The sequence below is a fragment of the Chlorocebus sabaeus genome, chromosome 12 (assembly GCF_047675955.1).
Source record: "Chlorocebus sabaeus isolate Y175 chromosome 12, mChlSab1.0.hap1, whole genome shotgun sequence".
Taxonomy (NCBI): Eukaryota; Metazoa; Chordata; class Mammalia; order Primates; family Cercopithecidae; genus Chlorocebus; species Chlorocebus sabaeus.
Genome location: NC_132915.1, coordinates 27,870,719 through 27,940,162, shown reverse-complemented (window position 1 = coordinate 27,940,162; position 69,444 = coordinate 27,870,719). Strand labels below are relative to the sequence as shown.

Genomic DNA, 69,444 nt, shown 5'->3' with positions numbered 1-69,444 from the left:
TCTATACTGTTTTCCATAATAGTTGTATTAATTTACACTCTCCCCAACAATGTGCAAAGATTCCCCTTTCTCCACATCCTCACCAACGTTTGTTTTCTTTCCTCATTTTGAAAATAGCCTTCCTAACAGGTGTGAGATATCTCATTGTGGTTTTAATTTGCATTAACCTGATGATTAGTGATGTTGAGCATTTCTTCATATACCTGCTGTATTTGTCTGTTCTCTCACTGCTTATAAAGGAACACCTGACACTGGGTCATTGATAAAGAAAAGAGGTTTGATTGGCTTATGATTTCGAAGGCTGTACAGGAAGCATGGCAGGATCTGGTAGCGGAGGCCTCAGGAAGCTTACAATAATGGCAGAAGGCAAAGAGAAGCAGGTACATCTTACATGGCCAGAGCAGGAGGAAGAGAGAGGGAGGAAGTGCCACACATTTTTAAACAACCAGATCTCCTGAGAACTCACTCACTCACTGTCACAATAACAGCATGGAGGGGATGATGGTAGCCCACTCATGAGAACTCTGCCCTCATGATCAAATCACCTCCCACTAGACCCCATCTCTAACACTGGGGATTACAATTTGACATGAAATTTGGTGGGGACACAGACTCAAACCATATCACCTCCTGGCCATTTGTATGTCTTCTTTGGAGAAATGTTTATTCAGATCCTTTGCCCATTTTTTAATGGGATTATATGACTTTTTGCTGTTGAGTTGTTTGAGTTCCTTATATTCTGGATATTAGTCCCTTCTTAAACAAATCATTTACAATATTTTCTCCTGTTCTACAACTTGTCACTTCACGCTGTTGAATATTTTCTTTGCTGTGCAGAAGTTTTTAACATTGTCTAGTTTGTCTCCTTTTCATTATTGCCCTTGCTTTTGAAGTCTTAGTCATAAAACTTTGCCTAGATTAATGTCTTGAAGTGTTGACCCTATGTTTTCTTCTAGTAGTTTTATAGTTTTGGGTGTTATGCTTAATTCTTTAATCCACTTTGAGTTGTTTTTGTATATGGTGAGAGATAGGGGTCTAGTTTCCTTCCCCATCCAATTTCCCCAGCACAATCTATCAAAGAGGTTGCTCTTTCCTCAATGTGTGTTCCGGGAACCTTTGTCAAAAATCTGTTGGCTATAAATATGTACATTTATATCTGAGTTCTCTATTCTGCTTCATTGTCCCACATGTCTGTTTTTATACCAATACCATGCTGTTTTAGTTACTCTATATATATCTTTGTAGTGTATTTTGAAGTTGGGTAGTGTGATGCCTCCTGTCAGGTAGTGTGATACCTCAGAATTGCTTTAGCTATTTTGGCTCTTTTTTGATTGCATACAAATATTATATATATTTTTTCTATTTCTGTGAGGGATGTCATTGGTATTTTGATAGAGATTGCATTGAATCTGTAGATTGCTCTGGTCATTTTAATAATTTTAATTCTTCCGATCCATGAGCATTGGATATCTTTTCATTTGTTTGTGTCCTCCTTAATTTCTTTAATCAGTGTTTTGTGATTTTCCTCATGTAGATCTGTTACATCTTTGGGTAAACAGATTTTTAGGTATTTTAGTTATTTGAAGCTAGCTATTGTAAATTGGAATTGCTTTCTTGATTTCTTTTTCAGATAGTTCATTATTGGTGTGTACAACATTACTGATTTTTGTATCCTGCAACTTTACTGAATTCATTTATCAGTTCAAAAATTTTTGCTGGAGACTTTAGGTTTTTCTATATAAGGTCATACTTTCAGCAAAGAGGGATAATTTGACATCCTCTTTTTAAATTAGGACGCCTTTTATTTCTTTCTCCTGCTGAATTTCTCTGGCTAGGATTTCCAGTAATATGTTAAATGAGAGAGGTGAAAGTGTGTATCCTTGACTTGTTTTAGTTCTTAAAAGAAAGGCTTTCAGCTTTTCCACATTCAGTTTGATGTCCTCTGTGGGCTTGTTGTATTTAGTCTTTATTATGTTGAGGTATGTTTCTTCTATGCCTAACATTTTTAGAGTTTTTAGTGTGAAAGGATGTTGGCTTTTATAAAATGCATTTTCAGCATCTATTGAAAGGATCATATGGTTTTTGTCCTTCATTCTCTTGATGTGATATATCACATATATTGATTTGCATATGTTGAAACATTCTGGTATCCCTGGTATATATCTCGATCATGGTGCATTATCTTTTTGCTATGTTGTTGGATTAGGTTAGCTAGTATTTGGTTGAAGATTTTTGTGTCTCTGTTCGTCAGTAATAGTGGCCTACAGTTTTCTTTTTTGTTATGTCCTTATATGGTTTTGGTATAAGAGTAATGCTGGCTTTGTAGAATGAATTAGGGAGAATTTCCTGCTATTCAGGATTTTTTATAATGCTGTGAGAAAAATTCATGTTAGTTCTTCTTTATAAGTTCTGTAGAATTAAGCAGTAAAGTCATCCAGTCTTAGGCATTTCTTTCTTGGGAGAATTTTTATTACTGATTAGTCATTGTTACTCATTATTGTTCTGTTGAGGTTCTCTATTTCTTCCTTGTTCAATCTTGGTAGGTTGTATGTGTCCAGGAATTTACCCATTTCCTCTGGGTTTCCAAGTCTGGTAGTGTATAGTTGTTTATAATAGTCTCTTATGATCCTTTGTCTTTGTGTACTATCAGTTGGAATGTCTCCTTTCTCATCTCTGATTTTATTGATTTGAGTCTTTGCTCTCTTTTTCTTAGTATAGCTAGAGATTTGTTGATTTTTAAAATCTTTTTAAAAACTCAATTATTTGTTTTGTTGATCTTTTGTATTTTTTAACCTCTATTTTGTTTATTTCTGCTCTGATCTTTATTTCTTTCCTTCCTCTAATTTTGGATTTAAGTTTGTCCTTATCTTACTGGTTTCTTGAGGTGCATTGTTAGGTAGTTTATTTGAAATCTTTCTGCTTCTTTGATGCAAGTGTTTATTGCTATAAACTTCCATCTTAGCACTGCTTTTGCTGTATCCCATAGGTTTTGGCATGTAGTGTTTCAATTTTCATTACTTTCAAGAAATTTTTTTCTTAATTTCTTCGTTGACTCAGTGGTCATTTAAAGCATGTTGTTTAATTTTTATGTATCTATATAGTTTCCAGAGTTCTTGTTACTGATTTCTAGTTTTATTCCACTGTAGCCTGAGAAGGTTCTTGATGTGATTTTGATTTAAAAAAAACTTTTTTGAGACTTGTTATTTGGCCTAACATATGATCTATTCTGATGAAGTTTACATGTGCTGATGAGGTGTACATGTCTGCCACTCTTGAATATGTTCTATAAATATCTGTTAGGTTCATTTGTTCTAAAGTGCAACTTAAGTCCAATTTTTCCTGGTTGATTTTCTATCTAGATTATCTGTCCATTGCTAAAACTAGGATGTTGATGTCCCCAGCCATTATTGTATTGAAGTCTATCTCCCCCTTTAGATACAACATTTGACTTTCATATGTAGGTGCTCTAGTGTTGGGTGTACATATATTTAAAATTATTATATGTCCCTGCTTAGTTGATCCCTTCATCATTATATAATGACCTTCTTTGTCTCTTTTTACTGTTTTTAATTTAAAGTCTGTTTCATCTACTATAAGTATAGCTACTCCTCTTCACTTTTAGTTTCCATTTGCATGGAATATATTTTTCCATCCCTTCACTTTCAGTCTATATGTGATTCTTTGCTGATGAATGTGAGTTTCTCATAGGCAGCATATAGTTGGGTCTTTTTTATCCATCCAGGCAGTTCATATCTTTTAAATGAGGAATTTAATCCATTTATATTCAAGGTTATTATTTGATAGATGTGGACTTATACCTGTCATTTTAAAAATTGTTTTCTGGTTGGTTTATCCTTTGTTCCTTTTTTTCTCTCTTATTATCATCGCTGTTTGGTGGTTTTCTGTAGTTGTAACATGAGTCCTTTCTCTTTCTTGTGTGTCTGCTCTACCAGTGAGTTTTTTACTTTTGTGTGTTTTCATGATGATAGATTTTGTCTTTTCACTTTTAGATGAAAGTCTTTTCACTCCCTTAAACATTTATTATAGGACCAGTCTATTGTTGATGAATTCCCTCAGCTTTTGCTTATCTTAAAAAAACTTTATTTCTTCATTTTTGAAGGATAGTTTTAGTGAATATTGCATTCTTGGCTGGCAGTTTGTTTCTTCTTTTAGCACTTGGAATATATCATCCTATTGTCTCCTGGCCTGTAAGTTTTCTGTGGAGAAATCCACTGTTAGTGTCATGGGGATTCCTTTATAAGTGACATGACACTTTTATCTTGCACTTTTCAGAATTCTCTGTTTTTTTTTTTTGTTTGTTTTTGACTTTTGACTCTGAATATACAGTGCCTTGGAGAGGATGTTCTTAAGTTGAATCTTTTTAGGGATCTTTGTGTTTCCTGCGTCTGGATGTTTATATCACCTGCAAGACTTGGGAAAATTTCAATTAATATTTTGTTAATAGGTTTTCTATGCCTTTGCCCATCTCTCATTCTACTAGAACACCCCACATTCAAATTTTAGTGGCTTTATAGTGACCCATATGTCACAGAGGCTTTATTGATTATTAGTCTTAATATTTTTCTTTTCTGTTTGAGTTATTTCAAAAGATCTGCCTTCCAGTTCTGAAATTATTTTTCTGCTTGGTGTAATCTATTGTTGGAGATCTTGATTGTATCCTTTATTTCATTCATTGAACATTTCAGTTCCAGGATTCCTGTTTAGTTCTTTTTTATGATACATATCTCTTCATTAAGTTTTTTTTTGAGATCATGAATTTTTTTCTAATTTCTTGTTATTGTTTACCTGTGCTCTGTTGTATCTCACTGAGATTCTTTAATATCATTTTGAATCATTTTCAGGCATTTCATGTATTTCTTTTTTGTCAGAATATGTTGCTGGAGAATTATTGTGTTGCTTTGGATGTATCATGTTTTCTTGCTTCTTCATGTTTCTTGTATCTTAACATTGATACCTGCACATCTGGTGTAACAGTCACTTCTTTCAATTCTATAGATTGGCTTTTGTAAGAAAAGACATTTTCCTTACATATATATATAGTGTTAGTGTACGGTGCTTTGGCATGGTGTAATCTCTGTATTATTTCTTTAGCTATAAAAAGCATAAGTGGTGTCTGTGAGTTCCTTAGTGGATTAGACTGTGGTTATTAAGGGAGGCTGTGATGAGGTTTTGCTGGGCACAAGGATGCCAGGTAGTCCAGTCCTCTGGCACTAATACTGGTGGTTGTGGACCAAGCATGCCGGTCCTTGGGCCCTGGGTTGGCACATGTGAGCACTGGTAATAGTGAGTCTGGGATGGCTGATCCTTGGCCCTCCAGGCAACTTGGCTGAGTGCCAATAGTGGCAGCAGTGAGGCCACACATCTGAATATCATCATCATGGGAGTTAGGTTTCAACATGAATTTTGGAGGGACACAAACATTCAGACTATAGTATTCCCATTTCATAAGTTGTCTCTTCACTCTGTTGATTGTTTACTTTGCTGTGCAGAAGCTTTTTAGTTTGATAGAATCCAATTTGTCTATTTTCACTTTTGTTGCCTGTCTTTTCGTATCAAAAAAACTCATTGCTCAGACCAATTGTCATGGAGCTTTTACCCCATGTTTACTTCTAGTAGCTGTACAGTTTAAGACTTTCATCCATTTTGAGTTGATTTTTGTGTGATGGGAGATAAGCATCTTAACTTCACTTTTCTGCATGTGAATATCTGGTTCACCAACACCATTTATTGAGGAGACTGTCTTTCCCCATTGTATGTTCTTGGATCCGTTATCAAAAATCAATTTACCATACAAGTGTGGATTTATTTCTGGGTTATTTTAAGCTGATAAGAACTTTTAATTTGATCACGTCAAAAAAACTCAACACTTTTACTCTACCCTCGACAAAATTTATGTTTTATATGTCACAATTTATATCTCCTTATATTGCATTTCTCTTATCAAATTATTGTAGCTATTAATAGTTTTGTCTGTAAACCTTCATACTAAAGGTATAAGTAATTTAAACACCACCATTACAGTACTAGAGTATACTGATTTTGACAGTCTACTTACTCTGAACCAGTGAGTTTCATACTTTCATATGTTTTCATTTTACTAATTAGTGTCCTTTTCTTTCAGCTTGAAGAACTGAAAGACATTTCTTGTAAGACAGGCTGGTGTTACAGCTTTTGTTGGTCTGAAAAAGTATTTATCTCTTCTTCATTTCTGAAGGACAGCTTTGCTGGGTAAATTAATCTTATTTGGCAGTTTTTTTTTTTCCTTTAGCATTATAAATACATCATTCCACTCTATCCTAGCCTGTAAGAGTTATGCTGAGAAATTTACTACCAGCCTTATTGATATGTGATTTACTTATTTCTTATTATTGCTTTCAGGATCCTCTCTTTTGTCATTGATTTTTGACAATTTGATTAATAATATGTCTTGATGTATTCTGTTTGAATCTGATTGAAGACTGCTATAGTTTTAATATTTGTCCCCTCTACAACTCATGTGGAAATGTAATGTGAAATGTGGCCATACTGAGAGGTGGGATCTTTAAGAGGTGTTTGGGTTATTAGAGTTCTCCCTTCATGGATGGATTAATTCATTCATGGATTAATGAATAAATGAGTTAATTGGTTATCATGGGAAGAAAACTAGTGGCTTAAAAGAAGAGAGACCTGAGCTAGCATGTTAGCATATTCAGTCCTCTTGCCATGTGATGCCCTGTATCAACTTCAGACTTTAGAGAGTCCCCATTAGCAAGAAGACTCTGACCAGATGTGTTCCCTCACCCTTGGACTTCTCAGCCTCAGAATTGTAAGAAATGAATTTCTTATTACAAATTACCTAGTTTCAGACTATTATAAGCAATAGAAAACAGATTAAATAAACTTTGAACTTTCTATACTTGAATATTTTTATATTTCCCAAGATTTCGAATGTTTTCTGTGTGGAGGGCAGCCTAGAGCCTAGAGCCACAGGCGCCATCTTGGCCCAGAGGCAAGCCTGGAGCCTGAGTCTGTGAGGCTGGCCTGGTGGTGGGGCAGGCCTGGAGATTAAGTCAACCATGCAAGCCTGGAACCCAGGGCTGCAAGATTCAGCCTGGTGCTGGGGTGGGCCTGGGAGCTCAGTCTGTAAGTACTAGCCTGGGGTCTGGGGCTATGGGGACCTCTCTGGCACTGGGTTTAACTGAAGAAGGCTAGTGTTGGGGTCTGAGGCAAAGTCCAGTGCTCTCTTTCCCTTCCTTCCCTCAAGCAGAGGGTATGTCTCTTTACACTAGGCTGCCTGAGGATGGGGGGAGGAGCTAGATAATGTGAAACTGTCCTTATCCTCATGAATGCATCTTACTTCAGTTCTATATCCAAGTGCTGTAATCTTTCACCTGATTCCCTTAGCTCTTCTGGAGGTATTTTTTGTGCATGGATTATTGTTCAAATTGATTTTCTACTGGCAGGATGAGTACTGTAAAGTCCTATTCTGCCTTCTTGCTGATGTCTGGACCTGGAATTCCAGTATTTTAAAAGACAATGTAACTGAGTAAAAATACAAATCATTACCAAGTAGTTTTATGTCTAGTCAGCTTTACAAGTTTACTGTAACTTCAGGCTCCTGTCATCATGTGAGATTGCGACATTGCTCAAGTCTAAGGCCAATACAGAAGAGTTAGAGATGGCAATACCTTAATTTAGATGTTTCCTTCTGGTCCTTTACTTCAGTTTTGACACATGTTTATTTACACTCCTTTATGAACTTTGGTACAGACCTAAACAACTCAATAAAACCCCAAAGTGTATTTATTTTCTTTTTATATATTCAACTTGTAATATGGTTCCCCTGTCTAGCCATAATGTTCATTTTTCTCTCCGATATCTAAGGTGGATACATAATGGCCACTGTGAACTTACTTGGGGATATAATCCTATGTGATTTTTAAGTGACATACCAGCTTTTGTTAGTGGTAATAAACTGTTTGTCTTTGCTTTCACCCTACACCAAAAAAATGGGACTGTTTTAAAAATTGCTTGAATATATGTTTATTTAAACACACAAAGATCATAGGGATAATGAAATAGAAAAGTAAAGCTTCCCATAATTCTACACCTAGATTATGCTGTTTTAAAAGATTTATAGCTATCCTAGTGGATGTGAAGTGGTTATCTCCATGTGGCTTTGATTTGCATTGCCTTAATGACTAATGGTGTTGAACAACTTTTCATATGCTTACTGGGCATTTTTTTATCTTCTGTGGAGAAATGTCTGTTCAAATCCTTTGCCTGTCTTTACATTGGGTCATTTGCTTTTAATTGTTGAGTTGTAAAATTTCTTCACAAATTTTGGAGACTAGTCCCTTATTGGATATATAATTTGCAAATATTTTCTTCTGTGGGGTCGCTTTCCACTTTCCAGATAGTGTCCCTTTAGGTATGAAATATTTTAATATTGAACAAATCGAATTATTGATTTTTTTCTTTTGCACTGTGCTTTTGGTGTCATAACTAGAAAACTTTTGCCTAAAATAAAGGCCATAAAGATTTACACCTGTTTTCCTCTGAGTTTTATGGTTTAACACTTACATTGAGGTTTTTAATCCTTTTTGAATTACTTTTTGTATTTAATGTGAAGTAAGGATTCATATTAACTCTTTTGCATTTAGATATCCAGTGTTCCAGAATCATTTGTTGAAAAGACTATTTTTTTTCCTCATTGAATTATGAGGAATGAAGATTTTTTACCTTGGTGAAAAATCAGTTAATCATAGATGTGTGGGTTTATTTCTGGACACTAAATTCTATTCCATTGATCATCCTTATTCCAGTACCAGACTGTCTTAATAAAGCTTTATAATAGGTTTTGAAATTAGGAAGTGGGAGTCCTCCTACTTTGCTATTTTTTATTAGGATTGTTTTTTACTATTCTTGGTCCTATCCAATTATATATAAATTTTATAATCAACTTGTCAACTTCTAAAAAGGACTCAACTGAAATTCTGATAAAAATTGTGCTGAATCTGTAGATCAGTTTGGGGAGAACTGCCATCTTAACGATGTTAAGTCTCCTGATCCATGAACATACAATGGTTTTCCATCTTAAATTTCTTTCAGCACTGCTTTGTAGTTTTATGCTTATCTTGTTAAATTTTTATTATTTTTGATGCCATTATACTTTTATTTTATTTTTTGTTTGTTTTTTAGAGATGGGGTCTTGCTCTGTCACCTAGGCTGGAGTACAATGGTCTGGTCATACCTCACTGTTGTCTTGAACTCCTGGGCTCGAGTGATCCTCCCATCTCAGCCTCTTAAGTAGCTAGAACTACAGGTGTGCATCACCATGCCCAGCTAATTGAAAAAATAATTTGTTCATGGAGATGAGGTCTCACTATGTTGCCCAGACTGGTCTTGAACTCCTGGCTGCAAGCATTCCTCCACCTTGGCCTCTCAGAGTGCTGGGATTATAGCCATGTGCCACTGCAACCAGGCTAATTTTACTTTCTGATTGTTCATTGCAAGTGTATATAAAAATACAATGGATTTGTATCCTGCAACCTTGCTGAAATTGTTTAGTTCTAACAACTTTTTAGTGCATTCATTAGAATTTTCTGTAAGAAGATCATGACATCTGAGAATAGACATAGTTTTAGTTTTTTCTTTCTCATTTGAATGCATTTTATTTCTTTTTCTTGCCTTATGGCTCTGGCTAGAAACTCTAGTACAATGTTGAATAGAAGTGGCAAGAGCAGATATCATGTTTCATTCCTAATCTAAGAGGGACAGACTTCAGTTCTTTCACTATTATATTAGCTGTGGGGTCTTATTTTATTATTATTATTATTTATTTATTTATTTTTAAGATGAAGTCTCACTCTGTTACCCAGGCTGGAGTGCTGTGGTGCAATCTCAGCTCACTACAACCTCTACCTCCTGGGTTCAAGTGATTCTCCTCTCTCAGCCTCCTGAGTAGCTGGGATTACAGGTGCAGTCCACCACGATGACTAATTTTTGTATTTTTTTAGTACTGATGGAGTTTCACCATGTTGGTCAGTCTGGTCTTGAACATCTAACCTCAGGTGATCCGCCCACCTTAGCCTTCCAAAATGCTGGGATGACAGATGTGAGCCACCATGCCCAGCTGCTGTAGGCTGTTACAGACATTGTTTCTCAGCTTGAGGAAGTTGCCTTCTATTCCTAGTTTGTTAACTTTCTTTTAATGAAGAAAGGGTTTTGGATTTTGTCAAGTGCTTTTTCTGTAGCTATAGAGATGATCATCAGATTCCTCCCCACTTCATTATATTTATATGGGCTACTGTATTGATAGACTTTTTTATGTTAAACCAACTTTGCATTCCTAGGATAAACCCATATATCATAGCATATAGTTTTTTCATGTACTGCTGAATTCAGTTTGCTTGTATCTTGTTGGGGATTTTTGTTCTGTCTTCATAAAGGATGTTGGTCTGATTTTTTTTTTTTTTTTTTTTTTTTTTTATATATTGGTTTGGTTTTGATACCAGAATAGTTCTGGTCTCTTAGAATGAGTTCCCTCTTCTATTTTTGCAATGTTTTGTGAAGAACTGGTGTTAATTCTTCTTTAAACATTTGGTAGAATTCACCAGTAAATTTATCTGGTGTTTGATTTTTCTTTGTGAGAAATATTTTGATGATAAACTCAATCATATTTATTATAGGTCTATTTAGATTCTCTATTTCTTCTTGAGTCAGTTTTAGCAGTTTGTGTTCGTTTTTAGGAATTTGTCCATTTCATGTGTTATGTGTTATCTAATGTGTTTATAATATTCTGTATAATCCTTCTAATTTCTGTAAAGTTGGTAGTATTGTCACCTTTTTCATTCCTGAGATTAGTAATTTGAGTCTTTTTTCTTGGTTTTGTTAAAAGAGTTTTCAATTTTGTTGAAATTTTCAAAGAAACAACTTTTGGTTTCATTAATTTTCCTCTATTGTTTTTCTTTTCTCCATTTTATCTCCACTGTCATGTTTATAATTTTCTTCTTCCTCCTTGCTTTGGGTTTACTTTACTCTTTTTTTTTTTTTTTTTTCTAGTTTAGTAGTGTGGAAGTCTAGGCTATTGACTTGAGGTCTTCCTTCTTTTTAAATGTAGGTATTTACACTAAAAATTTCCCCTTGGGCACTGCTTTCGCTACATCCCATAAACTTTGGTTTTGGTATGTTTTATTTTCATTCACCACAAAGTATTTTTTATTTTGCCTTGTGATTTTGTCTTTGCTCTATTGGTTATTTATTAGTGTGTTGTTTGATTTCCACATACTTGTTATTTCCTCGGATTTCTTCCTGGCATGTTTTCTAATTAATTTGCTGTGGTCAGAAAACAGTATTTATATTATTAGAGTGCTCTTACATTCATAAGATTTATTTTATGGCTTAGCATATGGTCGATAATGGAAAATGTTTCATATTTCCTTAAGAATGTATATTCTGCTGTCATTGGGTGAAGTGTTCTATAGATGTTTTTAGGTCTAGTTGGTTTACTGTGTTGCTAAAGACTTGTATTTCCTTCTTGACCTTGTCTCATTGTTCTATTATTGAATGTTGAGTACTGTTGACTTGTGTATTTCTCTTCAATTCTATTGGTTTTGTTTCATGTATTTGGGGGCTGTTAGGTGCATATGTTTATAACTACCATCTTCTTAATGCATTGATCCTTTATAATCAGAAAATATCCTCCTTTGTCTCTAGAAAAAAAAATTGTTGTCTTGAAATCTATTTTGTCTGGTATTAGTGTAGTCACGCAGCTAGCTCTTTTGGTTAGGGTTTGCATGATATATCGTCTTCCATTGTTTTACTTTCAACCTATATGCACCTGTGAGTCTAAAGTATGTAACTTGAAAACAGCATATAGTTGGACCAGTTTTTTTTAATCCATTCTTCCAATATCTGCCTTTTACTTAGTTTAATCCATTTATATTATTGTAATCACTGATAAGATAGGCTTTATGTCTGTCATGTTATTGCTTTCTATATGTCTATCTTTTTTGTTCTTCAATTATTTTGTGTCTTCTTTTTGTTAGATATTTTCTAGTGTACAATTTTAATTCCTTTATCATTTCTTCTTTTATAATATATTTTTGAGTTATTTTCTTAGTGGTTGCCCTAGGGAAAACTATTAGCATCTTAATGTATAACAATCTGGTCTGGATTAATACCAGCATAGTTTTCATACTAGATATAAACTTTGCTCCTTTATAGTTCTGTTACCCACCCCAGTTTTGGTGTTTTTGTCACAACCTACATTTTTATGTAGTGTGTGCCTATTAACATGGATATATATTTATTGCTACATGCAGTTGTCTTTTGAATTGGATAGGAAATGAAAGGAGTTACAAATAAAAAATATATCATACTGTCTCCACGTGGATTTGAGTAACTGTCTAGTGCCCTTTCAGTCTGAAGGATTACCTTTAGTATTTCTTTTTAGGGAATGTCTGCTAGTGAAAAACTGTTTTAGTTGATCTTGGAATTTATTAATTTATCTTTCATTTTTGAAGGACAACTTTGCCAGATATAGAATCCTGGTTGAGTTTTACTTTTCAGCAGTGAGAACATGTCTATTGCTGCCCTCTGGTTTCCATAGTTTCTATTGAGAAATCAGATATTAATATTATTGAGGATCCCCTACACATGACAAGTAACTTCTGTTTTCAAAATTTTCTTTTTCTTTGGTTTTGACAATTTGAGTATAATGTGTCTGTGTGGGTCCCCTTGAATATATTCTACTCAGAGTTTCTGGGATTTGTACATTGACGTTTTTCATCAAATTTAGGATGTTTAAAGCAATTATATATTCAAGTATTTTTTTTCTAACACTTTCACTATTTTCTCCTACTGTGACTCCCATAATGTGTATGCTGATTGGCTTGATGGTGTGCCACAGATCCCTAAAGCTATTTACTTTTCTTTGCTCTTTTTTCTTTCTGCTCCTCAGTCTGTTTACTGCCAATTAACCTGTCATCAAGTTTGCTGATTCTTCTCCCTAGTCAAATCTGCTATTGAGACCCTTTAGTGCATTTAGTATACCTTTTTGGAATCTTTCTTTCCTTTTAAAATATCTTTCTTGATATTCTCTATTATATATTACATATATATGAGTCATAGTTTTTATATTTTCTTTCAGTTCTTTGAATATAGTTAGTTTACTTCTTTGAACATATTTAAAATAGCTGATTTAAAGTCCTTATCTTCTAAATCTAATGTCTGGTCATTCATAGAGGCCATTTCTATTGTTTGCTTTTATTCTTGGGTATAGGCCATACTTTGTTTCTTTCCATGCCATGTCTTGCAATATTTTTGTTGAAATTTGAACATTTTGAATAATATAATGTGCCAATTCTGGAAATCAGATTATCCACCATTCACAGGTTTATTGCTACTGTCGTTTGGTGACTTTTCTGAACTAACTTCGTAAAAGTCCGTTTTTTTTTTGGTCACAGGTGGCCACCAAAGTCTTTTCTCAGTAGTATGGTGGTCAGTTAGTAATTGGGACAGATATTTCCTTAAAGTAACAAATCTCCCATTTATTATTGAGGGGCTCATTGTGCATGCTGGGGCAAGACTTCCACATTCATTTAGGTAGTTTCTAGCTCTGCCTTCGCCTTAAGTTCCTGTTTGTGAATAGCCTTAAAGTGAATAAGGAGTTAAGAGTTACAGCCTTCTCAGGTATTTCCTGAGCATGCACACAGCCCTACATGTGTGTGGCATACCCTTCTAGATTTGAATTTTTTAAAATCATGTCCTTATTAGTGCTTTTGGTATCTTGTCCAATTAAATCTTGCCTACCTCAAGGTCATAAAGATATTTTGTTTTCTAGTGGTTTTATGGATTCTTAGTCTTATGTTTCATTCTATGATTCATTTTGAATTAATTTTTGTATATTATGTAAAAGTTGGGCCTCTTTTTCATTTGGAAAACCTGTTGTTTCAGTACTTTTAAAAATTTTTTTTTACTTTATTTTTGAGACAGAGTCTTGCTCTGTCCCCCAGGCTGGAGTGCAGTGGTGCAATCTCGTCTCACTGCAAGCTCCACCTACTGGGTTCACACCGTTCTCCTGCCTCAGCCTCCCGAGTAGCTGGGACTACAGGCACACACCACCACACCTGGCTAATTTTTTTATTTTTTGTAGAGACAGGATATCTTGCTATGTGGCCCAGGATAGTATCAAACTCCTGGCCTCAAGCAATCATCCTACCTTGGCCTTCGAGTGATGGGATTATAGGTGTGAGTCACTGCACCTGGCTGGAAGAATGTTTTATGTGTTGTCTAGTCATGAATATGGCACCCTAATTTTTCCAATGTTTTTCTTCTTTGCAAATATAACTAGAAAAAGACATAGTATGCTTTATATTATATATATACACACACACACACACGTGTGTATATACGTATATGTGCACATGTACCCAAGGCCAAGCCAAGAAACAGAACCCTGTCGGAGTCCCACAAGTTCTTCATCTTGTTCCTGTCCCTGGCATGGTCCCCCCACCAACTAGATGCAACCACTGTCCTGATCTTTGCAATAATTTTGTTTTAATGATTTTATTATTTTTAAACTTTACATGAATGGAAACATATTGCATATGTGTACTTTATTCTCATTCACCAAAGAATTTCTTCTGTTTATAATTCTAGATTACCAGTGTGTTCTGATTCAATGTTGCTGTCGAGAAGTGAGTTATCAGTTTAATCTTTTGTCTTTAGCTCTTTTTGATTTTTTTTTTCTGCTGGCATTCCACAGTCTTGGTATGATGTTTTTTAATTTATCTGCTTTGAATAAGATTTTAATATATTTTCCAACATTTTTAGTTGTGTTCAGTATGAAGGTTGGTCCTGCTATGATTAGAAATGAGATTTAAATTAAAAAAATAATAAAGTTAGAATCTTATTTACATACTGCTTTGTAACCTACGTTTAAAAACTTAACTATGAGGTTTTTTCCTTGTAATTATAAGTTCTGTTTTTATGAGTGCATAGTATACCTCTACAGGAAAACACTAATTTACTCAATCGATTGTTGCACATTGTAGTTCTTGGTGATTTTCTACTATAATAAATGCTACACAAGATGATTTTTTTATTCACGTGGAATAACTGAAATTAAGACTTATATCAATGCCACCAACTAGATGTGTCCTCACTTAGTTATAAACAAGAGACAACGTGATAATTTTTGCTCCAAGGGATGTCAGTAGATGGTATGACTACACAACTTACTTGAAAATAAAACAAATAGGGGTGACTGGTGTTACACCCATCCCATGTGGTCACTACCTTTCAGTATTTTCTCAACAATGTATCTAGTGAGGTCACTAGCAATTTTTAAAAATATGAGAATATAAAATATGACAGAGGGTCAATTCAGCCTAGTTAGCTTCCCTACACAGACCTTTCGCTGATCATGCTGCTGTAGTTATTGTGAGAGGTATATGAGAAATCTAATACGAGACGTGTATATCATCAGACTTTTCCAGTACTAAAAGTGTAAATTCAGAAATACCATTCTGTCTGTTGCTCACATCATTAAGAAGAGGTAAAGCACTCAGAACCCCGACAGCCAGGATTACTCTAAGAATCTCTCTGTGAAATCAAAAACAAGATGTAAATTATTGCTTCCTTTTTTTAAAGCTAAGGTGGAAAGGCAAGCAACCCTTCAAATTCTACTTCTGTGACACTGTACACATATAATGATACTACTGTGTTTCTCTTAAAGAAAGGGTACACTGTAACTTAAAGTTGATGCCCAACAAGGCCATTCTGGAGTAAGTTACTAGTAGACAAAAGCTATGCTATTTAAATATCTCATAAAAAATACCTTTTCTTTTTTTAAGTAATAGAGTACCAAAAGCAAAACGTTGAGTTTCCAACATGAGGAAAATTATGCTATCTGCTAAATGTAGACCAATGACAAAAGGGTTATCATATTTAATAAATTTAATTGGCTAGTGTATCATCTTGGATCTGTTATTGTTCATCTTTCATTTCAAAAAGCATGTTACTAACCAAGTCAATTTCCCAGGGAAGCACCTTACGAATATGGATTTTTGTCACACTTCTTATATAATTTGCTTATTCAAATTAAGCTAGTTTTCTTTCCTAGCTTATCAGTGCAAACACACTATTTTTTTTTTTTTTTTAATGTTTTATTTTTTTGGGAGACAGAGTCTCATTCTTTCACCCAGGCTGGAGTGCAGTGGAATGATCTCGGTTCACTGTAACCTCTGCCTCCTGGGTTCAAACCATTCTCCCGCCTCAGCCTCCTGAGTAGCTGGGATTACAGATGTGTGCCACCATGCCCGGCTAATGTTTGTATTTTTAGTAGAGACGAGGTTTTGCCATGTTGGCCAGGCTGGTCTTGAACTCCTAAGCTCAGGTGATCCACCCGCCTGGGCCTCCCAGAGTGCTGGGATTACAGGTGTGGGCCATTGCGCCTGGCCAGTACTGTAATTTTAAATAATTGTAGTACTTTGCCATCATGCAAAATAAATTTGATATCCTGTTTCCTACCCAAAATACACATAATAGTAATGCATTATATAAAATATAATCCTAAATAGTCAAGGGATAAAGTAATATAGGTCTTTCCCATAAAACACTTCTGAAATATTTAAAATTTGAGTTAAAAAAAAGCATCCGCTTTATCAAACACCTTTTGGAGTCTATCTACGTATTATATTGTGTAAGTAACGCTGCTACATCTGGCTTATAACATACAGAAGTGAGACTCAGGATTGAGAAAACATACGATGTAACACTAAAATAACCGAGTAATTCTGTGTGCTCTACAGTTTCATTTGAAATAGGTGGGAAAAAGCACATCTAGTCATAATAACTTTCACAAGGCAATTAGTCACTGTTAATGCAATTTAAAAACAACTGTGGCAATTTCTCTAATTTGTTTTTGACATTTCTTTTATGTTCTAGACATAGTGGCATTTTTATTCTTTCTACAAACGTAGGTCATAAAGTTATTGGTTTCATTTACACAACAGTTCACACCTCCACCTCCCTACCACCATCAAAGCAAATAAAATGGAAAGCTTGGTAGACTAGATTCAAGTTTAAAGCACCAAAAGTAAAAACAAAATCACACTTAACACTCATTTTAGGAGATGAAAGGTTTACTTAGAAATTGCAAACATTTAGCAAAGGTAAGACAAACACTATTTTCCATATTCTACAGAAATACAATAATTTATATCTGGCTTGGTACATGGTCACATAAGAACAAATCTAATGGAAAAAGAATATTTTATTCTACTTTTCTGACACTTATCACAATGTAATAAGTGCCAGTAAGTCCTGGAAGACAGCTGCAGAGGAAGATTGGAATCCCAGGGCTGTTTGTTAATATACATGATTATATTGTAAGAATAATATAAAAACAAAATAGGTAAGATATACAATTAACATGCAATTTAAGCTATATTATTTTGAAGAAACAGGACAGAATTTAGTGAACGCAACTTGAAAATTTGTTAATAATGTATTATAATCAGCATATCACAGTATTTTACATGGTATGGAATTATTCCTCCTTAAATAATGCTTGGCAAATTGGAACAGGTTGATCCTACTTCTAGAGCATATTAAAATGAAGATGAAGGAAAACAAGCGGATAATTCTATTAGATGCTTTTCTAACTATTTTGAATTTTTAAAGTACCATAAATACATGCCTACCTCACCATCTCCAGTTAAAATAAAGTCATACTTTGTACTCTATGAATCTGTACTGTCCAGTATAGTAGCCCTTAGCCGTATGTGACTATTGAGCACTTAAAATGTGGCCAGTCAGAATTGAGATGTGCTGTGAGTACAAAATACACTCAAATCTAAGACTCAGTATGGAAGAAAAAGAAGATAGGGTGTTTCATTAATAATCTTTTATATTGATTACATGTTGAAATGATATTTTTAATATACTGGGTTAAATGTTATTAAAATTAATTTTGCTTGTTTCTTTTTTAATATGGCTACTAGAAAATTAAAAATTATGTTGTGGTTCACATTATATTTCTATTGAACAGTGTGGATATAGGTAATCTATAGTCATTATATTAGCCTTAGAATTTAGCATCATACTTTAAGCACTCTGGGGTACTAACTCGAACTCCCAGAAACCCATAAGCACACTCTGCATATAAATTATTGCAAAATTCACTCTTATCTCTCTGCAAGATATGCATTTTAAGTGAAAAAAGAATTCACAAAATATTGAATCCTTAACCAATGTCAATTAGTATATGGAGAGAGCTAAAGGACTTTAATGTAGACTGTTTATACTGGGGAAAAATAGATCAAGAAACATAGCAGTGCAACAGAGGGAAGACCATTAGTCTCTTCAGTAAAGTAAGTTAGCCAAACTTACCTTTAATGGCCAAGGCCTGACCCTGCACCACAGATTATATACATAACTTTTCCATTTAAACATAAACTGTAAGAAAATCTTAAAACAATATTGATGGCAGCTAACTTAAATTTTCAAGCAATGTAAAATTAACAGGCATGGTGAATTCTAATGGCAGAATATAGTTGCTGAGAACTTCTTTTAAATGAAAGCTCCTCCATGTTAAATTTTGCAATTGACTAGTGTCCAAAAAATTTGAGTAAAAAAAAAAAATTAGACGCTATTAAAAAAATCATAACTGGCCTTTGATATTTTTCTCCCTCTCCTTTTTAAATCTTTTGTAGTGTAAAAATATTTGGCATACTTATAATACCTTGTCTTTTATTTTTTCTAACTCAAAAACAATAAGTTAATCTAAGAATGCATTCCATTATTTTCCTAAAAACAACATATGCCAAAATACAATACTCACAGTGCTCACCTCAGTCAGTAGCCAGCATCATAGTCATGCATCAAGAACCTCGCCGGGAGGCAATGCCTAATTACATTTGTACTACACACTCTGTTCCTCACAGTTCGGGTAGGAATGTTTATTTGTGTTTTATAAAACTGTTTAATCTTTTTACATTAGGTAAACTCTGTCAAAAATGCTTTGAAAACCACAAATTAACAGATGCTGAAACTACTGTATCGTTCATAAAAAGTTCTCCCTCATGCCAAAGATGTTCTGAGAAAACAAGCAGAAGTTTATTGTAACTTCACATTTTACCAGTACCACTCTTAAGACGCTAGAAACAAGTAAGATTTAAGGAAAAATAAAAAGAACCTAAACCCCGATAGTACTGGATATACCAATACAGAGACTGATTGCAGAAGACTACAGTAGTTCTCTCTAGAGTTCAGCGAACTGCTTAAGACATTTAATTACATTTATTAATATGCCCTGTATAAGAAAATACTACTTAAACTTTCACATCTTCTATCTTTCAACTATGTTGTGTATAAATAATATTTTTATTACATGTTACTAACTCCAGCCTAAATAAGCCTCATAAATCATGTCAAATGATATAATTTTAAAATTCCACACATATATTACTCTACAAATATACTCCTTGGTGAAAAGATGTCAACAGTCACCTTTCTGAAAGCTGTTAGTTTGATGTTAGATCAATCACTGACTAAGCATTTATTGAGCATCTACTATAACTGTACCCAGTCTTCAACTAATAAGAAAAAAATACCTGCTCCAAATGCAAGATGAAATAGTATTTGTAAGGGAGGATAATTTACAAACTTTTCTAATAGAATGCTCTTTGAATCAACATCTGAACATATGAAATTATGTGACAAATAAACCTAAATTTATTACGTATCACCTTATAAAGATAAATAAGCAATCTAAAGTGTGCTGCATAGTACCTTGAGGAAAGTGACTGCCATACATAAAATTAAGGCTGATTCCTTAAAGGTATGGAAGAAAAGCCAGAATGTTATTGTTTGTAAATGACTAAAGACTTAATATGAAAAGTTTACATAACTATCTCGTTAATTTGGGCAAATGAGCACTTACGTTAGGTTTCTAACTTTGCTGGAAGATGTTGCTCTAATAAAGAAAACTGCTTTAAATAGGAGCACTTTAAATAGGAGCATACACAAAAATAAAAATCCTTTGTAAATTTCACTTGCAATGTTGTGCAACTGTATATCTTTGCCTTGTGCATTTGAAACTGATTATGTATTTTATGCAAAATGGTATATTTTTCCCAAAGCTAAGAATATGGACAATGATGATAAGACAACTAAGCTAGTTTTATCTTTCTAGCTTTTATAAACTCTGACTTGTTGAATTCCTACAATGTGCAAGGCAGTATGCAATGTGTTGAACATATATGAAGTCTACACATAAAACAGAGGGAAACTGAAGTCTTTGGAAGCAAAATAGTTGTCAATTTGAAAACCAACAGTAATCATTTTCCTCAACAGTATTTCTAAAAGTTGAGAATGATGTCAACGAAAACAAAATACAATTATTCCCACCTCTACCAAAGATGGAACTGTAATACAGAAATCATTTCCACAGAAGACACAAGAATGTTCATACTAGAGCCATAGGGACCAAAGCAGCAAGATGAACAACGAGGCAGTCACAGAATATCTACTAGCTACCGTACTGGTAATAGTTTATAAAAAATACGATCTATACTGAAATTTAAGAGCTAATAATATATTTAGCATATTTTTGCCTTTGCTTTTTGCCACTGAATATAAAATTTGTCCTAAATTTACTAAATCTTCTACACCCTGAGGAATAACAAGACTAATAAAAGTAATGTCAGGGTTAGCCTTCTGGACCATTCTATTGTCCAGAAAGCACAAATTATATATAGCTAATATTCTTGGAAGCACAAAGTTTCATCAGCAGACTAAACTACTGCCCTGTATTGTTCTTAGCAAAGAGTTTGGTTTTACAGTGTTAACATGGCCTGGTGAGAGTAGAGAAGTCAAAGTTGGGAGCCTGAGGTTTCCTCTCCCACCTAAGATCCACAACTGATACACTGGTTTTCTGTCTTCACCATGAACATGGCATATTGCTGCCCTTTAGGAATATATTATTCAACAGTTCTCTGTAAAAGCACTTTGGAATCTTTAGCTATATATTTCTATGAAATTATATTTGCTATCTTGAAATATGGAATTCCTATCCCTCCCTTCTCCAGATACAAACAGATAAAATGATACATTTAAAATTTCATCTATGCATTTACTTCTTTTCCTCCAGTATCTGAAAGAAAGCAAGTACTGTTTTCACCCTTTCAACTATATTACATTATGCCTGAATTTGAGAGGGAAGGAAGGTCCTAAAGTAAGGCAAAGGATTCATTTAGGACAACGTTCTGGCCTTTATTTTAGGGCAGAGTGCCACTGTTTCCCGTTGGACACAGGTTTCAGACTAATCTATTTGTGCACACACCATCCTCTAAATGGGATGCCTCCAACCCCCAAAACATCAGTTGCCAGAAAGAAAGAACTAAATATTGGTAGGGTGCTTAAAATGATAACTAATGGAATAATCAAAGCATCCTGCCTGCTTATATCAGTCTCTCACTGAAGGATAAAATACCCTATGGGGCCATGCCTAGCGATGGGAATAAATAAAACAATGGGCCACAATCAACTGTTTGATAAAACTTCCATCCTGTTTTCTTAAACATTAAATATAATCTTGCTCCCAAAAAAGTAAGAAAGGCACTCAAATTAACACAGTCCTATAGTTATTTTTTAAAAGACACTATGTGACAATAAGGAATTCTTGGGGTTGATTTTTCTTCTTCATTAACTTCCCAGTGCCTCTACACATCTCTCCATTAACTGGGAGCTTATTACAGAGCATACCTAGGTGTGGGGAGGCAGCAACACATAAAGTGCTAGGGTTTGCACAGTTCTATTTGAGAAATTTATTCAAGACAAAAGGTTCAGTTGTTATCAGGTTCAAATTTTCTAGCACACTTTAAGTATCTTTAAGTTTTAAAATATAATTTTCCAATAGCAAAATAATAGTTAGCGTAAAACAGCTTTTTAGAAAAAAAAAATCATGTTACTTCCCTTTACAACTAAATCTTTAGCATCTTCTATAACTCAGGGGAACTAGGGTAGGGATTATTAGATTGTTATACAGTAGGTGGTATCTGCCATCTTGTGCTATATAACAGAAAATTATTAAACTGATAATTTGTTTGCTTCAATATTAAAAATTCTTTTTACACGCACATACATGTGTGTGTGGCCTAACAAGAATAAATTGGCATGACCTGAACATACCTAAGTGGCATATGATCTACTATGTATTTGCTTTCCTGCAAACTACTATATAAAAATCCAAAAACTTTTGTTTCCATATCTTGTATCACATAAGCCCTTATTTGAAAACTTAAGTACTTTTAGAGATAACCTGTATGTATTTAACCCTACTAATAATTAAGCCTTTAAGTGAGAACTGTACCATAGGAATAAGAAATATGACTGAAAGTCTGGGCCCAGAGTTTCTTAAGACGTAATAAAATGCTAAAACCTAGAGAAGACAAAGGGGACATTAATATGTATCAAATCCCTAAGCTTACAAAGTGACTCACACAGATTTAAGAAATATCTGAAAGAGTCACAGTTCAAGTTGTGGGGAAACAAGGAGAAGCATAAAATGATGATACGTGCACAGGTACAGATCAGTAAGTCACTGAAATCAAAGAATTTCTTCAGATGACCAAAAGCAGTTCTGCCTCTGTGTGCAGGATCTGTCCTCTAATACCGCAAATGAACAGAAAGTGGTGTTCTTAATGCAAGTGGGTTCTTCAGCTCTACAATTTTTAGTATATGTTATAGTACAGTTAATTGACAATTACAGAGCTGCATTTCTTGGCTGGGATTTAACAAGTTTAAACAAGGTAATGAAATGAAGAAAAAAAAGTCTAAATCAACTTATTCTATAGGCGATAGCGCTTCCCAAGCATTACGAAACTAGAAAGCATCATTCATTCACAATCCATTGCACTAATCCATCAATTTCTCAATCATCACTCATTCTTATCACTCCCAAACAATCTTTCTCTTCTTCTGTTAGTCATTCATTAATTTAATAAATATTTAATGAGTCCTCACAATGTGCAGGGCACAAGTAGAATCTGAAAAACACCGTATTGCCAAAACAGGTACACTAAGGTACACTAAAAGTGGGGTGAAGGTGGTGGTGGAGACAGTTACAGAGCTTAATGCTTTTTGCTTGTCAGTAGTATTTTTAATCCACAGTATGGTACGATGACCCACTGTTCTTTCAGTGAAAGTTTAATGAAATACATGTCAATAAGCCATCTTTTCCTTTTAACAATTAGTTATAGAAAAATAAGTGAAGACTAACAAGTCCCAGAAAATGGACACATCCTTTCTACTACATGAGCTCAGTCAAAGACATTATCATGCTACAGCTAGCGGGTTTAAATATTAACCACTTAGGAAAAAAAACAACCATATAGGGCAATATTAGGATTTTCTGTGAATGAACAATTAAAAAATGCAAACTCTAGAAATAAAGCAGCACACAAAAGTTACATACTAACAGTATCCTTTGGATATTTGTATTTTTGCTCTCTACTTAAAACTTTTAGGAAGAAACCAAGACATATTAAAGGACTGCATGGCTTCAAAAGAGTGGGTTAAGAGCCTTAGAAGATATGAAAATAGTTAACACCAAAGATGGGCAAGATCATCAGTGGAAGGTACACAAAGGCATGGAGCACTATAAAAATCTAGCTAGTGTTTCATAGGGTATTGTCACTCATTTCCTGATATTTTTTCACATCAAAGCATAATAAGCCCTATTACTCAAAATGTGAAAAATGATTTTTAGGAAAAAAGGTAATACTAAGTTCGGCCAGAATCTGGCGACATATTTTAGTGGAATGGGTTGAACCACCCATGTCTTTTCTGTGTAGTTTGCCCCCAAACCCTCACAGGAGCTAAAAATCATAAACTTATGATTTTATCCATAGAGGTCTAGGTGGACCTTGAGGTATTTGATTCAAAATATGTTTTGTACACAAAGGGCCATGGAATTATGTTCTTAATGGCATTTTTTCATCTAAATAATATAAAAGCTACAAAAAGGTAATTTTTGACTTGAGAGAAGAACAAATTCTGTCTACTGGGGCCAGGCTAGACAACGTTTCTGGCGTTCTTAAGTCTCACTCACTCAAACAGTCTGCCACTCAGCAAAACCAGGATGCCCAAGAAAAGGACATATTTCTGCTTCTTTAAGGCGATGTACCTAACTCAAGTCCAGGCTTTCTATAACAGTGAGACAGAGAGGTTTACTTTCCCTACATCTTTATCCCCACTTTACAAATCACCTAGCCAGTAAAAAGCACAACAGGCAAAGCATGGTTGTCACACTTATTTCTGCCACTATTACATTCTGCACAGAGATAGGACAACTGACAGCTTCCATCATTAGGGAAACTTTTAGAAGGGCCACTCTTGTTGATATTTCTGGTATATGAATGTATTTTAGATGAGGTATGAAATTCATTGCAAATAGGGGGTAGAAATCTTGAAGACACACCCCTGAAGTAAGAAAGGAAAGATATACAAAAATGACACATGAAAGTAACAAAAAATATGTAATGGATTGGCAAAACAGAAAGTATATGAAAAGAAGAAACACAGACCATTTACAAAATGGCAAATACAAGAAAGCAGACATTACATGGCCCATTCCCCACCCTCACCCCACCTACCTGAAAAACTCAGCCCTTGTCATTGAAAACGTAAGATACAGCTATAATGTGGATACTTTGGTACCTCATCCCTGATTAAGTTCAGTATAAAATGTTTTGTTTTGCACATACTATTCCTTCCCCTGGCATTTGCCAGTAAACTTTAATAGTCACTTCATGATAATTTTGTACTTTCCATAGTGTATCCTCAATAATTTAGATTTTTAAAAAGGAAGATTTTTATGGATATATTTCTTTATATATTTCTCCATATATTTCTCCCATTTGTTATAAGTAAATTTGAAATTAAAAAGTAGTAATAGCTAAAAACAGCATTGCAGGTTTTCAGAAAAAAAAAATCAACTGTATAAGGACTGACGTGTTTTGGCATATACCAAATTTGAGGTAAAAATAATCTATCAAAACTAGCAATAAAAATAATTTTCCTTTACTGCAATTACATAAACTCTTAAATTAGTTTTTTTTTTAAAATAACCATTTAAAAAATGGATTACATTGGAAGCATTTTTTTCATATAAATTCCAATACTTCTGACTTTGGTAATTGGGTAGAACAGGCTAGAGAAAGAGAACTAGTTTATATTTTTACACATTCACCCATCTAGCCATTTGATTCTCAAAACAATTACATCAAGTTATTCAGCATTCATACCAACATTTCAGCATTCATACCAACATTCTTAAGTTGAACTGCAACATAAATGTTTATTTTCAACTTGTTTTAGAGACAGGGTCTCAACTCTGTTGCCCAGGCTGAGTACAGTGGTGCAATCATGGCTCACTATAGCCACAAACACCTGGGGCTCAAGCAATCCTTCTGCCTCAGCTTCCTGCGTAGTTAGGAACACAGGTGCATAGCACTATGCCTAGCTATTTTTTTTTTTTTTTTTTTTACTTTTTGTAGAGATGGGGTCTTGCTATGTTGCCCAGGTTGGTCTCAAAGTCCTGGGCTCAAGCAATCCTCCTGCCTAGGCCTTAAATTTTTAATTTTTAAAATAATTTGCCTATGCAGCAATTGGACTGAGGTGGGTAGAGGTGTGTATGTGAACCAATCAGGAAAACCAAATGAGAAGCCCCACTTACAGAAATACAAAGGGTGAGAAGTTCAACAGAAAATTTAAGACACGTTGTTTAGCATGAAGGAACTATACAACTATTTTATCCCCACAGGAATGCCAGTTATTAACAAAATAAATAAAATGAAAGATTTACTATGGACTTTCAACCTAAAGATGAAGAACATATGGTTAGCCAATAATAGTAAACAGTTCATGCAACTATGTAAATAATAAAAGAAAGCAATATTGCACTAAAAGGGGAACCTTGTAGGACTAATTCACCTCTTTCATTGACTCAAAGTAACCAGCCATTTCCTGTATGCACTGGCAAACCTGGCTTGCTCCACGTTCCGACAGGTGGACAATACTTGATCAATGAACCTGTGCTCCATTTCTAGGCCTAGAGAGTCTGGAGCTGGTGTCCGCTTCAGGCGTTTCGTTTCCTGGGAATAGCCTTGCTTGCTACAGTCATTCAGTGCATCCACTTCCATTGCCTGAGACAGTTGGGTGCCTGCTGGGATAAGGTGCAAGTCACTCAAAGTCCCCCCAGGGCTGTCTGCAGGTGACAACTGGGTCAAGCTGTGAGGAAACCTACCATTTAAGTGATGCTGAAGGTAGAAAATATGCCGCCTGCGATAGAGAGGGGAAGGAAGAGAATAAAGAAAATCACATTTTTTTCACATTCCGGAAAAAAAAGTTTGCAATTTCAAAACATACAGTATTCAGTTCACTGTCCACTTCATAACCAAGTTATACAGGGGAAGGAGGAAAAACAGTAGTAATGATGTTCCAGGATATTTGGACAAAGAAAGTCTTATAACCCCAGCTTACAGGTTTGTCTGTGAGAAAGAATACGGTCCTAAGGTTTTTCATAAGCATTTACTGAGATGACAATGACTTGGAGATGGTACTCTATGGTAACTATAACATAAAACTAGAAATATGTGATAGTCTTATTTCTGCTACAAATTATAAATATAAAACAAAACCAAAAACGAACCTCATTGATATCCTGGAAGAAAAGTGATTCAGAAATAAGGGGATTGAACAGTTCCTTTAGAGGCTGAATCTGTGGCCTCTATCAAATACTTTAATAAAAATAACGTATCTGTTGTAGGGGGTCTTATTCCCTAAAAGTCAACTGAACTTTAGCCTAAATCCATCACCAACTACAGTTTTAAACATCCACATGCACTGGGGATGTGCTGGGCTCTGAGCAAAACATGTTAAAAGATACAGTTCCTGTTCTCCCTTTGAGAAGAGCAATTCTCCTGCCCTTAGAACCATCTAGAATTGTTTGTTAAAAATGAAGATTCCCATGCCTAATCTCCAAAAATTTCAATTCAGTGGGGGCACATCTATGTACAATGAACTGTATAAGCTCTAGGTTGTTATATCTCATCATTCACATTGGCAACTCTAAGCCCTTAAAAGAGAATTCTATTCATTTTCCTTGCATATTCTGAAGCAGACAGGGAGCATATAATGCACCAGTTTTACAAGGGGTAAAACTTAAAGGTCAGATAAGCTGCCTAATGACAATGAGTCAGCAGTAGAAAACTGGCCTATGGCACAACTAGTTTATATTATGCTTTGCTCTAATGTGCTTTGCAGATATTGTTTTTTTTGTTTGTTTTGAGACAGTCTCGCTCTGTCACCCAGGCTGGAGGGCAGTGTGGCACAATCTTGACTCACTGCAAGCTCCGCCTCCCGGGTTCACACCATTCTTCTGCCTCAGCCTCCCGAGTAGCTGGGACTACAGGCGCACACCACCATGCCCAGCTAATTTTTTGTATTTTTACTATAGACGGGGTTTCACTGTGTTAACCAGGATGGTCTAGATCTCCTGACCTTGTGCTCCACCCTCCTGGGCCTCCCAAAGTGCTGAGATTACAGGCCAGATATTGTATTTTTTACAAACTGAAGGTTTGGCAATCTTGTGTCAAGCAAGTCTATCAGCACAATTTTTCCAACTAAATGTGGTCACTTTTTGTCTGTGTCACATTTTGGTAACATTCCTAATATTTCAAACTTTTTCAAGATTATTATATCTGTTATGTGATCTGTGATCAGCGATCTTTGATGTTACTACTATAACTATTTTGGGGTGTCACAAACACACCCATATAAGACAGTGAACTGAACCAATAAATGTGTGTGTTCTGACTGCTCCACCAACCAGCTCTTCCCCCATCTCTCTCCCTCACCCTAGGCCTCCCTGTTCCCTGAGATACAATATTGAAATTAGGCCAATCAATAACCCTACAATGAACTCTAAGTGTTCAAGTGAAAGGAAGAGTCACAGGCCTCTCACTTTAAATCAAAAGCTAGAAATGATTAAGGTAAATGAGGAAGGCATGTCCAAAGCTGAGACAGGCTGAAAGGTAGGCCTCTTGTGCCAGTTAGCCAAGTTGTCAATGCAAAGGAAAGTTTTTGAAGGAAATTAAAAGTGGTACCCCAGTGAACACACAAATGATAAGCAAAATACAGTCTTACTGCTTATATGGAGAACGTTTTAGTGTTCTGGATAGAAGAGCAGATCAGCCATAACATTCCCTTAAGCCAAAACCTAATCCAGACTAAGGCTCTAATGCTCTTTAATTCTAAGACTGAGAGAGGTGAGGAAGTTGGAGAAAAAGAGTTTGGAGTTAGCAGAGATTAGATCATGAGGTTTACGGAAAGAAGCCATCTCTATAACATAAAAGTACAAAGTGAAGTAGCAAATGCTGATGTAGAAGCTGCAGCAAGGTATCCAGAAGACCTAGCTAAGATCCCTGATGAGGGTAGCTATACTGACAAGAGATTTTCAATGTAGATGAAATACCCTTCTATTGAAAGATGCCGTCTAGGACTTTCATAGCTAGAGAGAAATCCATGCTAAGTTTCAAAGGACAGTCTGACTCTTGGTAAGGGCTAATGTAGCTGGTGACTTTAAGTTGAAGCCAGGGCTCACTTACCATTCCAATAATCTTAGGGCCCTTAAGAATTATGCTAAGCCTACTCTGCCTGTGTTCTATCAACAGAATGACCAAGCCTGGATGAAAAGACATATGTTGACAGCACGTCCATTTAAAGAATGGTTAACTGAATATTATGAGCCCACTGTTGAGAACTGCTGCTCAGAAAAAAAGGATTCCTTCCAAAATATTACTGCACACTGACTATGCACCTAGTCATGTGAGAGCTCTGATTGAGATGTACAAAAAGATTCATGTTGCTTTCATGACTGCTAACACAGCATTCATTCTGTAGCCCATGGATCAAGGAAAAACTTCAACTTTCAAGTCTTGTTAAGAAATACATTTCATAAGGCTATAGCTGCCACAGATAGTGATTCCTCTGATGGATCTGGGCAAAGTAAATTGAAAACCTTCTGAAAATGGTTCACCATTTTAGATACCAATGAAGAACGTTTGTGATTCATGGGAGAAAGTCAAAATATCAACATGAACAAAACTCTGAGAGAAGGTGATTCCAACCCTCATGGATGACTTTGAGGAGTTCAAGACTTCAGTATAGTAAGTCACTGCAAATGTGGTAGAAATTACAAGAGAACTAGAATTGGAAGTGGGGTCTGAAGATGTGACTGAATTGCTTACAATCTCATGATAAAACTTGGATGGATGAGGAGTTGCTTTCTATGGATGAACCAAAATAAAAAGTGTTTTGTTGAAATAGAATCTACTCCTGGTGAAGATGCTGTGAAATGAACATTGTTGAAATGACAACAAAGGATTTAGAATATGACACAAACTTATTTGATAAAGCAGCAGCAAGGTTTAAGAGGACTCCAATTTTGAAAGAAGTTCTACTGTGGGCAAAATGCTGTCAAACAGCATCACATACTACAGAGAAATCTTTCATGAAAGAAGAGTCAAACTTCATTGCGATCTTATTTTAGGAAATTGCCACAGCCACCCCAACCTTCAGCAACCACCACTCTGATCAATCAGCAGCCACCAACACTGAGGCAATACCTTTCACCAGGAAAATACTGCAACTTGCCGAAGGGTTGGATGATTGTGAGTATTTTTTAGCAATCTAGTATTTTAATTAAGATACATACTTTTTTTTTTTAGACATACTGCTGTTGCACACACTGTAATGTAAAAGTAACTTTTATATGCACCAGGAAACAAAAAAATTGTGTGGCTTACTTTATTGTTTTATTCACTTTATTGCAGTGGTCTGGAACTGAACCTGTGATATCTCTGAGGTATGCCAGTAGCTTAAAAGATCTATCTTCTCTCTTGAAAACGTGAAATAAGTGACTTGGTTTTAAGAGAAAAAGAGCATTCTCTACTAATGAAGGTGCCAAAGAGGGGAGATAATCTTTTGTTCCGAATATATTTAGTAAGGAAAACCAGCTGACCAGGTCTCCTCAAATAACCTACAAGACAGACTAGACTGGAGAAAGAAAGAAAATCTCAATAACTTTAGAAATAGGCAATTTTAAAGAATGCCTACCTCCTTCCTGCCTAGTGCAGGCAAGTCTTTCATTTACAAATACAATGCTATGGCCTAAAGTAGAATCTGTATTTATGAAGATGAAGACGCCTCCAAATAAAGGAAGATCCAAAAGAAATGAAGCTGGGAAGGGGTCACATACATGACTTCATTCCAACATACTGTCAAATGTACTCACAACTGAAGTGGATAGGTTGCTAACCCTTTTTCACTCTTTGTTACCAGACTTTCCCCTCTCTCAAAGATAAATTCTCTTACACTTTAAACAAAAAGTGTCAAGAGATTATACTTCAGGTAAGTTAATTTGCAGACCATCAGGGTTGGAAAAATGATAAAGCATACCTTATTCTTGGGGTCTAATCAAATCTCAATCCTGACTGTGCATCAATATTATGTGTTGAGCTTTTTCTCAAAAAAAAAAAACAAAAAAAAAAGGCCAGGCATGGTGGCTCACGCCTGTAATCCCAGCACTTTGGGAGGCTGAGGCAGGTGGATCACCTGAGGTCAGAAGTTCAAGACCAGCCTGGCCAACATGGTGAAACTCCATCTCTACTAAAAATACAAAACTAGCCAGGTGTGGTGGTGAGCGCCTATAATCCCGGCTACTCGGGAGGCTGAGGCAGGAGAATCACTTGAACCTGGGAGGCAGAGACTGCAGTGAGCCGAGATTGTGCTATTGCACTCCAGCCTGGGCAAGAAGAGTGAAACTCTGTCTCAAAAAAAAAAAAAAAAAAAAAAAAAGGAGAGAGAGGTGGCAGCAATTCATCCTAGATATGCTAAGTATTAGTATCTCCAAGGAAGGAGTCCAAAAACTTTTGATTCTGTTTTATTTTGGAACTAACACAGGTTATTCTACTGCACAGTCAAGGCTGAATATCACCATCCTAAGCTGCAGGCAGAGATCTACATGAGCAATCTCTTATTAATGATGATGATGATGATGATGAGATGGTAACACAAAATCTCTTGTATTCACTCAGGCAAAGCTCAACAATCAGATGACCATGTTTACCCAAGCAGGCAGGAATCAGGTGTAACTAACACCTTCTGCAGCTCTCATGAGGACACGCATAGTTTTGTGTAGAAAATAGATTTTCCCCTTTCTTACCTATGACACCAAAGGGTTTCATGTCCTGGGTAGGAATCAATAAGATCAGTGCTGAATTCAACTTCTTCTTCTAGAAGATGGTGAAGATTAATCCTTGGTTCCTCTGTTGAAACTGCTGCTTCTTCATCTTTTGGAAGAACTAGCGCTGGCTCACTTCTCAAAGGATTTTGCTCCATCACAGAACTGTCTATCACAGTTTGGCTAATCAAAGACTTTAGCAAAAATTGGCGGTAGTGAAATCCACTGTGGTCTGAAACGTGCACAGATGCCCAATGTTTAGTAGAAGACAGTTCATCAAGAAGAATCTTGTAAGAAGAAAAAAGGGAAGTAAGAAGAAGAGTTCCCAAAGGTTCTTCTTTCTCCATTATTGCCTCTGATTTCTCTCTGATTTGTTCCTTTTTTGACAAGACCATTCTTACCAATATTTTGTACACAATGTCCAGCACAGTGCTCTCACTTAGTGGAAGCTTAATACATGCAAATTTTCTCTTCCCCATATAAAAGTGATAGATTTTTTTTTTAAGATTAAAGAATTTAAGAACTCATTTGTCATCCTTCCCTTAGACCTTGACTACTCACATTCTGATTGATACACACAGAGAAGGAAAGACAAATTCTAAAATAATGATGAGCATTAGGGTATTCATTTGCAAGTAATGCTGACGTAAAAGGAAAAATATAAACTCAGATTACTTTCATATAAACTTTATTTTACATTTAATAAATGTGTATAATATCTAACTTATTATGTCTTCAACAATAGGCTCAGTGAAATTATTTGTTCTTCAGTACAAGTGCCATAAGGGCAGAGACCATGTTTGTCTTGTTCACTACTTAATTATAAGGGATTAGTAGAAAAACATGATGCACTAATAATAAGAATGTTTCAAGAGCTCGTGACTTTAACTATTTGTCTCAAACTTATTTAACAATAATAAATGGGTTTTAAAAGAAATGAAATAAAATTCAGCAGTAAATTGTTTAAATCTTTGTGATACCAATATCTTGCAAACTGAAGAATTTCAAATGAAATGCTTTTTTAAAAAGCAGCACTTATGCAAAAATAATTTATTTGAGAGTGTCTTGGACAGGTAGCAAACATAAATCAGTGAAAGGTATATCAAGTGCCTACCATGTTCCATCAGAGGATTTTCAGACCAGCTAAGGAAAAAAGATACACATTTGTGAACAGTTAACAATATAGACAGCATAATGCTGAATGCCACCTTTACCTGTCTGTCAAAGGTCCCAGACAAATGCCTTCTCCTGTACCATGATCTTTTTTCCATTTCTTATACCATTTTTCTTCCCCGGGAATCTTTCCTTTTCCTGAACCCCCACAGTACTTATGTATTGCATCACATTTATTAAAGCATTTCAGTGCATCTCTTCATTCCCATTAAACTCAGTGAGTGAGGGCTTTAAGATATTTATTCATTCCTATTTGATACTTCAATCCTCCTATACCTACTGACATCAGAGTGGATACATAAATATTTTATGAAATGAATGAATGAACAATTTAATAAATAAGGCGAATAGTATAAAGGAGTAAGATTACTTCCAGCCAAGACAGTCAAGTTGTATCAGTGATATGTTTTAAACATCTCCTTTAAGTTCCAATGAGTTTATTCACAGCCACCTAAATTTATTACAGAGGTTAGAGCTGGCAAGTCTCTGAGAAATGGAAAACAGTACCTTTATTTGATTTTAAAAGGCGAGCAAAAAATAGCACCAGATAGACTCCTACCTGAAATAAAAACTAATCTTACGTTTATTACATTTTTGAAAAATAAACCTGTAGAACATTCTGGCTATAATACAGCAGCTTTTTTATTTTGGCATGGCTTCTTGGTATGGATTGAAAAGAGTACTCTACTTATTTAAAGTGAACTTATATAATATGAAAAACATTTAGATTATTTCTAATTGGATATTTCTATGTATAAAATTGCAGTTTATTATTTAATTTTGAGGCAAAAATGGCACATAAATAAAAGATGTTCTGGCTGGGTGCGGTGGCTCATGCCTGTAATCCCAGCACTCTGGGAGGCTGGCGGATCACCTGAGGTCAGGAGTTGGAGACCAGCCTGGCCAACATGGTGAAACCCTGTCTCTACTAAAAATAGAAAACTTAGCAGGATGCAGTGGTGCATGCCTGTAGTCCCTGTTACTTGGGAGGCTGAGGCAGGAGAATAACTCGAACCTGGGAGGCAGAGGTTGCAGTGAGCCAAGATTGCTCGACTGTACCAGCCTGGCTGACAAAACGAGACTCCATCTCAAAAAGGAAAAAAATATACATATATTTTCAACAAAATCACTTTCTTAAAAAAATTATTAGGCTTTTAAAGAGAAAATCCACTATATTCTTTTCCGTAAGATATAAAGATGCATATTAAATGAAAGAAGAAACTTTAACTGGAATTTCAGGGCATTTTCTTGTTAGAATAAAAAGATATAAAGATATAGGGAATGATTTTTTTTAAAAAAGACAGCAATTACTTTTAAGTGATCCAATTAACTTTTAAGTGATCTAAAGATAATATATAAAGATATGGCTTTAATGTACGGTACTGATGGGATAAATGACCTTTATGTGATATACCTTAAATATCCTCCTTTTCCTATTTCCATATGAAAACATGAGTAAGCGAGTAAATAAACTACAAGAAAACTGCAGATGCAGGGCTATGAAAAAGAGGGGTAACGTGTTAAAAATGAAAGACTACTAAAAATACGTATGCTGTAGGTCCTGTAAACTTTTAAAAATAACATTTGGGCTTTCTTCTGATTATAAAAGTGATACAAAATGATCAATATAGAAAATTCCAATAATACGGAAAAATATAAAAAAGCAAACAAAAATCCATTATTTTGTTGGCCAGAGATCACTACTTGTAACATTCTGGCATAAAACAAATCTTTCAGGTTTTTTTCTATGTATGCACACGCACAGAGTTTATTTTTAACAAAAATCTGGGATATTCTTTTGTACTAATTTTATTCCACTTCAATTATAAATATATTCCTATGGCATTAAATATTATTTTATAATTTTTAACTCATAAAATATTTCACCCTCAGGATTATCAGAATTTAACCATTCCCCTGTTTGTTTCTACTCTTGTATAAGTAACATTCACATATAAATCTATGTATATATCTAATTATTTAGGAGAAATTTCTAGAAATATACTTGCTGGAACAAAGAAAAAAACTTTATAAGGTTCTTAGCACATACTGTCAAAGTGCCCTGCAGAAAGGCCATATAATTTATACTCCTATTGGAAGTACATGTTAATGCTTATTTCCTAAATTCATCATCAATACTTTAATCTTCACTAATTTAATAAGAATCACGTTTCATTTTAATTTACATTTCCTTAATTATCATTAAGGCTAAATATCTTTTCTTGTGTGATTACTTTTCCTTTGTTTCTTCATTTATGAACTGCCTATTTTGCCTAATTCCCTACTTTTATGAATTGTCTAATTTACTATTTGTGATAGTCATTATTTTTCTTATGAGTTTGTAAGAGGTCTTTACATATTAAAGATACTAAGTCTCTATTTGTCATATGTGTTGTAAATATTATTTCAGTATATTACTGCAACTGATTTTTAAAATTCTTTTCTTTTTTTTAAAGATTTGGAGTCAAGTAAAATTCTTTTTTTTCTTTTCTCCCTCAGGTCTATTGAAGTGTAAATGACAAATTAAAATTGTGTGTGTGTGTATATATGTATATGTGTGTGTATATATGTATATATGTATGTATGTCACATATATACACATATATACATACATATATAAACACACACACACACACATATATATGATGTACAGCATATTGTTTTTATGTATACACTGTGAAATGATTACCACAATCAAGTGAATTAACATATCCATCACCTCACATAGGTTATTTTATTTTTTGTGATAAGAACATTTAAGATAACGCTCTTAGAAATCTTTAGGTATACATTAACAGTAATTACCATGTTCTACCATTAGACCTCCAGAACTTACTCATCCTAACTGAAACTTTGTACACTTTAACCAGCAACTCCCTATTCCCTACCATAACCCTACTCCTGCAATCACCATTGTACTCTCTACTTCCATGAGTTCAACTTGTTTAGAGTCCACCTATGAGTGACACCATGCAATATTCATCCTTCTGCGCTTGGCTTATTTCACTTAGCATAATGTGAGTCTCTTTTTTCTTCATATAGGTTTTTATTCCATTTAAAGTTCAATTTGGTATTTTAGATTTAAAAAAAAAAAAACCTAACTTTCTATTTTCTAAAAAGTCAATCAATTTTACCAGCATCACAAATTGAACAAGGAATCCTTTCTCTAATTATGTGAAATGCCATATTCATCATTAATGAATATGTACATATTATGTATTGGAATTTGTTTCTGGACTTTATATTCTGTTCCATTACTGAGTCTATTTTTGAAATAGCATCACAATTTTAATTATTCTGTCTTATTAAACATTTAAGTATCTAATGGTAGAGTGTTCCTTATCGTTTTCCTAACAATTTCTCAGGTATTCTTTAAGCTTTATTCTCTCTAATGTACTTTAGAATCATTTCTGAAGTAAAAAAAAACAGTGTTTTTTAATATATTCACAGAATTGTGCAATCATTGCTGTTATCTAATTTCAAACGTTTTCACCACCCCACAAAACCCTGTTCCTATTAGAAGTTATACCCCATTCCCTCCTCCCCAGCCTCTGGTACCCACTAATCTGTTTTGCCTATTCTGAACATGTTATATAAATGAAATCATACAATATGTGGCCTTGAATCTGACTGCTTTCAATCAGCATGTTGTCAAGGTTCATCCACATTACAGCATGTATCAATAGTTCCTTCCTTTTTTATGGCCAACATTCCATTGCATGGATATTCCACATTTTATTTTCCATTCCTCAGGTGAGCTGTTACCTTTTGGCTATTATAAATAATGTGGCTATTAACGTTCTCATACAAGATTTGGTATGGAATGTGTTTTCACCTCTCTTGGGTATATACCTAGGAGTAGAATTACAGTGTCATATATGGTAATGCATGTTTTTCTCCAAGAATATGATATATATTAACTGTAGTTTTATTAATATATAGTAATTCTATGTTTAATTGTTTGCGGAAATGCCAAACTGCTTTCCACAGTGGCTATACCATTTTACATTCTTACCAGCCATAAAGAAGGGTTTCAGTTTCTCCACATCCTAACCAACATTTATTATTGTCCATATTTTGGTGTGAAGTGGTATCTCACTCCCTGTGGTTTTGATTTGCATTTCCCTAATAGTAAAGATGCTGAATATCTTTTCCTGTCCTTATTGGTGACGTGGGTATGTTTTTTTTGGAGAAATGACTATATGTGCTTTTTTTATGTGAAGCCCTATATTAACTTGTAATTTGCCAGTAGTAATAAACTACCTGACTATGAGTCTTTCCTGCCACACTACCCTCAAATATAAATATTTTAAAATTTACTTAAATGTCTATTTAAGCATGCAGACATCAGAGAGAACATAAAATAGAAAATTAGTGTCATAATTCCACCCCATACTACTTTTAATCAATCTTTATTCTTTAACTTTTTTCTGACTAGAAAATGTTTTTATAAAAAATACAAGAAAAAAATCTATAATATTGTTGTGTGTATGTATAAATATCTGTTGAGCATTTACCATGTGCCAAGCACTGTTCCAAACACTTTAAAGTATTTGCAGTCTCATTCAATGCTAATAAATACATTAAAAATTGTATTAGGCTACTGGGTGCGGTGGCTCATGCCTGTAATTCCAGCACTTTGGGAGGCAGAGGCAGGTGGATTGCTTGAAGTTAGGAGTTCAAGAAGAGCCTGACCCACATGGCAAAACCCCATCTCTGCTAAAAATAAAAAAATTAGCTGGGCGTGGTGGTGGGTGCCTGTAATCCCAACTACTTGGGAGGCTGAGGCAGGAGAAGTGCTTGAACCTAGGAGGTGGAGGCTGCAGTGAGCTGAGACTGTGCCACTGCCCTTCAGCCTGGGCGACAGAGCAAGACCCTGTCTCAAAAATAAATAAATAAATAATAATATTAGGCCTACCCTAATATAATCTATTGTGAATATTTTCCTTTAAATCATCTTCTAATATATAATTTTTAGTCATAACAAAATATTCCAAAGTGATGGACTGTAATGTAACAACTCCCTCATTATTGAAGGGCTACAGATTTTCTAGTTTTTCACTACTATAAATGCTACTTTTATACATCAAACTTCTATATTTAATAGCCAGTGTTTATTGAGCACTTAGTTAAGGCACTTTGATAGCCACTTTATATGAATCCTCCAATTCAATTTGCATCACTCAGTGAGATGGGAATTATTGTCACCCTCTTTTTCCGGATGAGAAAACTGAAAGTGTAAGAGGCTAAGCAACTTCCTCAAGGCTGCCCAGCAAATTGGTGGTAAAGCCAGAATGCAAACCAGGTCTGCATGACCACTGAGTGAAGCCTCACTCATGATATGGTAGTATCATTCTACCATATGATATGATATGATATGGTAGTATCATTCTACCATACTTCATTTTCCATTATTTCTTTATGATGAATTCCTGGAAGCAGAACTCTAAAAATAACACCCTATTTTAAAAAGTGTGATAAGTGTTGCCATGTTGCCCTTCAGTAAGATTATAACAATTTGAATAATGCTTATTTTCATACTCTTACTAATACTCGAGGCCAGCACTTTAAAAAGTCATTTTCAATTTTTTAAGTTAAAAAATGCCGGCTCATTTCATATATATTTTTAAGCTGATCTAGACTACTGGTATTTTTGTGATTACCTCCTGTAATAGACAAAGCATAGCAGTAAATGTTCTAGGGGGGCCCAATGGCTTATAACAACAGAAAGGGGATTTGGTAAATTTAGGACTCCTTACTGATAACAAGAGCAAGAGATGTTGCAGTGGCAAGTGGGGAATGGAAGAATGGTTAAGTCCTCCTCCAAGGGCAGGTCAAGGAAGGGTGATGACATCTGAGCCCAAGAGTGGACCCTGGCAGCTGAGCTCACCATTAATGAGTTATCCTTACCACCAGATAGTCTCAAGTAACCAAGAATTTCACTGTGGCCCCTTGTTCCTGATTGTATGGAAATGCCACTTGAAAAGGTTCACATCACGGCAGAAAAATTTCCAAAGACTTCTCAGTCAACCTGGACTGTGCCTTCTTTTTTATCTCCAAGCCTCCTCATATCTCTCTCCTCTTCCCACACACCATCAAGTCATAGATCTGAGATGACCACCAAGCACTCCATATCCCTGACTACCCACCAAACAACTTGTCATCACGCCTCCCGATTCTATATATCTTCCTTCCCCCGGCAGCTATTTCCAACAAGCCCATCCTAGATGAAGAACCATTTTTCTGTGCTCCCATTGTATTCTGATGCTTTGTAATTGCTGGTCTACTTTCTCCACTAGATTTTCAATTTGTTGAGAGCAAACACTTTTGTCTTACTGCCATACCCAGTATACAGGACAGTTGGTGGGTATGATGGGTTTTATACTTTTTCATGAATAAACTGCACTGAGTTGATCAAGCAAACTGGCAGCCAATTTTCTATCTCTAGAGGAACAGAGAAAGGAACTAAAATTGAGTGAACCTCTATTAGATGCCCAGTAATTTACATCCATTAACTCAATTAACTCTCACAATAATACACTGAGGCAGACAGTAGAGTCCCTATCTTATAAATGAAAACAATAAAACCTTGCTTTCCACATATAGCTAGTGGGGCCAAAATCTGAACCTAGGTTGATGTGATTTGAAGCCTTTGCTCTTTCTATTCCATTAGGCGGCCACCCCTCCTGAAACTCAAAGCCACATAAACTGGAAGTGGAAGGCTTCTCTTCCAGAATTATTGGCTTAAAATCCTCTGGAAGTAAAAAGTCTCCTATTTGTCCTCGCCAGGAAAAAAAGAGGGAAATGGGAGCATGGGAAGAGGGATGTAGGAAGAAGAGGGTAGTAAGTTAAAATTATGTAACACTTCCCCACTTATCTGAAAACACCAGCTGGCGCACTTCGATCTTCAACTTGACCTCTTTTAACTGTCTCAAGCCTGAGAACCTTTTTAGATGAGCACCCTAGATTCTTATGGCACTGTGACACCATCAGAAAAGAAAAACCTGAGACACTGTAGTATATTAAGAAGGAGCAAAAGGGACACCTGGCTCTCATTCTGATGAATAATAAGTGGTACAACTGTAGCTAAGTCTAAGCCATTAACATTCTCTGGAAACCTCCATCTCCTCATTTCTAAACTGAAAGGATTAGGCTGTGAGAGTTTGCAAACTGGCTCTGCATTCAAATAACCCTGAGTCAGTGGAAAATACTGATCTCTAGATCGACCCTCATTCGGTCTTAGTAGGCTTGGAGTGGGACTTAGGAATCCCCAGGTAATTTACAGGCTCAGTCAATTTTAAAAACACCTGGGTGAGATTGTCTATTCCCTGCCCTCCTCTCCCTCTTTTCAGAGGACGAAAGTGTGAAAAGACAGCCAGCTGACTTAGTATATTGTCACATAACCAAACACTACCAAGAAATAGCAATTCCAGTTCTATAAGGCTTAATAATCCCTTCCTGTTTCAGGATAAATTGAGTTATGCTCAATCTTCCTCAACTGGTTAAACCTGCCTTTGCTTTACCACTGCACTAGCCTTAAGACTGCCAAAAACAGCACTGGTGGGGAATGCAAGATTTTCATTTAATTACAGGGTTTCTCCAGAGGTAGCAGCTGTCACGATTCTCTCAAGTTGCCAGACCATCAGTTTCTCTACTCCTTCAAAGCTCTTCTGAGGATGAACTACTACCAGAAGATTTTAAGGGCAGACAGGCAGTCTGCCCAGGAGACAATAATATCCCTACCTTGACATCTAGCTTGGCCAAGTGCTGTAAAACCCAGATGCGATGGGACCATGCATTATAGTTGCTTGGGTATCTCCCTGCTGCTTCACCACAGACCTCCATCTCTTCTTGTATGAGTCGCTGTGCCCTTTCTGTGGGAATTGTTCCCAAGTTTCCTTTGGTCATAAAGGAAGGCAAGGAGGTTTCCTGAATTAGCTGTTGTAGCACCCATCGCCTGTTAAGGTAGCATGTGGGAAAGAGAACACAGAAAGAACATAAATCAGAGAGAAAAAGAACCAGTTTTCATTGTCCCTAATTTAATTTCCATTCAGAGACAATGCAAAATAATACCTGTTTATAAGTCCAGATTTTTGGAGATGGGGAGGGGTTGTTTTGTTTACGATGATACTAAATTTAGCAGTATGGATGAAGGGTGGAAAATGGATAAACAGGAAAATAAAAAAAAACTTTAAAATCTGTAATACAGAGAATGTCATTACTTCTAAAATGACAATCCCAAAACTCCACTTGGCCAGGACAGGTAAAGGTAATCAGTGTGTGTGTGTGGTGGTGGTGGTAAGAGGTTATAAATTAATGGCTGATAAATACTACAAGGAGTCATGATTCACATCTTTAATTATATATGCATGCCTCACCCTATGTGCATTTGTTTGCAAACAAGAAGTTGCATTCTGATAGCTTTCATTCAGCAAAATTCTGTATTTATAGCATAAAATCTGGAAAGTAACAAATACAATTCATTAAACCATTAAGGAGGTGTCAAAATATCCTTAACCACAAATTCTCCCTTTGTCTATTTAAGATTTGCATTAGCATGTATTTACATAAAAAACACTAAATAGTGTTTCAAGCTACTTAATGGGTTTCGTTTGTACCAATAATTTACTCATACAAAAGCATTTTATAGACTAAAGATTTCAAACCCAAAGGTACAGGAAACTGAGTAAGAAAACTCATTTTGTCATTTTAAAATAATGGAATTTCTTATTTAACAAAATATTGCTTGATAAAAAAATTAGACAAGCCAATAAACTGATGGATGCATATTTGACAGTTCCTTTCCCCTGCCACCATCCCTTTCCAAACCCCCATACACACAGTCATACACCTTTCTGTGGTATACTACCTCAATTTCTAGTCATGAAGAAAATACAACTGACTATGTGGTTTGGAAGAAGCTGACCTGCAATGTTAACTAAAGGCATGATTACCACTAAGACACCTTGCACTGACATAAGATCCTAAAAATGCCCAGGATTTAAGAAAAATTAGAGTGGCTTAATAAACTGAGAATTTCAGAGTAACTTCTTTATTGGTCCTGACCAGCAAGCCCACACCATCCCACTTTGATCAAATAAGAGTAGTTACACAGGATTCATCAGGAAGATGCTTCCAGGTGGCCAGGATTTTGAGAGTCCTAAATTACATTCTGGTTATCTGTCCCAGGCTTTTAACCTAAAAATGTTCTTTGCATGTATGGTTTTTAGCAAATTTAGCTCAGCGTACACAGCATTCACCTCAGTTGCCCTTAGCTTTCTCTGTAAGTTAATTTTAATAACCACAACCATCACCACCACCATCTTTACCAGGAAAATAACCAAATGCTTTTAAAATCCATGTTGCTCATTACAGTTGAGTATCTATAAATGCAATCTCCACAATTGCTTCAAAGAGTTAATAATAGCTAATATTTATTATTTAATATGTGCCAGGCATTGTGGGAGTGTTACATGCATTAACTCATGTAAACTAGACTGTTAACTATATGAGACAGGTGTAACTATTATTCTCATTTTACACACGAGAAAACTGAGGCTTGGTGAGTTAAGTAATTTCCCATGAACACTTAGGTAGCAAGTTATATAGCGCCTAGATTTAAACTTAGGTAACCTGACTTCAGAATTCATGCTCTGGAACCAATATGTAACCTTGCCTCTCACATGTCATGTTTCTTTCTCCAGCCATTCTGAATCCTAAGTAAGAGTACTATGTTGTAAGTTAACCACACCTGTGAATCCAAGTTTCTGGACTCTTTGGAAACTTAGTTAAGGCGAGTTTTCCCAGATGTAAATCCTTAATTGGATTTAAAGTGCCAGAGAGGATTAGCTCTTTCCTGTAAAAAAAATAATAATAATAATAATTAAACATTACTTTATTCTTATAGCCAAAGGTTCTACATGGCTTTTAATATAGCCTCATTGTAAAGTGAATGTCTAAGAATTTTAAAACAAAAAAAGAAAAAAAGCCCAAGCCACTCTGGGATACAAAACACTCATAAATGTGACATGCAGTAATCAAGAATGTATTCTCATAATCCCAATATAACAAATTAATAAGCAGAAAGAGAAGGTCTTAAACCAACAGGTGAAATGTTAGCTATTTGTGTGAGGGCAAAGGGGTTTTCTGGCCTATCTCATTTCCGAAAGTTATGAGACCTGATAGTCATATCTACAGGGCCAATCCAATACCAATCAAGAATTGGTCTAGTTTCCTAAATAGGACTTGACATCATCTATTTCATTACAAAACCACACATACAACAAACACAATATGGTTGGGGAATCACTATTCTAACCAAATTACCATTTTTTATTTTTGAATTTTCCCTATCACATATACATTTTAACATATAATTGTATATCCTGCTCTCATTATATCTTAAGAATTTTCCCATGATTCTATATAATTTTTGTAATGAACATTTTAAATGATCAAATAGTTTTCATTCAGTAGCTATGCTTTTCCCTTATTGTTAGACGTCCAGGTTGTTTCAAACTTTTTGTTATTTTAAAACAAATCTGGGGGGTGGGGGGAAAAAGCTTTGTGCTAATGACTTCTTTTGTATTCTTACTTTGGATAAGTTTCCAAAAGAGCTAATAACAAGGTAAAATACTTACATGACCCTTGATATACTAGGCCATTCCTTTTAAAAATATTAATATAAGCAGAAGTAAAAGCAATGTAATGTTTTGGTTGTTTTTAAAACTGTTCAAGCCCAACCAAAGCTTCAATGCAATCAGTTGTCCCTTGGTATCTTGTTGGGGCTTGGTTCCAGGACCTCCCACGGATACCAAAATCTGCGAATGCTCAAGTCCTTGATACAAAATGTGTTGCTATATAACCTACATACATCCTCCCATATACTTCATATCATCTCTAGGTTATTTATAATACCTAACACAATGTAAATGCTATATAAATAGTTCTTATATTGTTCAGGGACTAATGACAGAAAAACGAAGTCTGAATATGTTCACTACAGAAAGCAATAGTTTTCCCAAATATTTTCTATCTGCAGTTAGTTGAATCTATGGATGCAGAACCTACGGATACAGAGGACCAACTATATAAAGAATGTCATACAAGAGCTTTCCATACCTGTTTCTCAGGTAAATACAATTTACATTTAATTTCTTAGGTAAGTTTTTGATAAGTGCTGATATTACACTCTCACTGAATTCTCAATGTATCTACAATTTTATAATAAAATCAGATCATTTGGTATTATTTATTAATCTTAAAATGTCCTTCCTGTGGTAGGGCTGATAGTTCGTTTATTTTAGAGAAGTTTAAGCCAGAGAAAACCAGAATCCAGCTCTTACACCATATCTACTTAGATGGATTTAATTTCTAAATACCACAATACATTTTATTTCCAACAGTGACATACTATTTATAAAGTTTTATTTGATAAGGAAAACAACTATTTTCCTTCAATGTTCAGGAAACCAATTTGTCATTATGTATATAAAATATATATATAAAAAATACATTTTTTTTCTTGCAACAGCCAATTGCTTTTGCAGTCTTGGATTCTTTTCCTTCTGAAATCAGTAACATTTTGTTCATACAGTATGTCAGGATATCTATAAAGTAAAAGGGGGAAAATATTGCTCTATGTAATTTTAACCACTTTTGAGAGCAATGCTTCTCAAAGTGAACCCTGACTGCAACATCAGCATCATCTGGAACTTCTGTGAAATGCAGAACTCAGGCCTCAGCCCAGACCTCACTGAGTCAGAAACTCAGGTGGGCACAGCAATACGTGTTTTAAAACAAGCTCTTTAGATGATGCCCATTGACTGGGCATGGTGGCTCACGCCTGTAATCCCAGTACTTTGGAAGGCCGAGGCGGGTGGATCACGAGGTCAAGAGATTGAGGCCATTCTGGCCAACATGGTGAAACCTTGTCTCTACTAAAAATAAAAAAATTAGCTGGGCATGGTGGCGCGCACCTATAGTCCCAACTACTTGGGAGACTGAGGCAGGAGAATCACTCGAACCCAGGAGGAAGAGGTTGCAGTGAGCCGAGATCGTGACACTACACTCCAGCCTGGCGATAGAGTGCCACTCCATCTCAAAAAAAAAAAAAAAAAAGATGCCCATTAAAGTTTAAAAAACAACTACTATAATGAATTGATTGTATTAGGCTTAATTTCCATTTGCTAAATTTAAGACCTCTTATTATTTATAACTGTCTACTTTTATTCCCATATATATCCATATATAAAGGGAGATAATCAAAATTTTCTTCAAAAAAGAGGCACTTACCCTATAACTGAGTTTTGACAAAGTTTCTTAACTTATGGGCACTCCCTTGGGTGACCACTGAGGTACAGAATTTTAAAAAAAGAAAAAGAAAAAAAATATGGGCACTCTGGTAATATCTTTATTTTGAATTAAGCAGCATTTTTGGGAAGACTTCTTAGCTTGAAACAACCTTAATCAATGTTAATATATGGACACTGAAAAAGATCACCTGATGGCATCAAGCAAAATTTTTATATCAATGTAATAAACATTGCTAGGGGTAGTACTGAACATTTGTAGGTGTTGGATATTGATGAAACAAGTTTTTCAAAAACAATTTAATTCTAGCACCCACATTTTGGTTTCTAAAACCATTCTTTAATGATGTTAGAAATGGCTGATTCTAGGACCAGGACAGGAAGTACACAAGATGAGCCTGGAGTAACTTACAGAGCCAGAAAGTAAGGAAGTGCTCAAAAATATATGGTGGGATATGAAAAAGGGACATGGGGAGCAACCGAAAGAGCTTCCAGTGGCCACAGCTGGAATGATTTCAGCAACAAAATAAATAACATAGTATTGGATTATACCCCAGAGTATCAAATGGCTATCCATCAGCCCACTGAAATGAATGAATATATAAATAGGAGACAATAGACAAATATGATAGGTGGTAAAGTTAATAGCAATCACATAATCATTTTTTACCTATGAAAAAATTTCCCTAATACCTCAATTTTTTTTTTTTTTTTTTTTTTTTTTTTTTTTTTTTTGAGATGGAGTCTTGTTCTGTTGCCAGGCTGGAGTGCAGTGGCACGATCTCGGCTCACTGCAACTTCTGCCTCCTGGGTTCAAGCGATTCCCCTTCCTCAGCCTCCCGAGTGGCTGGGACTACACATGAGCGCCGCCACACATGGCTAATTTTTTGTATTTTAATAGAGATGGGGTTTCCCCATGTTGTCCAGGATGGTCTTGATCTCCTGACCTCGTGATCTGCCCGCCTCAGCCTCCCAAAGTGCTGGGATTACAGGTGTGAGCCACCATGCCTGGCCAAATACCTCAATTTTACAGACGAGGAAACTGAATCCTGGAGAAGTTCAGTAACTTGCTCAGGTTTCTTAGCTCAAAATGTCAGAACCAAACATCAAATCTGCATTAAATAAAGTTACCAATTTAAACCAATAGGCTATGAGTACAGAACATGAATCACTGGAGTTTGGCATCAACTATTCTAGTTGCTCAAAGGTGTTTTGCTTACTCTAAGTACAGAGACTGATGAACAAAATAGGACATTATTACTAAGTCAACCTCTTTCATCAGGTAAATCACCAATTTTCAAAGCAAAAAAAAAAGTAGCAGTCTTCTTTCTTTAAAAAAAAAACCGCTAAAATTTTAAATTATGTGTATCACTCACTGTAATCACAGGAGGTTAGTTCAGAAACTTATTTTTGCCTCTATTTCCTTCCCCTAAGATTGCAATATCCACAAATTGAACGTCTATTGCATTATCCTTTAGCAGTTTGAAAAATGCAGTCAAAAATCACTCAATGCCTTCCAGGATTAATATAGAAGAGATCCACTAACAATTAAAAATAAAGTTCTGTGTATTTGATATGCAATAGAGACCGTATAGGGTTAGAGAAGTTTACTATGAAGTTAGCAGTTTGTTGCTCAAAATGTACCTATGATTCGATGTCTTTATATGTCAATCAATCTTACCAATACATATTAAAATTTACTAGAAATATCCACAAAGGATTTTTTAAAAATCAAGATTCCCTTTCTACTCATCTAGCACAAAACCTTACTAATCATCTAACTAGAATAATTTTCAAGATGAACCATCATAAACACCCCTCAAGTTAGATTTATGGAGCAACTTCCCTTCATAAGAACAAACCACACATTTTTTTTTTTAAGTTTAATAGAATCATAAAAAAATTCACCTAATTCATATCTTTTATTTCACAGATAAAAAACAAAACTCTTGAGAATCAAAAGTTATACTCAAAGTCAGCTGCTAGTTAACTGATGAAACAGGACTAAGTTCCATGAATCTTAAGACCAGGTTTTTTCCTCCTATGCTCAAATGGTTTATAGGATATACAATGAATAACATGTGTGTATACACATATGTATACAGGTGTGTGTGTGTGTGTATGTACCTATCTATGCATATATGCTATGCTAGTGAGAATTTTTTTGTTGAAGGAGTTTTGAATTCCTCTCTATAGGTGAGGAATATGAAAACATGAATAAAAATGGCATTCCTACTTCCCTATTACTCTGATTTCTTTTTCACTGAATTTGATTTCCGTGCCCAATTTGCAAATTGCATATCTATTATGTACAGGCACTAGAGTTAGATGCTAAGGAAACAAAGGGGGAAAAAAAAAAAAAAGACACGGTCCCTACCCTTAAAAAAGCTCTGATTTTTAAGTTCATGGTACCTTCCTAAAAGTCTCCTTTGCTGATTCTTCCTCATCTTGCAAATGCTAGAACGGTGCTGTCCAATAGAAATATAATGTGAGTCACAAATGCGAGTCATATATGATTTAAAATGTCTAACAGCTATATTAAACACAAGTATAAATATATTTAATTCAATATATCCAAAATATTATAATTTCAACAAGTAATCAATATAAAAATTATTAATGAGATATTTCTATTTTTTGCTAGTCTTCAAAACATGATGCGCAGTTTATCACTTGTGGCACATCTCAGTTGAGACTAATCACATTTCAAGGGCTCAATAGCCACATATGACTTTGTGGCTACTGTCCTGGATTGTGCAACCCTAGAAAACTAGAATGTCTCAGGGCTCAGTCTTTGAACTGGTTCTTGTCTCTAGCTATGCCCACTCTTTTAGTGATCTTAAAACAGTTTCATGGCTTTAAAACCATCTATATGTTAGTAACTGCCAAGTTTACATCTGGCCCAGACCTTTTTCCTGAACTTTAAATACAACTACTTGGACACAAATCTAACATGTCCCAATCTGAACTCTTGACCTATAACAAGCACCCCCTACCTAAATCTGCTTCTCTTCCAGACATTGCCATTTCAGTAAATGGCAATTCCATCCTTTCAGCTGCTCAGGGAAAAAGCCAGAGTCAAGCATGACTCCCTTCTTTCTCATCCCATACACTTTCCACTACACTGCAGTGCTTCTCAAATACCAGTGATATAATGTTATATGCCTCACAAGCCAACCAGTTATGCCAACTGCCCATTACTCGCCCACCCCAAAAAATGAAGGAAAAATAAAAGCATGTATCAAACAGTATACTGTAACTCAACATGACGATTTATATTTCAGGCAAGAAAGTTTATGAAGACATCACTATGCAAAAAGGGGCAAAATGCATATTTAGAATTGTCACAGATATAAAGAATAGGTAGAAGAAATAAGTGTAAGATGGTTTATATTTCGTTTTCAAAAGCTAACAACTTATGGGGCTAATATGTCTTCAGAAATTTGGACAAACTTTATCATATCACTAATGAAAATGACATACCTCACGTTCCATGCAGTGGTAAAGTCTGGGTTTAGAAGCAGCAGGGTACATGTGACATCTATCAATTCTAAAATAAAGAGAAGTCATATTAAAAACAAATAGTCCTACCTTTGAAAGCTTGGCTTCTCATTCTTTAAGGTTCTCTTTCTCTCTATCACATTATACTAATATATATCTCATGTCATACTAACTTTAATAATAAATACGCTCTTCTAAGCTGTCAGGGATATGAAGATTACCCTCAAGACCCTCTCCTACTTTTGGTAAGTGTAACTCTCTTAAAAGCTGACACAAACAATTTTACAATATGCCTATAAGGAATAATCTAATTAACCTCTTCCTTTTTTTGGTGCTTTTTGGTACTAATTTAATATTTACCAAGGAAAGAAACAAAATTTCTATGCCACTATTCATTTAACTTCACAAATATCTCAAGTATTGACGGTGTGTGTGAATTTTCAAAAGGAAAAAAAAAAAATCACTCAGAATCCAACCCACTTAACATAATTCATTTACAATCTCCTGCAAAAATTATCCTTTCTTGCACGTATTTTTACATAGGTATAGCAACGACAAATGTACAACTTTGTTCTATATATTTCACTATTATTTCATATGTATCCTCCTATATTATTACAGTATGTATTTTTAACAGTTGTGTAACAATCCCTTAGTCCTATGTACTATCAATTACCTTACTCTTTAGGCTGTTTCCTGTTTGTTTCTAATGTTATAAATAATACTACTATAAACATTTTTAAACAAACTTTTTGTCTTGTAGGCTATTTTCTTGGGATATATTTCCTGAAGCAGAACTACTATGTCAAAACAACATAAAACTCAGTATGACTCCTACTAAGCATTTCCAGATTGTCTTTAAAATGGACTGTATCTATTTATACTGCCAAAAGGAACATGAGTGTACTTATGTCCCTATAACTGACCTACATATATTTTTAAAAATGAATGTGACAGATAAAAAATTACAAATTCATTTATTTTAATTTACATTTGCTAATAGGAACATTTTCATTGTTTATTACATATAGTTCATCTTATGAACTGGCTATTCACATTCATTAGCTATTTATTTACCATGGTCTTGACAGAATTCCTATATATTCAAATAAGCACCATAAGCCTGTATTTGAAAGAACAAAATTAGCAAAGTTTAGACATATTGTCTTTGTCTTACTAAAACTGAAAAGAATTCTAGGATTAAGGTTATCTATCTAGGGGCACAGTACTAAATTAAGGCAACCCTATCAAGCTCTTCTTAAATGCCATGTAATAAAATAATAAAAATAATTATTACCATTTACTTAGCATTGCTGTGTATGAGGCATCACAGTAAGCACTTCATTTTATATTATTTCACTAAATCCTCATAATCACAATCCAAAATATTCTTATCCCACTTTACAGATAGGGAAACTGAAATTCTGCAATTTAAGCAATTTGCCCGTAGTCACCCAATTAGCATGTGGCAAAGTCAACATCAAAATTGTTTCCAACAAGTCAATTATGCTGCAAACAAAATGTCTGCCCATAATAATTGGGACATTTTCAGTGTTTAAGTAAAATATAAACTTTTTAATATCTAAGAGCAAATATACATAAACACATCCAATAGTCATTTAAAAATACTCTAGTTAACAATAAAATCAATTATTTTATTCTATCTTAATAGGAGATTAACATTTACTTGGGGCCCATGATTTCATTCCTAGTGAGCATACTGAAATATTCAATTCCAACAGTAGGATCAGCACACATTTATTTTGACCTCTAAGTCATTACATACATTACAACACGTTATGCCTATGAAGAATAATTAACCTCTTCATTTTTTTACTTGTAGTAGTTTTTGGCACTAAATGTTTATCAAGAAAAAGAAATATAATATTCTATGTCACTATTCAGTTTAAATCCATAAATATTCCAAGTATTGACTATGGACAAAGATTAAAGTAGGCCCTTAGGACTGAGTGCTTGAATGTAATGATAAATAAGACCTAATTTTGCCTCTAGGTTATCCTTAAGTTGGAGAGACTATATAAACAAATAATTATATAAGGCAAAATAATTATGAAGTAGAAACATAAACCACATTTTGGGGCCCACCAAAAAAGCTGCAATTAATTCTTAGTGGAATTATACATGGAAGACTAAATAAATAAAGTGATCACAGCACCACCTTACCATACTGGAAAAAGTATAAGCAAAGATAAAAATGAATGGAACTTCACACATAGTTTGCTCTCCAAGAGATTATGGATACCAGAGCATGACTACAACACAAGGTAGTGGTAAAATGTACCAGGAAATGAAGCCTTCTGAAACCTGGTCTCAATCTCCTGATCAGCTTGGCCTTCCATTACTTTCCCTCACATGTTACTTTCCACCTGAGTCAAACCCCACTATCCCATGAACACACCTTCTACCCGCCTACCTTCTTTTCTCTGAACAGAATTCAGATTTACCTGCTTGCTATTCTTTCTGCCTCATGTCTTCCCATCTCCTAATATTTAACAAAAAAAAATGTTTAAAGCCTTTCCTAACCTACCTAGTTGGAAAAAATCTTTCATCTCTTTTTTTTTTTTCCCTTAGAGATGGAGGCTCACTTTGTAGCACAAGTTGGAGTGCAGTGGGACAATCTTGGCTCACTGCAACCTCTGTCTCCCACGCTCAAGCGATTCTCATGCCTCAGCCTCCCCAGTAGCTGGGACTACAGGCGCGTGCTACCACGTCCAGATAATTTTTTGTATTTTAGTAAAGACGGGGTTTCACCATGTTGCCCAGGGTGGTCTTGAACTCCTGAGCTCAGGTGATCTGCCTGCGTCAGTCTCCCAAAGTGCTGGCATTACAGGTGTGAGCCACTGCACCTGGCCTCATCTCTGTTTTGTGTGTATCTTACTTTTGTTACTTACATAAATATTGTCCTCTTAATTGGACCATAAATTTTTTGCAGGCAGGTCCTCTCTAATACATCTTCAAATTATTCATTCACTCAACAAATTTTGTAAGCATCTACAATAAGCCAGGTATTGAGCTGGCTGAAGATGAGTAAGCACAGTCCCTGGTCAAAAGCAGCTCCATGTCTGACCACAGCACAAAGGAGTGGTAAGAGGATAAGCCTTCCTTAAAGCCATACTACCTGGGTTTGAATCCCAGCTTCTCCACTTACTACCTACATAACCTAACCTCTTGGAACCTCAGTGAAATGATGATAACATCAACCTCATGGTGTTGAGAGCAATGAAATTCATTCCACTTCTCCACAGCTTTTTGACACATAGTGAGTATTCAATAAACATTGTTCACTTAAACACCATCACTAACTGACCAAGAAATGAGTATTTTCAAAATAAGTAAGGAAGTCTGGAATAATGAGGAGGTTGTTCCCTTAGTAAAACTGTCTAAATTTCCAAACTTGTAAAATAGGCAGCAATAACAAAAAAACCCTTCATAGTCAAGTAGTTACATGGAAAGGTTTGTAAATGATGGGAAAGCCTCTGGAATTTCTTTTGACATCTACAATTTTCTAAAAAGTGATTATTCTACCTAGGTAAATTGGCATAGTCCCTTGGAACCTCCCTTTTTACATTAAAGAAAATATGTCTGACCAATGGTAGTTGCTGTTTGTTTGTACTTCTAACACAATTCCCCTCCTTCCTCCATCATAAGACAAGAAGTTCATCCTCCATGAGAGACTTCTGTACAGCAGCACAAGGCAAAAACTGGCACAGCAAGTACTTAAGTCCCCGCTTTTCATTTTATGGTTATGTGAAGATACAGGAAGACTTATCAAAGTAACATTTCCTCTACTGGCAGGTCCCTCCCTAATAGAACAGCAGCAGCTACGGGGTTCAGACACAGCCCAGCTCCATCACTTACTGGGAATTCTTGGGCAAATCACTTAATCTCTCTAGGCCTTACTGTCCTTCTCATATGTAAGATGGAGCTATCATGGGGATATTAGATGACTAAACCCTTGAAGTGTTAGTACAGTCTCTGACATACAGTAAGGACTGAATGGTAATTCCTGTTACAAAGCCTATATTTCCTAGTCCAGTTCCACAAATGATATTGGGACTGGATGCCTCCAGAGGGAGCAAAAGAACCTCCTAAGCTGGATAAGCAGTGACTGCTGAGCAGAGGGATACTTTTTGACTTTTAAGAGTCTTAGAATTTAAAACATCAACAGCCTTGACCACCATTAGTGGTACCTAGTAACATAGACAACCACAAGCCGTTCTCTTTCACAAACTGCTAAAACTTCCTCATTCAGGACTTAGGTTCAGACAAGACTTCCTTCAGTAAAGATTCTAGTCTGATACAAAAGATAGGGGTAAAGTGCAATGACAGAAATGAGAAAGGACTAGGAGAAGTAACTAGATTAGAAGTATCAGACATAATTAAAGAATGAGATCCTCACAACAACCCTCTGAGGTCTTGATTAGTAATTCCTTCTTTTGGTGTGCAAATAGGAAGAAAGAGGTTAAGCAATTTGCTAAGTCATTGTTAAGTGACTTCAGTGTGCTGATGAGTTCAATTTAAATCCAGGCCTGCTGTCCTGCAAAGCAGACGCTCTTTCACTCTACCACACTACAGGCAATTACTTTGCCTTCTGCAGGTCAGGACTGAAACAAAGACCTGAAAAAGAACATGTATAATCAACGGTTGTAACTATTTCACTCTCTCAGTTTCATCAACAATATACCATTTCCTCTGCAGTTTCACCAAAAAGATATGAGCTACTGAAATCTCTAAAGTCTCTTGAAATTAAACAGGTCTCTCTCCAAACACTAGAACATATACCAGCAAATAAATGTTTCTTTGTTACACACACTACAATATATGCCTAACCCATCGTCATGTCACAGGGAGAAAAAGAATCAGGGCACATTATACATAGAAAAGTAGCTAAATTTCAGCTATAACAGGGAGAAGATAAAAGGATGCTACAGAAGTTGGAGAAAAATCAATATGCTTTTCTTGCTGCACTGCATTCTAGAAATGGCCCAAGGCCAGTAGTCACCTGGTAATGGTCACTGGATTTGACAACTGTCTCTAACAGAGAAAGGTTTTTCGTGCATCTAGAAATAAATTCAAGGCCAACTTGAATCAGTAATTCTTTTCCTCCAAAATACCTTCAGGTTACCACAAGAAGTGAAGCTTGAGGTAAAGCTATACGGTAAACACCAGAGAGGCCTTGTTTATTATAGTACGCAGTCACGGAATCAATAGCTAGATTAAGCTAAAACCTCTTGCTTACAAACTCTTATTACTCATTTGACAAATGTCTGTTGAACACGTAAAGGTTCTGAGTAAACAAAAATGATCCACAATCCCTTTTCCTATAAACTCACATTCCAGCCAGGAAAAAGGTTGTTTAAATAATCAGCTAAAATACAGTGTGACAAGTGATACTATTATGCAAGCCATCTGAATAAAGGGCTCCCATAAGAGAGCAGAGAATAATTTTTGCTTCCTGAAGCAGTCAAAAAGGCTTCACCGTGTTAAGTGTGTGCATGTGCATGCACGTGCATGTGCTGGCAACCACACTGATAATGCCAACAGTAAGACATGAGCCTGGCCTCAGCAAAGGCATGGAAGTAAGGCAGTAGTACACACAGAGTCAAAGAATGGAAGAATGCTGCTTGTGGCTGCAATGAACATATGTATCAAACAGCTGCTAACATAAATGCTTCTAGGGTTCAAATGAATGTCAAAAAAGCACCAAAGGAAATTTGACAAGAAGTGTCAACTAACACTCTGCCACAGTGTCTCAAGAGCTTGAAAAGGCTGTGATAAACTGGAACAGACGTGCCCAGTTAAGAAGAGTAGAGGCTATATGTCCCAGCCAATTGTTGCCAGGTAGAAAGTCGTATACTCAACCAAGCCTTATGATTTTTCAGATGAAGACAGAAATCAGATTTATCCAACTAATAAAAAGTAATTTTTAAGACATTATACAAGCCACACCAAAATGTATCTAGATTAGCTTCAGCCTATGTGCTGAGAATCTGCAACCTCTGATGCTGAATATAAACTGGAGGAAAGACTGGGGACACACTGTGAAGGGCCTTGAATACCATGCTAAGGAGTTTCAACTCTACATTGATCCTGTGTGTATCATGAAATAACATGAGCATATAATGTATACCAGAAAAGCGTCGGTCAAACTGTTTTTAAGAAATGCTGTTCAAGCGTGTCTGAAATGACTGGCTACTGGCATGATGGACATGGGTCACAAAAGAGCCTGGAAATTGGGTAGACCAGTTAGGGGTGAGGTAATAAAATTTGTCTGGATGAGAAATAACGAAGGCCTGGTCAGCCAAAGAAATGGAGCACAGAAGATAGCTTTTAAAGAGAGAGCTCAGATACAGACTAAGCGAGGGCTGTGGAAAAGAGAGAGGAGCAAGAAAAGATGGCAGGAGGCACATCTGAAGAGTTGCACCAGAGAGCTCTGTCCAGAAAGAACTCCAATGCTGTGGTCTTCCCTCCTGCTTCTTATTTCTGTTATGGATTTCTCAAACATCAGAATTACAGAATCAGTCCTCTCCCAAACTGAATGTGGGTATTACTATCGCAGACTTAAAAAACAAACAAACAAAAGTCAATCTCTAACTAACTAAACAGGGATAATTCCTAAACATCTAAGGAATTCAGCAGGTTAATGAAAACAAGAATTCAGTTTGGTTAGGAAGAAAAAAGTCTATCCCAGGAGTAAAGGTCACCGTCATTTACAGAATACATTTTCAGGTAGATGCCTAGGATTCTGGCATGATTGATCACACAGACAGACATTCAGAAACTGTTACTGAAATTGTCAGCTTTCTTCACTTGGGCCTTCTTATATGTATATTCTCTATAATAGTTTTAAAGGTGTAGCATTTTAATGAAATAATTGGTTTTTCCTAACATTTTTGACATGTTTTTCTTAGCAAGATTCACCTCTGTGCTCTAATTGCTTCAGTTCATAAGTTTGGCAGAATACTCTTTTATTTTCAGCATTTTCAGATATATTTTTCTGTCAAACCCAAAATTCACTTCCTTATATTTACTGATAATACAATACATAACCTAAGTAGTATGTGATACCATACTATCCACCCCCCTCAAAATAGTGAAATCAAAAACTGCTTCCATGAGGACATAGGCTAGGATCAAATCAAAAGCTGCTTTCGTACACATGCACAGTTGCATCTGAATTCAAAGTTTAGATGCTAGCTATTTGTGTGAGTGAGCTTAACCATTTGATCTTCTGCAAGGTTCCTCTTGAGCCTATTAAACCTACGTGGTAAGAAGACACAGCAAAGCCTGCAATACAGCGTCCAGAATGACAAAAACAAGAGAAATGAAGAGGACTTGGAAGACCACAGAAAGAGAGTAGGTTGAGCTAGCATACATAAATGGGCAACTATAGCCTCTCACTTTTTAAAATTCAGTTTCTTTTCTATAAGATAATCATTCTATCCCCCAACTAAAGTTAGTTATACATTGGTTCGATTACGCATTTCTGTGCACCAGAACATAAACAATACAGCTTTTGTTTGACAAAAAATAACTTGATGGCGCCATATGGTGTTACTTTTTACCTCAGTGTCATTGAAAACTACAGCACGGTGATGGAATGCAGAATTAAAGAGGGTCTAACAACAGATAAACTTGCTTACCTTTAAGTTTATCCCTAAACCCATGCCTTAAAAGTTTATGCCATAAATTTGAGCTATGACTAAACTTAGGCACGGCCTTCTAATAAGAAAATATATAACAAAGGATTGAGTGAAACAGTCACACAGAAAATAGAAACCACTGTTCATTAAACCTTCAGAGTCCTTTTCTATGGTCTAAAAAGGGAAAAGTGTTATTAACCAATTAATGACAGTATGTTACAGATAGTGCTGAGAGAAATTCAAGGAAATCAGTATGTCATACAATAGGCAACACTCTTCTCTACATCTCTCACCCCCAAAGAGATCGTCTGTCACTCAACTGTAAGCTTCTTGAATAAAGGGACCATGTATATATTCATCTTTTTATCCCCCACAGTACTCAGGACACCATCTGGTATAAGTAGACCCTTGGTAATGGCTACCAAACTGGCAACTAAAATTCTCCAGGAAACAAAGTTCTTATTCAAAATCAGCCTCCAGGCATACTGAGCGCTTTTGAAGGTACTGTCGTACGAGGGAAGGGGAAGAAGCTTTACAAAAACAGTAAAGGATGTGGTGTTAAATGAGTCTTCTCCCAAAAAGTGAGACCTGAGGTGGGCATACAACGATAAACAGAATTTGTACACATGGAGGCTTAATATGGCAGAACACCAAGAAAAGAGACCAGATGGAATGATTAAGGATTGTCTGATGCAGTACAAAAAAAAAACCGTCTGAGAGAAATGGAAGAAGCGAATGCTGGATAGTTTTGTTTTGCTCATTTCAGCACAGGAACAGTACACAAAGGGCCAGAGCTCAGTTGGAACTTGCAGCGGAATGGCACATCCATAAATCACTGGGCTGGTTCACAATATCACTACCACCATCATGCCTACATTATCTCATTTGGACTGCTATGGAAATGAGTTTTGCTGCCTATAAAATACTAAAGGTTTAGAAACCAGAGACTGAGCCTATAGGGACTAGAGTCTTCTTCAGTGACATTCAGATTAGTTTCCTTCAAATTAAATCTTACAAATGACCCAATAAATAAACAGATAAAATCTGAACTGCTCTTGTTACAGGAGGTGCCCTGAAATTCTGCTTGAGGGCTTCCATATAATCACTGTGGTTGTAAAATTTGTACAGGTGAGTCCAAACTACTCACTTGACAGAAAGGTTAGCACCTACCGAGACAGTGAACAGAAGAGCCAGAACTAGAATCCAAGAATGCCAACCCTCAGACAAGGGCTCTTCCTAGTATATTCCATGTCGCTTTTAAAAACTAAAAGAAGAAAATATGATTCATACTTACCGTCTCTGTTCAGCCATTGCTTTCTCGTTCTGTACAAAAGGAGCTTGTTGTGGACATATGGTAAAAGGAACTTGACACACCAGCTCTCCACACCCAGTTTGTTTTCAACCAGGACTATGGGACTCCGGTTATACCTAGCTTCAGGACATGGGATCAGGCCAATTTCATCTCTTAATATGTAAAACATAAAAAAGAATTAAAAATAAGAATACTAACTTTTCAACATTTTTCTAATTTCAGAGTATTTTAAAAACCCCACATATGTCCCCCTTCCTTAAAAATATTATTTAGCTCACTTACTGGGATTGGTAGATGTTAATAGTGGCAAGGGTATGGGAAAACGAGTATGCTGTACTCTCTGCAGACAGGAGTGAAAACTGGTCTTGCCTTTGGATGGTAACTTAAAAAAAAAAGTCTTTCAAAATTTTGAATGAACATACCTTTGATCCAGCAATTCAACTGCTCAGAAATTATCCCATACCAAAATATATGAATCAGATGTTCACTGCAATGTTGTAACAAAACTAGAAACAATCTAAATGTTTATCAATATAAGACTAGTAAAATAAATATGGCCCATCCACATAATCAAGCCATTAAAAAACAATGAGGTAGATCTGCATATGCTGATATAAAAAAAGTTGCCAAGATATATTAAAAGAAAAACAAAAAAGCAAAATGCTGAATACAGTGTACAGCACAAATCCTTTTGTATAATTTCTTTAGAAGATATATAAATGCATTAAAAATTTTCTTGGAAGGATAACAAGACATTTTTGGAGAGAGAAAGGTGTTAAGGAAGGATTTTATTTTTATACAGTTTCAATTATCTAATAACTTATATGTATTTCTATTTTTTTAATGTTAACAAATGTGTTTATGCTTGCTTGCTAATAAATGCATATGGACCAGAAACAAAGAATCAAAAAAAGTTATTTTATCAGTGAGATTTTGGGCCATTTTTTCTTCTTTATACTTTCCTGAATTAAAAAATCACCCAAATGTTAAAACACAAAATACATTTCAGAATTCAATCATTTTCATCTGTGGTAGCATCTATATCCCTCAATCCACCTCAACTTAAGCTGAAAATCTGCATTAAAGGCAGAGATTTAATAAACAACATGTGGGGCATTTGACTTACTTAGTAAATGAACCAGCAAACTTAAAAAATGTGTGCAAAACACACTCACATGCCTTTCAACTCTAAAGGAAGTTATAATTCTTGCCTACACAAAGGATCCTTTCTCAATCAGAATGTCCTCTGTTTAATTAATGAATAACGAGAAACTTTTTAACAATAAGAGTAGTTGAAATAAATGTTTTTAGAGTGTCTATATAGATATTTTAAACATGTCTTTAAAAAGCAGAATAATGAACTGGTTTTCGGAGTTTGTGTGTGACATTATGTATTATGTCCCTGGCCTCCGCTTATCAAAAACAGTGGTTTGATAGACCCAAAAAGAGGGAAACTGGTTCAACTACAAAGTAGGAGAAACACCCTATCTTTTTGTTTGGCCACTATCACAAATTGGTAGGAGGCTGTGGATTTAAAATCAAACCCCTCCTGGAAACTAAACAGGATAGCTTAGAGGTAATCTACTTTCTACTGATCACTTCATTAGTGACACACGGATTTATCAATAAAAAGGGTATCTTAGGGGTTGCAAGACACTAACAATTCTTTCAAGCTAATTTAACTCTCAAGAAAGCTGTGCGATCTATGGGTTTTTATCCTTACAATTGGCTCAGTTGACTCAAAAGTGTTTTGATATACTATATCAATACTATCATAAGTTTTCTGATTAACTACAATGTACTGGGTACTTTGTTAGGTTTTAAAATTCAAAAAGAATAAAGCAAAGTGGTCTCAGACTTCAAAGAGCTAAAGTCTTGCTGGGGAGTTGTGTCAATATCCATAATAAAATGTTACCACTTTACCACTCCAATAATATAAACAAAGTCCTATAGGAAGAATATGGACAAAGCTAAAAGAGTACCTGAGGTCAATGCCCAGTATTTCAAAATATATTTTTGCATCTCTATTTGGTGGTATCCTGAAATCTATCTAATTCATTATTATGACCCCTAGCCATATCTGGCTATATTTGACTAATATATGACTGAATCTCTGGTATTTTCTGATGTTTGTGTTTTACTACATGAAGAATATTAAAAAATAAAGTAAAAATAAATAAGTAAATAAGTAAATAAACTCAATGTGATTATTTCAGGAAATTCTGTTCTCTGAGATATAATAATCTACTTACAACACTTCAAAGAACTGCAAGATTCAACAATATAAATGTTATAGTAACAAGAATAAAAGAATCCTGTTTCCAGGTATGGTTTGTTTTTTGGGGGGATTTTTTTTTTAACTTAAATTCACAATAAAAAACCTATCTTGCTCACTAATTAAACTAGGATTAAAATGCCCAAGTAATAATTTGGTATCTAAACTACAGAAAAGAGCCATCTGGAACAATTAAAAAACACACTGCTTTGACTGGCTGTTCTTTCAAGAAATACTTTATAAAATAAGAATGGCTTGGATATAGCAGGTACCCAATAACTGCTTCCTGAAAAGCTGATTATCCTGATAATATTCAAATTAATAGTTTTCACTTCTTGACCCTCTAAAAAAAACATTATCTCTGATTTTCTCCTAATAAAGTATACTGAAAACAGCATGTGTCCAAGTCCTGGATGGAAATAGATATATACACACATATACATACATATCAATATCATGTCATTTTGGCTTCTATAGACTTCAGTTTCCTCATCTGTAAAATGGTAGAATTGTATTATATCTCCAGTAAGGGAAATGGGCTAGATTTCACCCAGCTTTCAAATTTTATGACTGAGAAACCTAGCAGCTATTTTCATGTAAGGAGAATAAAAATAGTCTTAACAGATAATGTAGAGCACTAGGGGGAAAAACACATGAAAAGAGGTAGTAGGGTGTAAAGACAAATGTACTTGATTGAAAGTCCAGAGTTCTAGTTAGTTTCCATTCTATCTACCGACAAGCAATGAGAATTTGGCAAGTCACTTGCCATCAGTATCCTCATCTGAAATACAGGAATAGTATGTTCCCTGCCTGTTATGGAAACCAAATAATGTCACGTGAAGAAAGTGGCAAACTACAAAGTGCTAGGCAAAGATGAAATACAGTACCATTAATCCATTTAAGAGCCTTTAGTCCACCAGTAGAGTGTGTTGGTTAATAGACAATGGAAAGCCGAGGCAAAGAATTTAAGCCTTTGTCAAGTTATGTGACCCTAAGATACAGTGTTATGTTGCTTCCTAAAACACATTACATGTACTTTGTAAAGACAGATAGGTCAGTAAGCTTCCAAATAATAGTGTGTTTGACTTCAGACTTCTGTGTCTCATCCCGTAAGTCACAGTCCACTTTTTTCTAGCCACAGAATCATTTTAAAGTTGGAAGGGACTGCGTTCCTCTGTCATTTAATCTGATGAGGAAACTGAGCTCCAGTGAGGTTTATGAGGATTACCTAAGGTCATATTGCTAGTGGCTAAGTTAAGAATCGGGGTCTCCTAATTCTTAGCCTAAACCCATGAAACTAGAACGAAGAGCAAAACAGGATTTAGATCAATTCCTTCTATTTTTCTGTAAATTTAAGTTCTAATTCTATACTCAAGAAACACTGGGAAAACGCAGGAAAAAAAAAACCAAAAACAAAAACTAAAAGTCACTTGCAATCCCTCTTTAGCTATTAACATGTTTGGGTATATATCTTTTTTTTTTTTTTTTTTTTTTGAGACAGGATCTTGCTCTGTTGTCCAGGCTGGAGTGACGTGGTGCAATCCTCACTCACTGCAGCCTCCAACTCCTGGGCTCAAGAAGTTTATATATATATACATATATATGCGGGGGGGGGGGGGGAGAGAGAGAGAGAGAGAGAGAGAGAGAGAGAGAGAGAGAGAGAGAGAGATGTAGTCCCACTATGTTAACCAGGCTGGTCTCAAACTCCTGGCCTCAAGTAATCCTCCCACCTCAGCCTCCCAAAGTGTTAGGATTACAGGTGTGAGTCACTGTGCCCAGCTGGGTATACATCCTTTTTTCCTAAGTATTTTCAAAAACTGGGATCATATTGAACATATTCCATAATCCTTTAGGGAAAAAACTGAGCAATCCGCATTAAATATTTTCCCACATAATCAATTTTGATATTTTTAATGGTTGCAATGAATGTGCTATAAATATCAAACATATCTCTAGTTATTTCTTTACAAAATAGTCTTATGAGAGCAATGTTTGCACTCTTTCACTACCAATAGATTTCACTCTTTTACATTGTGAGGTTTCTGGCCATTTATATTCCTAGTATTTAACAAGGTATTCGATTACCTGCATAACTAAGAAGATCGTAGGATTTTTAAAGATATAATGGTTTGGGACGGCAATCAAGTTCTAATGGTACTCACTTTTTAGGTTACCTTCATCACAGGCTGCTCCAAAGGCAGAGCAATGTGGAATAAACCAGCACATTTACTTAAGATTACACTATGATACATCTCTCTGAGTGCCTCACATCACAATGGGGATCCATTCACTGGCTTCCAGATGATGTTCACAGTTCATGTAACACTGACACTGACTTTGTTCCTCATGTTTAGATAGTTTGTCCTATCTATACTTCTCAGAAACACCACCAACTAGAATACAGCCACTTATCCACAAAAGTTGTATCAACCAGCTTACCTTCTGGGAGAGATGGATGGTACCCAAATACTAAAACTGAATCCTGTAATGTGGAGCAACCAAACAGAAAACAGTCCAAGGATTCAGGAAATGGTAAAAACATTTTAAATCTAAACAGTAGTTATTTTGGTTTTGTTCTGCTCCCACCCCCCAAAAGAAATGGAATTCTTTCCAGCATGACCAAAAAGGAAAGCTAGTAAAACATCCAAATGAACTGACCCTTGCATATTGATAATTAAAATTCTCCTGGTGATTTAGATACTTCAGAAACCTTATAGGCTTTCTCATTAATTCCAAAGATTATCAACTTAATGTTTCACTGAAATTATATTACTGACCTTATTTAGAAAAAGCTACACAAATTACTACTGTTTATTGTTTGTTATTTGCCATGCACAGTTAGGTTTTACACATACTATTTTATTCTGCACCATAATCTCATAAAGTAGGAATTCTGATCCCATTTTACAGATGAAGAGTCTTGTCTGTCTACTCAGTTAATAAATGACAAGCAAAGATTCCAATCCAGTTTGACAGCTTAGACTGTCAAACTCTAAACTCAAATTTTTACACTATACTACACTATTATTTAAATAAATAAAAATCAGATACAAGAAGCCCAGTAGACTCTGGCTTTCTGTTCTTCAGTTCACCTTGCAGACAATCTAAAACTGCCTTTCATTATTCTTTACTAAATAATGTTCACTGGTGCCTACCCATTGCCTTAGAAGTGTGCATCCATGAGCCAGCTTTTCTTCACCCCTCATGTCTCATTCAGTTTAAATGCTATTGCCTCAGAAAGAACTATCTTGACCTCATACTCTAAATTAGGCCTCCACGTTGTTAATCTAAGTACCCTTCTTACTTTTTCTGAGTCTTTTCATAATCTGTATGTTGACTGCTTAACGTCCCATTAGGACAGGGACCATGTCTGGTTTGTTCATTAAGCCACCCAGCTTTGAACCCTGTATACCCAGAGACCAGCATTGTGCCTGTCAAAAAGAGGTAATCTTTTGCAGAATGTATAAATGGAATGAAAGAAATTAAATGAGAGTCAAGGATTTCCATAATCTGGCCCTACTGTACCTTCTCAGTCACAGCTTGCTTCTTTAAGTCAATTCACTGTTCCCTATGGAGGTCTCTGGCTCCCGCTGAGACTACAAATCCTACCCAGACTTTAATATTCGGCTTAAAACCTATTTCCACTAAGAGCCCTATCCCAGACATAACCAGCCTCCTCTCCACTTCTATTAGACTCCCATAGCACTTGCTCACCATGCTGCTATCCAGCTTTTATTATAAACTACTTTGGAGTGTTAATTTACTATTCATGCGGGTGGTCTTAGGTCTCATCTACACCTGCACTACACATCACAGTAGTCACTGGGCACATGGAGCCACTACGTACAAATCAATTTAAATTACATAAAATTTAAAATTTGGTTCCTGTCCATATTAGGGACATTTCAATTGCTCAATAGCTACCATGGCTAGTGGCTACCGTAGGGAACAGCACAGACATAGAAAATTTCCACAATTACATAAATTTCTGTTAGTGCCTTGAGTTCAAGAACTGTATTTTAAACTTCTATTTCACATAGTAAAGATGGTACCCACAACACCTCATAAACAGGGAGAGTTCAATATTTAATAGAAAAAACAGTAACTTGCTGAATAAGATAATTTTAACATGACTATTTACATTGTAAACTGTTGTCTTCTACATTAGCACAGGGTCCATACACTAAGTTAAAGACTATCCCTAGGTCAAGTTTACCGTTTTAGAGAATCCGATATGATTATCTAAGAGTCAACCATACAAACAGCATTTATATAGTATTATCCAGTTTATAAAGTGCTTCATACTCACCAATTATTTGGCCAATATATTTTTGGTGAGGAACAGAGATTCAGGGAAGGTCTAATATTTATTGAGTGGCAACTAAGTACCACTGTGTGAGGTGATTTTCCTGTGTTCTCATCAGCCTCACAAGATCAAGAGGACACTGAGGCTGAGAGAAGGTACCTATTCACATCATACAGTAACAAAACCCACATCTCACCACTGCATCCTCAACTCCTTCTGGCTAAATATTTCTACATAAACAAACAGTGTATTTAATGAAGTAGATGTTGGCTAATAAAATTACAACCGACCTTAAGTTTGGAGAAGGAAACTTTTATAATACTGAAAGTGTAATTAGATACAGTAAAGTTAGATACAAACGTCACAGATAAACAATGCTTTTTTAAAAAAAGAAAAGAAACACAGCCTCTTTATTTTGGGAGTAAATGGGCTAAATTAAGGGAAGAAAGTGCAGGCAATTTTCAAAAGCCCAAATTATAAAGCACTTAAAAAGATGCATAGTAATATTATTGAAAATAGTTTTACTGTGGGGAATATGTACTCAAATATAGCTGATGACTAGTATTAAACAATGAGGTAAGCTATTCAAATGTTTAAGATCCATATTACAAATCATTTCCTTATTCCGAATATCCAACTTATCTCAAAGTTTTAAATCTCAAATGAGCCAACCCCTTATTACTAATAAATTATACATTGAGAATATATTGATGAGGTTTCACAGTAGAAAAAGGATTAGGGAGGGGCATTAAAGTCCTTTAAGAGTTTCCGTAAATGTGATCCACAAGAACTGGGACGTGTTCCAAACTGCACTGTGTTAAACTGCCAAGCCAATGAACATTCAATCTTGGTTTCTTCAAATATAATGATGCTCTTTTAGTCTACCTCAAAGAAGAGAACATAAGATGATTACGATATTTTTTATTAGACTTCTAATCTCTGCTGTAATTTCTTCTAGAAAAATAATACCAGTGATGAGAAAATACACTCTTCATTCGTCCAACTTTTTTTTTTTTTTTTTTTTTTTTTTTTTTTTTTTTTTTTGAGGTTGTCTCTTACTTGCACTAAGGCTCCCATTCTCAAAAAGAAATCGAAAGACTGATATACAGCAAGGCATCAAAGCATTCTTTAGAAGGCTCAGCAACCACTATGGATACTGCCAGGAAATCATTCCAAACACTCTCATTTTGAAAAAGGCAGCAGTCATAAGAGGGAGGGAAGTGGATGCTGTCAGAGGTGGCAGGTGTGTTTTGAGGCCAGCAGTGTTTTGTTTTTAATGTGGCACAGTTGCACGTCTCCAATTCTGTGCCACAAGGGAGCAAACATCCGAGAGCTTCTTAACTCTTTTACAATCATCTCCTTGGAGGAAAAGAACACTTTGGTAAGATACAAGTTTGGCAACTTTTTTAGGCAGAAAAGCTGAACCTGTTAGAATACTTAAAAAAAAAAAAGAAAATGAGTTCCAGTCTAAAGAATAAAAGTAAAAATAAACTCCAAAAACAACTAAAGTGAAAATAATGCAGAACTGAATGCTACGTTTCTTTTCTTTGAGGAGGAAGAGGTATGGGAAAGGGGGTATACTGTTGCTTCTTCCCTACACCTTTGTATAATGGAGATCTCTCTCTCTAATAGTTTTCTTTTTACTTGTTACACAAAAACAAACAGTTACAAAAAGTAGACTCTTGTGGTATCTTCCAAGAGTACTTCAAGTAAAACGGAAGAGATGCATGTGTCAGTTCTGCAGTGTCCCGTTAAAGAGGGCAGCAGTGCTGGGATAAAAATGAGTTAACATGCTCCTTGTAACTATGAATCCGCTTATGCTAAAAAGTAACGAGGTTTCATTTGCATTATCCCAGACTCCACACCGCGCCCACAGAAGCTTCTCTTGAGAATGCTCTGTTCACCTTCAAAACACAATGTTTTATCGGAGTCACTTTACAATTTTGTGGCAAGTAAGGCGAAAGTCAAAAGCAGCCTCAAACCACCTTTAGTTAGTAAACTGAGGGGTTTAGGGCTCATTAAGACTAAGACGATCGGTTACCCCCTCTTGCCAATGACCGGGATGAATTTCAAGAGTTGTGTTTACAAGGCATGCACAGACCCACATTGTTGCGTGCGCCAGTGTACCTTAAACAGAGGAAGGATGTGGACCTACGGGGGAAGTCTTTGGAGTTTCGTGAACTCCTATGAAAAGGTGGGAAGGGAGAGAGAAAGTCGTTCCGTTTCGATTTTTCGAGGTCACTTCTAGGGACTCGTCCGCCAGCGCGTCCCGGTAGCGGAAAGCCCGGCCAGCGGCGCCCGACACGGCTCTGCCTCCTCCCTAGAAGGGCGCGTGGGCCAGGACCCGTGGTCAGCCCGCCGCCCGAGGTCGGGTGGACTCTTGGCCCCGTCCCCGCCCGCTCCCGACGACCCTCGGAGGTGGCGGAGGCGCGCGACTCACATGTGCGGGTTCCTCCTGAAGGCGTTAGTGATGTCCTTCACCACCCGCTGCACCAGCACCGCCACTTCCTCGCTGGTCTCGGCCATGTTGGCGGCGGCCGCGACTGTTCGAGCGCGCCTCCGCGTGAGCCGGGCCGCCAGCAGGAGTTCCGCGGAGAGCGCGCGCGCGGGTGCGCAGGCTAGGCCGCGCCCCCGTCGCCGCAGCCGCCGCCGAGCACTTCCGGGTCAGCCTGTCGGCGTCCTGGGCGTGGCGTTAGGTAGGGCTGGTGGCCTCCCAGTGAGTGGAGGGGTTCGCCTCCGCGCGAGTAACGGACTTTCTAAGCGTCAGAGAAGATGCCGCACGTGTGTTTGCAAAGTTCTCTCAGGCCGCCGATTTTCTTATTTTAATTTTTAGGCCACTCGGGACCGAGGAGAAAGGGAACCTCAAGACACACTCCACGAGAGTCAGACACCTGCCTGAACACCCCTGGCCAGGTCCCCGGGCACTCTTGAAGGAATGTTCAACTGAGGGTGCAGGGCCTCTTAACAGTTAGTCTAGTCCTGGGCGTTTTTCAGAGCTTGTCCGCTTTATTTTCCCAGCTAGAGAGATGAAGAGGTCCAGAGGCGTTGCGGCGGAGCGAGTCCCTATTTGACCGCGTTGGTGACCTCCTTTCTAACTGTGCCAATTTTGGTCTGAACCTGAAAGCAGCCCTTTTTAAAAACATTAATTAAAAGTCTTAAATTTATTAAAGGAAGACAAAGGAAAGTGAAGGAAAAGTTATTTGCCATCTGGATATAGGAAGTAGAAATGAAATCGTTTTTAAATTTTTCGATTTCATTTTCTACTACATTTGGTAGCCTTTGCGTCAATTTTGGAATTTAAAAAAAAGTATCAAGACTCTGACAGGGTTTGCTCATAACAGCAAAAATAAATTTTTGTAGGAAAAACGAGCTTTCTAGTTTATTTAGGATTTTGAAATGCCATAACTAACATTTGTGTGTATCCGGTTTTCTTTTGCTCCTCTGTGGTAGAAAAATCTGGCTGCCTTTAGTTCAGTTTTATTCTTCCACCCGTGAAATCTGCATCTTTGGCCGTGTGTGGTGGCTCACGCCTGTAATCCCAGCACTTTGGGAGGCCATGGCAGGTGGATCACGAGGTCAGGAGATCGAGACCATCCTGGTTAACAGGGTGAAACCCCGTCTCTACTAAAAATACAAAAAACCAAAACAAAACAAAACAAAAAACATTAGCCAGGCGTGGCGGGCGCCTGTAGTCACAGCTACTCGGGAGGCTGAGGCAGGAGAATGGCATGAACCCGGGAGGCGGAGCTTGCAGTGAGCCAAGATAGCGCCACTGCATTCTAGTCTGGGGGACAGAGCAAAACTCCGTCTTAAAAAAAAAAAAAAAAAAAAAACAGGAGGAAAAAAAAGAAATCTGTATCTTAAAAAACTTTAAAAAAAGAACAAGTTCATGGTGTGTTTAATGTGAACATATGCGGAGCATTTGTGGTCGTTTTTATGATTGTAAAACTAAAAACTATCCCTTGCATGTAAAGTGAATGAGAAATATAAACGAAAAATATAAATTTACTATACTCAGTGGTCAGTATTTCCTGTGGGTATGTTTATAAAGGCTGGACTTGGCCTTCTAGTTGCAAAAGAAGTGAGATAGGATCAGGCGCGGTGGCTCACACCTGTAATCCCAGCACTTTGGGAGGCAGAGGCGGGAGGATCACGAGATCAGGAAATCGAGACCATCCTGGCCAAGACAGTGAAACCCCGTCTCTGCTAAAAATACAAAATTAGCTGGGCATGGTGGCACATGCTTGTAATCCCAGCTACTTGGGAGGCTGAGGCAGGAGAAGCGCTTGAACCCGGAAGGAAGAGGTTGCAGTCAGTGGTGATCGCGCCACTGCACTCCAGCCTGGCAACAGAGCAAGATTCTAGCTTAAAAAAAAAGAAAAAAAAAAGGAGATAGAAGTTTTACAAAATTGTAGCCAGTGAGGTGGGACAGATTTAAGAATTAGTAAAATCGGCCAGGCACGGTGTCTCATGCCTGTAATCCCAGCACTTTGGGAGGCCAAGGTAGGTGGATCACCTGTCAGGAGTTCGAGACCAGCCTGGCCAGCACGGTGAAATCCCATCTCTACTAAAAATACAAAATTAGCCGGGCGTGGTGGTGCATGCCTGTAGCTCCAGCTACTTCGGAGGCTGAGGCAGGAGAATCGCTTGAACCCCGGGAGATGGAAGTTGCAGCAAGCCAAGATTGCGCCCTGCACTCCAGCCTGGGCAACAAAAGCAAAATTCCGTCTCAAAGAAAAAAAAGAAAAAGAAAAGAAAAAGAAAAGAGTTAGTAAAACCAAACAAACTTTAAACAATAACAAGTTCTGGAGTGAAACAGTGAAAAGAGTGGAATGTGTGTTTAGATTCCAAGGCAAAAGGCAACTTTAAATATCCTGTTTAAGAATGTAAGACCAGTTCTTAAATTAAAATTCTTAAACTTAGTAAGTTTTCTTAATCAGGATCTTGCATCCTAATGGCAGTGGGAAATAAATCCCAATTTCTGGAGGCAGAGATCAAAGCAGCACACTCAGAAATAATGATTTTCCCCCAAAGGCTTTATTTAACAGGGAAAAAAGCAAACTTTGTCCCCAAATTTTGATGTAAAACAGGTATTTCAGAAACAGAATTCCTCTGTATGATTCTGTGTATGCCCTCTCCACATGCAAACTCTTTATAGTATTTTTTTTTTTTTTTTTTAAAGAACGGGAGCATAATTAGAACTCTAAACCAACTCTCTAATTTTATAGATAAGAAAACTGAAGTCCAAAGAAGTTAAGATTGGAAATTCATGAATCCTCAATAATGATATATATTTGTATACAGGAATAGGGTATAATAAATTTAGCATGATTTTGTCGAAGAACAAGATTTATGTTCATTTATTGATAATAAAATATAGTAAATAAATGCCCAATGAAAGGAGATTGATTAAATTATAAATTTATATGGTAAGCTGCTATTTAGATAATTGAAAATCACCTTATAAATAGAAGAATATATACCAAAGTGTTAGAGGTATTTTCATAGGACAATTTGACTATGCAATGTAAAGAGCAAAGTAACACTTGTAATTTAAGATTTTTTTTTTTTTTTTTTTTTTTTCTTG

At 36.0% G+C, this 69,444-nt stretch overlaps 1 protein-coding gene across 3 annotated transcripts; it reads right to left on the bottom strand.

The window, feature by feature from the left end:
- Positions 1–17,132: 17,132 nt before the first annotated feature.
- On the bottom strand, positions 17,133–66,483 carry PTAR1 (protein prenyltransferase alpha subunit repeat containing 1). Of its 3 annotated transcripts, none has more exons than XM_007969442.3 (8): positions 66,298–66,483; positions 57,259–57,428; positions 48,283–48,349; positions 42,240–42,344; positions 40,232–40,445; positions 31,298–31,602; positions 26,318–26,352; positions 17,133–26,236 (listed from the first exon to the last, which is right to left on the bottom strand). In XM_007969442.3, exons 1-8 carry the CDS (start codon positions 66,381–66,383, stop codon positions 26,010–26,012), a joined length of 1,209 nt encoding a protein of 402 aa, XP_007967633.1. In that variant the 5' UTR covers positions 66,384–66,483; the 3' UTR covers positions 17,133–26,009. The 3 variants fall into 3 exon arrangements, with proteins under 3 accessions (XP_007967633.1, XP_007967634.1, XP_007967632.1); XM_007969443.3 differs by having other exon boundaries at positions 17,133–26,233; XM_007969441.3 differs by having other exon boundaries at positions 17,133–26,352; positions 66,298–66,481.
- Between the last annotated feature and the right edge of the window lie 2,961 nt (positions 66,484–69,444).

Coding starts and splice junctions, on each gene's coding strand:
- PTAR1 (XM_007969441.3), bottom strand. CDS start 66,383: ATGGCCGAGACCAGCGAGGAAGTGGCGGTGCTGGTGCAGCGGGTGGTG. Junction 57,429..66,297: donor TTCAGGAGGAACCCGCACAT/GTGAGTCGCGCG, acceptor TTACATATTAAG/AGATGAAATTGGCCTGATCC. Junction 26,353..31,297: donor GAAACCCTTTGGTGTCATAG/GTAAGAAAGGGG, acceptor TCTCTATCGCAG/GCGGCATATTTTCTACCTTC.